General features: G+C 39.6%; 7 protein-coding genes across 16 annotated transcripts in view; 4 read left to right on the forward strand and 3 right to left on the reverse strand.

Moving 5' to 3' along the window:
- sema7a (semaphorin 7A) overlaps positions 1-966 on the reverse strand; it is a 13,747-nt gene extending 12,781 nt beyond the window's left edge. For all 3 annotated transcript variants that reach the window (XM_035535004.1, XM_027003309.2, XM_035535000.1), the window contains exons 1-2: positions 879-966; positions 603-721 (exon numbers count right to left, since the gene is read on the reverse strand). The gene's annotated coding sequence lies outside the window, so the exon portion shown is untranslated. The remainder of the gene's footprint in view (positions 1-602; positions 722-878) is intronic.
- Positions 1-3,417, forward strand: part of neil1 (nei-like DNA glycosylase 1) — a 3,996-nt gene extending 579 nt beyond the window's left edge. Inside the window, exons 1-10 of one of the 6 annotated variants that reach the window (XM_027003310.2) lie at positions 1-238; positions 528-974; positions 1,108-1,227; positions 1,678-1,774; positions 1,858-1,939; positions 2,326-2,447; positions 2,534-2,561; positions 2,654-2,721; positions 2,807-2,999; positions 3,078-3,410. The exon at positions 1-238 is cut by the window's left edge and continues 176 nt beyond it. In XM_027003310.2, the coding sequence (XP_026859111.2) occupies positions 532-974; positions 1,108-1,227; positions 1,678-1,774; positions 1,858-1,939; positions 2,326-2,447; positions 2,534-2,561; positions 2,654-2,721; positions 2,807-2,999; positions 3,078-3,139 (1,215 nt within the window). In that variant the 5' untranslated portion in view covers positions 1-238; positions 528-531 and the 3' untranslated portion in view covers positions 3,140-3,410. Of the gene's footprint in view, positions 975-1,107; positions 1,228-1,677; positions 1,775-1,857; positions 1,940-2,325; positions 2,448-2,533; positions 2,562-2,653; positions 2,722-2,806; positions 3,000-3,077 lie in introns of all 6 variants that reach the window. The other 5 variants (XM_027003312.2, XM_027003315.2, XM_027003313.2 and 2 more) reach the window with 5 other exon arrangements.
- Positions 3,418-3,483: 66 nt separating this feature from the next.
- On the reverse strand, positions 3,484-10,446 carry man2c1 (mannosidase, alpha, class 2C, member 1). 3 transcript variants are annotated; one of them, XM_027003305.2, is made up of 26 exons: positions 9,912-10,444; positions 9,490-9,615; positions 9,286-9,409; positions 9,124-9,194; positions 8,515-8,692; positions 8,217-8,406; positions 8,020-8,126; positions 7,810-7,920; positions 7,538-7,630; positions 7,215-7,331; positions 7,034-7,129; positions 6,804-6,949; positions 6,588-6,711; positions 6,376-6,497; positions 6,206-6,291; positions 5,784-5,945; positions 5,553-5,635; positions 5,380-5,474; positions 5,184-5,288; positions 4,923-5,079; positions 4,671-4,814; positions 4,418-4,527; positions 4,251-4,330; positions 4,026-4,168; positions 3,837-3,940; positions 3,484-3,758 (listed from the first exon to the last, which is right to left on the reverse strand). In XM_027003305.2, exons 1-26 carry the CDS (start codon positions 10,010-10,012, stop codon positions 3,644-3,646), a joined length of 3,090 nt encoding a protein of 1,029 aa, XP_026859106.2. In that variant the 5' UTR covers positions 10,013-10,444; the 3' UTR covers positions 3,484-3,643. The 3 variants fall into 3 exon arrangements, with proteins under 3 accessions (XP_026859106.2, XP_035390876.1, XP_026859107.2); XM_035534983.1 differs by having other exon boundaries at positions 3,666-3,758; positions 3,837-3,936; positions 9,912-10,445; XM_027003306.2 differs by lacking the exons at positions 3,484-3,758; positions 3,837-3,940; positions 4,026-4,168; positions 4,251-4,330 and having other exon boundaries at positions 4,451-4,530; positions 9,912-10,446.
- A 6,672-nt stretch (positions 10,447-17,118) lies between these two features.
- On the reverse strand, positions 17,119-28,849 carry ca12 (carbonic anhydrase XII). The gene is made up of 9 exons (XM_027003283.2): positions 28,655-28,849; positions 27,231-27,251; positions 24,313-24,492; positions 22,837-22,979; positions 20,185-20,280; positions 20,015-20,078; positions 19,709-19,866; positions 19,228-19,354; positions 17,119-18,546 (listed from the first exon to the last, which is right to left on the reverse strand). Exons 1-9 carry the CDS (start codon positions 28,704-28,706, stop codon positions 17,870-17,872), a joined length of 1,518 nt encoding a protein of 505 aa, XP_026859084.2. The 5' UTR covers positions 28,707-28,849; the 3' UTR covers positions 17,119-17,869.
- A 3,662-nt stretch (positions 28,850-32,511) lies between these two features.
- si:dkeyp-73b11.8 (BPTI/Kunitz domain-containing protein 5) lies at positions 32,512-34,789 on the forward strand. The gene is made up of 5 exons (XM_035523611.1): positions 32,512-32,755; positions 32,944-33,120; positions 33,208-33,255; positions 33,369-33,447; positions 34,699-34,789. Exons 1-5 carry the CDS (start codon positions 32,512-32,514, stop codon positions 34,787-34,789), a joined length of 639 nt encoding a protein of 212 aa, XP_035379504.1.
- Positions 34,555-42,173, forward strand: usp3 (ubiquitin specific peptidase 3). Its single transcript, XM_027003294.2, has 15 exons — positions 34,555-35,023; positions 35,529-35,589; positions 35,781-35,912; positions 36,079-36,162; positions 36,663-36,744; positions 36,980-37,062; positions 37,851-37,964; positions 38,577-38,690; positions 39,193-39,339; positions 40,016-40,122; positions 40,199-40,279; positions 40,391-40,509; positions 40,629-40,742; positions 40,818-40,885; positions 41,230-42,173. Exons 1-15 carry the CDS (start codon positions 34,933-34,935, stop codon positions 41,408-41,410), a joined length of 1,578 nt encoding a protein of 525 aa, XP_026859095.2. The 5' UTR covers positions 34,555-34,932; the 3' UTR covers positions 41,411-42,173.
- A 2,345-nt stretch (positions 42,174-44,518) lies between these two features.
- fbxl22 (F-box and leucine-rich repeat protein 22) lies at positions 44,519-49,499 on the forward strand. The gene is made up of 2 exons (XM_027003318.2): positions 44,519-45,011; positions 48,421-49,499. Exons 1-2 carry the CDS (start codon positions 44,677-44,679, stop codon positions 48,767-48,769), a joined length of 684 nt encoding a protein of 227 aa, XP_026859119.2. The 5' UTR covers positions 44,519-44,676; the 3' UTR covers positions 48,770-49,499.
- The last annotated feature ends 8,313 nt before the right edge of the window (positions 49,500-57,812 follow it).

The raw sequence follows: 57,812 nt of genomic DNA on the forward strand, positions 1-57,812 counted from the left end.
AAATAAATTAACAACTTTAATATATTTCACTACTTCAGCAACACCTAATGATTTAAGTAGCTAATTTGACCGTAAGTCTACGCCCGATCGGCAAAAATATAAAAATAAATACATTTCCCGTCGGCCCCCAGTTTCCGGCTACATGTCAGATTACCTTCCTGGCCATTCTCAAGGATTATACTATCTAAGGTGGACAAATAGGAAAACCAACTACCTACCTAGCATCTTGCAGGAAAGGGTACGTTTGGTTGTGCAATAGCACCACATACAGTGTTTACATCGCAATTCTAGAGTACATTACAATGTTAACTTCGGTATTTGTTAGTCTGCGAGCTACTGTTAATTTGACAGTTTGTATCAGCATAGCCCTTTGTTAAAAAAGCAATTTAGCAACCACGGTCACGATAATAAAACTGTTGAGCTGTTTATCATGTTTGAGTACCCGCAGCAATATGTCAGTGGGACTCACTGGGTAGGTTATGGGCTCGACCTGTATCGAGCTCTTACTCTAGTTTTACTTTCCACAGCACGATGCCAGAGGGTCCAGAGCTTCACTTGGCCAGCCTATTTGTGAACAGAGTGTGTGCAGATGTAGTTTTTACCGGAGCTGTGGAGAAATCTGAGATTAGCAAAGGGCCCGTGGTGCCTTTTGCCAGCGATGCCTACTGCATCAGTGCGGTATCCAGAGGAAAGGAAGTCAAACTCACGCTCACATCCGTCACTAAAAGCAAAGCAAAAGCAGATAAATGCCAGCTGTCGATGGATGTGGTCTTTCGTTTTGGAATGTCAGGATTTTTCCGGTTTACTACAGTGGAAGAGCTGCCAAAGCATGCACATTTGCGCTTCTACACCAATGAGGACCCACAAAGAGCACTGACCTTCGTAGACGCTCGCAGATTTGGCAGCTGGCAACCCAGTGGGTCCTGGCAGCGAGACAGAGGACCATGCGTCATGTCTCAGTATGAGAGCTTCAGGTGTGGTCTAAAATAGTTAACGTCACAAAATCAGGTGTCATCGTACTGGCTTTGAAACAGATATGTAAAAAAAAAATACTGTACTAAATGTAATTTGACGCTAATTGCATATTCTGCATGTTTTATCTTTCAGGGAGAATGTTTTGTCCCGTCTTGCAGACAAGGCATTTGATAGGCCCATCTGTGAAGCTCTGTTAAATCAGAAGTACTTCAACGGGATTGGGAACTACTTGCGAGCAGAAATTCTGCACAGGTCATTTGAGTTTGTAACTCAGTATCATTCAGCGTTCAATAAAACACCTGCACACCGTCTGCAAGTAATATATAGTAGCTCTTACTATAGAATGCAATGTAGCCATTGTATGGCTGGGATCTGTGTGTGCTCGGGCTGTCCTTTTTCCCAAACTTACATCTTGAAAGGGGGGGTGTCAGCATTGTGAACTATTCTAATGTGAAGATGTTTGTTTGAAATATACTACTACCAAATCAAATTATTTAAGTTAAGAATGTTTGTTTGTTTTGGGTTTGAAATAATTTATTGGCATTCCCTGTGTAGCATATCATATTTTATTTAATGAAGAGTTACATTGACTGGTGAGAGCAACGTTGTCCCCCAACAAGGCTAAAATTAAATCTGTGCCACTGTCTTGAACACATGCAAAATAACAAAGATGTCTTATTTGGCCCTTTGTTTCCAATTCAGATTAAGTATTCCTCCTTTTATGAAGGCAAGGACTGTGCTAGAGGAACTTGAGTTGAAAGATGAAGATAAGACAATGATTACAGAGGAAAACACAGAGGTACAAATCTGTTGTGATGGAGGCTTTGATCATGCCTTGTATAACAGCCATTGTATAACTTTTTTTTTTTTTCTAATATTCAGAATTCTGAGGGTGGAACAAGGAAGTCAAAGTCAGACCTCCTCTCACTCTGTCACACAGTGCCTCTGGAGGTGGTCAGCCTTGGTAAAATATGCACTATGTGGGACACTTTTTACACAATGTGAACCATTGTTTAGCAAGAGAATGCCAACTCTAGTACAACTGTTTTAGATCAGCTGTATTTAAGATCAGTTTTTGAAACGAGGATAAGATGGACTCCATGAAGTTCAGAGTCATGCCTAGTCCAAGTGTTAAACCAAAGCCAAATTTCATAAGAATGGCCAATGACACAGGTTGTACATTGAGAATTAGTGGGAGAAAGTGGCCAGTGGTGTCTTCTTAATATACCAACAGGATATTAATATTTGTGTTTGTTGTCTGTGTAAGTGCAAAAGGCTTGATTACATGTAAACCAGAAAAGGTATATTTGTGCATTACCTTTATGTTTCTCATGTTTAATAATCTTTTAGGTGGAAAGGGTTATGACCCAGAGAAGAGAGATTACACAGAATTTGAAGCCTGGCTGCAGTGTTATTATGTGGATGGGATGAATTCAGTAAGGGACCACAATGGAAGAACTATTTGGTTTAAGGTTAGGAACTTGACCTTTAACCTGCAAAAAGGCTCAACACCTACAAGATGGTAGTTACATCATATTTTTTTCCATGTTACTTTCAGGGTGATCCTGGGCCAATGGTCCCTAAAGGTAATTTATTATACATCACTTCTTATTGATAATCTAATGGAAGCGGTTTACTGTAATGAAACATCAGTTACTGATGACTGTTCACAATTCAGGTTTCAAATCCCCCAAGACAAAGAGAAAAATACAGAAGGATGAATATGACTATAAATGTTCAAAGAAGGTGAGATTAAACCGCCTAATAAAGTAACCTGGATTTGGTGTATCTTACATTACCTACACTGTATAATCTAATAATGTCTTTTCAGGGTGCAAAAATGAAACAAACTGAAAGAATTTTAAAAAAAGAAACACTGGAAAAGGAGCCAAGGGCTGAAAAAGAAAAGGGCTATGCAGCTATGCAGCACAGCACACAGAAGCAGAATACTAACAAGACTGGGTTCGAGTCGAAAATAGCCCATAAGATAAAGCATGCAGAAAGAGCAGCTCAACGGAGAGGTGGTGAGCATTTATTTCAGGTGTTTACAGTTTGCTCACAGTAAGGCAAAAAAATGTTTAACTGAAATGAGTTCCCCTCAGGGCTGCAGAAGAGCAGAACTAAAATCACAAGAGTAGCGTGTGGACTGGAAGGCAAGCATTAAAGCCAAAGGCATCACCAAACCTCAAAAGAAGACCAACACTGCAACCTAGGATCATTTCTTACCATCAGTGACCATGACCATATCAAGATATTTGCAAGCATTTATATGTATGTAAATATTACATTTGCAGAGCCTAAGCAAAGGTGTTGCTGTGCAGGATGAGAAATCTTTCCATAAGGCTGATAAACTACCGGAGATGTATTTAAAACTTTCTATATTTTATGAAAGGAGGAAAAATAAAAGTTTGGTTTATAAAGCCTTTCTCCTGTTTTATGGTATGAGCCACATTCCACACTTGTTGAATTTGATACAGTAATCTTGCCAGACAATCTTTCTGTTGATGCAACTTTAATTTTCTCAATTTACAGAAATTACCAAAAAAAAATTACATTATAAAATAAACTTTTAAATGGCATTAAAAATGTTAATATCAAGGTTGATAATAAAAGGCTAATTATAACAATTTAAGAATACAACCACCCAGCATCTGCCATTTGATTTGGCTTAAAATATCCGTAAAAGGAGTGAGATGATTTGAAAGGGTCTAAAAGTGAGGGAGACCTTCGAATCGTTGACTTCAGCAGGACGACTGTAATTGGGCTGCTCCAATAGGTCACAACTGTAGTCAGTAAAGGAAAACTCTTAAAACTTTAGTCATACTAGATTATTTGTTTTACCTGCACAAGACAAAACTTACTGCCAAGCCTCTTTCACTGGAAAGGGAGTGGACAGCACTGCAAGGACGCTGCTTCCATGTGACTCAAATAGACGAACGACAAGGGAATTGTTTTTTCCTTCTGCCTATGTAAGAGAGAGGTGCGGATTCAATTCTGACAATAGACAGCAAACTATTTCCAGGGTTTGTTCCCGTTTCCAGGGTGGGTACCTGTTTTATGGTCTCCAGAATGACTGCTGCTGAGCTCACAGTGAACATGCTCCAAGGACGAATGTTGTTCATGTCAGGAATTAGGCGCAGTGGGAAGTTGAGGTTGTATGCATGCTGGATGACTGAGGCTTCCTGGAATGAGCCTGTTGCCCGCCATTTATGGCTTTGGTTAGATCATGTTTTGTCTTTTTTATTTATAGTGACTGAAAAATTGTATGAACCCACCTGCATGTGGCATCACTGCATATGTGAATTCATGATGTCCCATATCTGCATTGGCATCAGGTGCTTTTGGCGCTCGTAGTCTGAAGAAAGGAAAGTTGTTCAAACAGGTTTGACGTGCACTCTATAGGTTTATCATCTTATGGTGGTGACTGTGTGATCAAACTTACAAGGACAAGGTCATGATATTCTGATGAACAGAGTAGCCATATTTGCAGTCATTGAGAAGAGCCACACCAAAGCCATGTTCTGAGACATCAGCCCATTTATGGCCCCACACCTACTGGTTCCAACAGAAATAATCTGAATGGAATCCACTACTAACTTTGGAAAGATTATCTGCTTGCATAATTATTGGTCATTACCAAATCATATTATACCTTAGTTTTAAAATGGATTTTATTACATTCAAATTATCAGCACCTCAAAGCGCACCCAGTCCCAAGATGTGTTTCTGTGTGTCGGTCTCTGCAGGTGACCAAACTGGATCTCATAGGTGGCATTGGAACTGCGCACTTGTACTGGAAACTCCACCTTCAGAAACTTATGAGCCTCTGCCCAGTCCACCTAAAAAACAAATCTCTCCTTAAAGCATTGGTCTCAGGGAGTCAGGCTTTGAGCTCAGTATCTACGCTTTAAGAGTCCTACATTACTTTGGGGTTATGTTCTCCTTACTTGTGTACTGAACTTGATGTAGGGGCAGTTGGCATCCAGTATGACCTCTTGTGTGATGCTGCTCTTTGCACTGATGCGCAAGGAGAAGGTGACACTGCCCCGCAGCCCTCCAGAGCTCAACACTTGAACAGGCTTTATCACATCCACTACTGGCTTCCTGATAACAGAATAAGACCAATACATGAGTGGATAGGGTGCGCAAAAATAAATGGACAGGAAAATGCGGTACTAGTAAGAGCTGACATTATGTATTTGACTTACCTGGTCTGAAGATGGTAGTCCATCACATCCCATGCATCCCAGTATAAGGGAACATCATCAAACAACACAAACTGGTTTCCAAAACAACCATCAGAAATGGCCTCCCTATAACCAAAACACATTAAAACAAAAGTGTTGCAAAATAACTTTTCTGCACTCTGTCTCATCACAAAGATTCCAATTTGTAGGACCTTACCTGTTTGTCTGCACTAGAAGCAGGGACACCAAGTGCCCCATTCTGTCCAAGACAGCTTGTAAAAGGCCATTCTCCATTCGCACAGTACCATCAGCCTGTAAATAAGAGCCATGCCTCAAAGCACTGATGTGTGCAGTCTGCTATGATGAAAAATGTATTCCACAATACAATACCTGCACTGTTACAGTCACTTTAGATACAGATCCAGCCAAATCTGTGAGCGAAGCTACACCCACACAGGGGACTTTGACCAAGGCTGTTGATAGCAGTTGTGAGAGAATTATTATGCAGCCTGGCTCAACAACAATAATTCTTTGTCAGTAACTGTAGGTGGATAGGCATTTTGGACCTAGCAAGGTTTCTGCCATATAAAGAATGATGCCCTTTGTCTAAGTTTGGAGTACCTAGCCTTGACTGAGCTCCCTCTTCTGACAATGCTATGACTTCAGTGCGGTCCCAGGATAGTGTGTTAAGAACTGCAGTGCCGGAGCCAACTTCCATCCAAGGAGTTGATCTCAGTGCATGACATGCAGAAAGCAGTAATCTGGAGCCAGTCTTCTGAATCTCTACAGACAAATACAGTGAAAAAGCACTTTCAGCAAAAATACATTTATGAATAGTTCATTAAACAACAGTTTCATCAAAATGATTAGCCATGCTATAATGCCATTATATATTGCCTATACAAACCTAAAGGTGTTTTTACAGGTATTTGTGATTAATCAAGAGATTTTGTAACAGTACACTTCAGTACTGAAGGTACTAATGCAGATGTTTGGTGTATTAAAAGTACTTAAGTGTACTTCATCAAGTGACAGGCTGTTACCCTTATAATATTCTAATGCATCTTCCACCACCATCTCAATGCAACTGCCAGGAATTACATCATGGAACTGGTTGAGCAGGAGAAGCCTTCAAGTATAGGAAATGACAATAAGTGTCATGGGCATACATAGGGCAGCCCAGATCACCATAACAGACCGGTCAAGGTCTTACCTCCATAATTCCTGCAGCTGTTTTGTTGGGTAGGAAAAGCCAACATTTTGGCTCAGGGCCAAACAGCTGCCCACTTCGACGTCATGGAGCAGGGCCTCACAACGACGATTCCCAAGCTTTATCTGGGACATTACCCGTATTGTTTGGCCACTTTAAATCACACAGGATGAGAGCGCACTACAAAATTATAAATATTCTGTCAGGGTGCACACCTTTGCTTGTGTAGTGTAAGTGCCATTGTGCAGCTCAAGGAAAAGTTCACCAGACCAAGTACACAGGAGTCCAGACTCAGCCTGGAGTTCAGAGAACAGCCGATCCGGGGTGGACATATTTACCCTAAGAAACCAAATATGTCCATGTTCAACTTTTCAGAGTAAAAATCAAATTACTGGCAAAACAGCCTGTGTAGATATGAAACAGGAAATGACCTTGGCAGACCATCTGAATCCTGCACACGCTGCAGGCGGTCCAGCATGAGCTGGGTGGGACCACCACCTCCATCCCCAAACCCAAACAGCACGGCACTGTGATTTGCACGTCCCTTGTCCTTGTTGTGCTTTACAGTTTTAATTAGCTGAAAAATGGAGTAAAAGAAATTACTCGCTGGCCACTAGGGGGAGACATTAATGCAAGTTTAATCAGAAATAGAATCACTCACGTCCTCAATTTTCCCTTTCATCTCATACGAATTTCCAGGTGGGAAGTGAGTCAGCACCTGGGAGCCATCGATACCCTCCCAAAAGAAAGTATTGTGCTAACAGATGGAGATATTTATTATTATTTTCACAATGACAAAAGGTGAAGTAGTTTCAAAATGAGAGACTGATGAGGCTTCTTACTGGAAATGTGTTGACAAGATTCCAGCTTAATTTTTGAGTGAGAAAGCGATCAATTCCAGCACCCTGCATTATCTGAGGAAGCTGCGCTGAATAGCCAAAGGTGTCTGGTAACCAGAACTGTGGTGGAAGAGAAACACAAACAGAAAAATATGGCTCACTCAAGGAGCTCTACCTCAGTGTCAGTGGAGAAAATGGGGTTTAATCAATTATTCAGCTCTACAAATAAGATATGAATCAAAGAAGTGATTGCTGTGATTTGTTCTTGCATCATTAGAACACTCATTTTAGAGTTTATTGTCTCTTGATTTCTAAACTTACAATACCTCTTTGCAGTACTGTCCAAACTCTGCCTTGAAGAAGTTCTGTCCCTCTAGAAACTGCCTAACCATAGACTCTCCAGAAGGTAAATTGCCATCCTGATTTTAAAAAGACACTGCATTATTTTGTACATTAAGCACATTTGCAAGATCAGTATTTATTACAGTAAGGCTTTATAAGGCTAAGCATGTGTAGACAGACAGACAGACAGTACCCAAAGCTTTTATTGACACACCACTAAAGGAATAAGGGATGTAGAATAAAGAGACGTTATTACCATCTCCACCCAAGTGCCTCCAACTGGAATGAACTGCCCTTTCTGCACAAAGTATTGGATCCGAGAAAACAGCCCTGGATACCAGTTCTTTACCCACTGAAACTGTTGTGCCTATACAAGATACATATACATGTATACATCTACATCTTATGTATCAATTCATTTAACTTAGGATAGATAAAAAGTAAAAATGAGGGAACATTTATTTACCTGAGAACAGGTAAAAATGAACTCAGGGTTCTTCTCCATCAAGCGTACTACTGTGACCCAGCTGCGTGCACACTTCCTGATAGTCTCTTCATATGGCCATAACCAGGCTGTGAGAGCCCAAAGTGTGAATTAGAACCCAAACTTTGCCTACTCTTAATTAATTACCAAATTAAAAATGTGCATTAGTACAGTAAAACCTGAGTCAATGTGACAGTGGCCCATGGCATGCACAATGTGCTGGCTTTGCCCATTCCTCTGGCTAAAGAACTTCTGGGCTAAGCTCCGGGCAGAAGAGAAAGAATCGGGATCGGTTGGGTCACACAAATTCACCATCTCATTGGCTGTAAACAAAGCCTGATATCCACGCTGGTCTTCCTCACCCAACATCTGAGATAAATGAAGAAATGAAAGAAGAATACAAGCTAAATCATTATTGAATTCAAATTCCAATATCCATCAGTCATTAATTCCATTCAAAAATGTTACATGTCTTACCTTCACAATGTCCACTAGCATCTCAAAGTCAGTTAGAAGCTCCTGCACATCACGATTAAAAACAACAAGCTCGGCCTTCTGAAGAGTATACTTCCTGTTTGGGTCAGGGGCAGCTATAAAGGAACCCTGACCAGCTCCAAACAATCCATTACACGCCAATTCCACATACAGAGTGATGCTGTAACACATTAATGGATTTGAGAAGAGACCATGAAAAACCAGACTAGTGGTGGGGAGAGCAACAAAACATGATCTATACTGGATGTTTACTGCAAGGTCAAATTGTTATTCCACACAAGTTCACCACAAACCACACACAAGTGAGAAAACACTTCATATCACTGCTATCCATACTGCAAATGGGTTACTCTGGCAACATGTTCCTTAGGATGACACACATCAGTAGGATGAGCGTGAGAGCGTAAATAGGAGAGCAAGTGAGCCAGGTGCAGACTGGCAGCTAGCAATTATTAAAATATGAGACTAATTGTAGAACTGATAGTGTTAAATACTCATCTTTTTAATGTTTCTTTATCTCTGCAGCATACAACTCTTATCCCAGAAATTACTCAGTAAAGAGGCAAAAACAATGATAGCATTCCAACTAACCTGTGAGGTTCATTCTGTTTTAAACACTCTGACAGAATGTAACTGGTCTTTTCACCTTCTTTTGTTAAACCCTGTAAAAAATTAATTAGTTAGTGTGCATGTGTTTATACCAGTCCAATGTCTCTGGTGGTTTGCTTGCAATTTTATTCTACAGACTCTTACCTGGACAGGTTGCTCATCCCGCCACAACATTCCCTCCCCATCGCTCTCCCATCTCAGATGAACCTCCTTCCCTCTCCAAGCCTCTGGAATCTTCAGGACAACTTTGAACCAGCATGTCCACCACCTGACAAAATGCTTAGTATAAATTACAAAGATTTTCTAATTTAAATCCCATACAGAAACTGAAGATCTGTGGAAACGTACGTGGATCCGAATGCGTCACCAACTTTGCACGGCTGAAAGTTTTGCTGGACAGCCTCGGAGTATGAGATACGCTTTGCAGTCTGAGATACTGAGAGAGACGTGAGCTGATGAGTATCGCCATAAAGCCTGAAATGAACGAACCCAAACTGAAATTACTGCTGTTATGTCATTAAAAAAAGAGCAACTGGCAGAAGGGCGAAGTCCCTCACAAAAACCTCTTCGGAACAGTACTGCAATTAAATAAAAAACAATAATGTAGTAATAGTAGTAGTAGCAGTACATATAGAGGTGTGAACCATTGCATTTCTAAAACGAGTGTCTTTACAATTTTGGATTTTCAGTCGTTTCTTGTCGTCAAGCAAAATACACGTACAGATAGACATAGGTAGTCAACCAAAAAGAGAAGAAACTAGATCAAATACCTTCCTCTGAGATTGCAGTCGGTGAAATATGTGTCAGAGATAAACTTTTCTGAACGTTCCAAAAGAGTCCTCCTGTTCTTCAGCACCGGTGGATGATACATGATTTAAAATAAAAAACTCATTAACATGAATTACCAGTCGCTTTGTTGCACTTATGCCCGGAAGTGAAACGCATGCTCGAACTAGTGAGAACATAGAGGTCAGCTCTAGATGTCGCTCTTGCACATGATTTTCTAGGTGAAGTGGATGTTGCATGTAAGTACTCTTGAATTCTTAGGTTCAGACAGTTAGCAACATATATTATGGCTCTTTACTAGTACCAAGAATTAGAAAATCTACTATAGAGTAACCTTCCTGTAAATGTTCGAGGTTCAGACACAGTCTCAATATTTAAGGCTAGGATGAAAACCTGTGCAGTCAGGCATTTTATTAAGTACTTCTCATCTTTGGTAAAGGTGTAGGTCAGGGGGTCCATGGGCATTGAAAGTAATGGTAAACTGGGATGTTATGATGTTGTCAGTTCACCTCTCATTTGTCACTCAAGTTTGTTGACTGAGAGCGGCGGAGTGCTGACGTTCCAGGGTGCCCTCATGCCTGTGGTTCCTTCTGGCTCTTTCCTTTTAGCTGTGCTGCCATAGCTAGATCTGCCAGAGTCCATCGTTGCACATTATAGTTCCCTAATTTACACACCCTCATAACCGGACATGCCTAATAATCTAGTCTCTCTTTCTGCTGAGGTGCACCTACAACTGATGTCATGATGTTACTGAGCCTCAACCTGTCTCAGCTGCCATGGCTACTCCCACCACCCCCTGATGTTCCCTCTTGTAGCCCACCACACCTCCACCCAAGCCAACTACTTCACCGTTGCCCTTGATGGACGTTCTCTTGTTGGATGGGTCTCGGACACGTGCACACCATCGAGACAAGGCTGGGACCTCTAGAAAGTTGGAATAGACATTAATTGCTTATTTTTTCTTTCTTTTTTTTTCTTCTTAAAATTGTTAATATTGTGGTGACGGTTGTCAGCCAGAGGAAGGTTCCTCTGATCTTCATTCCTCTGACCTCATGCCTCTGATCTTTCCACTCCTTTCTGAAAGGAAAGTACATTATATCAAACCTTGTGAGCACCTTTAGGTTATCAGACTGCTTCCAGCATTTCACTTGACGGCTGCACAACACACTCAACATGCCAGTTGAAAGAACAATAGTTCTGAGCGCTTCATTAGGCTACCCCTATGTTCAGAGGATCAAAATAACATGAACATACGAAGTGAGTGATGTACCGTTATGATGCTTATGCAGATGTCTGACAGCATTACGTGATGTCTTGCTATGAACTATGTTTACAAAGTTTCTGTGACATTGTTTTCCTTAATTTGTAGCTGTCGCCTTCTCTGGAACAAGAATGGCTCTGCATATGATGACTTTTCCCTCTGGATAACGGCTCAGCTCTGCAGTGTTAGGGTCAGATTATCACCAACACTTCTTTTCTCAGTCTTCCTCCTCAAATAGTTTGAGATGGCATGGTGAAACCATGGTTGTTGGTGGTGGAAATTAAAACAATTGATCGGTGTACTCTGTGTTCTGTTATTATATAGTTGTTGTAACTATGGCTATAACTGGGTGCTAGTCAGTTGTAATCCTGGTGCCATCCTTGAATACATTTTAAGCCGTTTTGTATTTAAAAAGTCATTAAGGAAGGAAACGTGCAATGTGCCAGTTTTTCATTCTGTCAGTGTGCTTTTAACAGTTGTATGCCAGAAAACATTAATGTTAAAAACAATTTAATCATTATACACCTAAATTAATAAGGTCTAGAACATAATTTTAAAAAGACCATGCTAATGTACACAAAGTACACATATGCCACTACTTCCTCAGTAACTACTTCTAACAGTAATTTTATGCATGTGCATGTTTCAAGATCTTGAACTGAAAGACAAAAATGTAGAGAATGTGTGAGGGATTTTCAGAAGGGGTTATGATGTATAGTATTTAACAGCAAACCATGAGATCACATGCCTCTGCCAGTGGTTTATGGGGGCATATAATATACAGATGTTGTAAAATACTCCCAACCTGTGTGAGAAAATACACCATTCAAATCAATGATGATTCAGTGAAGTTCTTAGAATTTCAATATTATAATGCTTTATACTACCTACATAATAATCTAGAAACTGAATTCACACTTCCAACAGTATAATTTTCACTATGACCTATTCTCTGGGAAGTCAGGCTAGCTTTAGGTTAATGTCCTCACTGAGTTAACTTCAGAGAAGACAGGGAGAGCATGAGAATTTGTCTCATGATTGGCTCGGGACAGCAAGGTGAAAGGTCAGCCCACATACAGGGCAAGAAACAATGAGCCATTTCTGTACCACGTTCATTGGGAATGAACTGTGTTCCATTTGCATGAGGAATAATGCCCTTTCATTATTCTAATCACACAATAGTAAATACAGGGTGGAACCATTATAACTACCCGTCTCGTGCCACCCCGGATCAACAGTGAGCTATAATGTGCTCTCTGCTTGGATAGTGGTTGTGCTTTTCCCCCATGTCTGGCTGCAGGGAAAGACAGAGATGCCACAACCTGTGTGAACCACAGATGGAGGGCATCCTAACTTGAACCCTGTCCTGCTGGTCTTGTCCTACGCAGTCTTGTTGGCACTCTGTGCAAGGAGCTTAGTCTTCAGTGTGCAATGGCTAGATATAGGAAATTCTGCCAGTGACATCTGTTGCTCTCCCAAACATAAGAAAAAATGCAGCCATATCCTATCATCTCCTCTGTCAGAGTCTGGATTTACAGTTCTAGCAGCATCAGTCCAAAAAAAAATAAAAAATAAAAAATAAATCAAAGAGGGGAGTCCATAATGGCATGCGGCTAGAGGGAGACTGACTGGGCAAAATGTGAGCACTGCATGTACACGGTTCTTTATCACCTAAATGTGCATGCATGCAACCAGCCAGCTCCAAAACCATAAGTTCAGAAATACAAAATTTATGTTGTCCTTCTCAGTGATTCAGCTCAGTGGGTACTTTCAAACGCAAAATTATGAACATGCTTCATTGCACAGGACTTCAGATGTGGAGAAGTAAAGAGTGCATTATACTTTTGAGATCATTTCTTCTCTCTCTGCTGGCGTGTGGGCTTTCATCCTTTTTTGCTCAGCCTGTGATCTAAGGACACAATATAGCACTATATTATACACTTACTTGTAAATTCTGGAGAGGTTGTCGGTGCTGTGAACTTCACTTATGAAGACTGTGTATTACAATTTTTATTGTGGTAGACAAAAATATATTTAGATTTTCTTAGCAAAAATAAATACTATATGTCAAAATGTCACAGCTTTGTTGGACTCATTAACCTATAACAATTAGGCCACAGTGTGCCATAGCTGACATTGCTGACACAGCTATCAGAGGTTAGTGCGGTAGAAATGTATATTATAAGATAGACAGATATTTAGTCACAATGATGTTGACCACTGTCTGTCAGTTCCTGTAGTCTGCCACTCTTCAAAGCAAGCCATATCAAAGCTACAATGACAGAGAGGTTCTAGATGGATGGCCCTGTCTAATAAGACATGCATACTGTCACACAATGACTGGCCTGACTCCTGAAATAGCCTGGTAAATAACACATGTTTATAGTCATTAATTATATATTAATTAACATGTCTTTTTCAAGAATTGTGCTGACATCAGCTTTACATAATAAAGCTTGAGTCACTAATATTTTTTTCATCCAGCTAAACAGCTGCAGATGTGTAATGTCTGGTGTTAGTGTAGAGAAACATGGATTGGGGACATAATAACAGTTGTTGGTGTGTCTTATCTATCTTACTAGTTCAAAACAAGGACAAGTGTATATTAGAGATTTGAATTTAGAATGTTTAAAACAGCTACTATATAATCAAATTAGGTGACAAAATGAAAGACTTAAAATCTTTTGTGACCTACCTTTTCTTCAAAACACACCAGCTGAGTGCAGTGATCAGAAAGAGCCCCATCCCAGAGGCCACCACTACAGATGTCAGTATACCTGTAAGAAAAGGACTGTGATTGACTTTTTCTTTTGTTATATGGGTGTGAGAGACATATTACATGAATATGAGAGTGTGCTTGTAAAATATATGAATTCAGTTACAGGTGATTGGATCTCTGATAATTCAAGACACATTATGTTATTCAGAACAGCACACTGACCACAGCATGCCATTTGTCACAAAGTTGAATGAAAGAATTATAAATATTTTGTCAGAAGTATTTTGTGAGGTCCTAGATAATAATCTAAACCTAATTTGTATGCTATTAATAGACTAATGTGACCTTACATCCTACATTTTTGACAAAATAAAATTTTAGAACCTGGGCATAGAGCAAGTCTCCTGACATGTGAACATAAATGTCAAACGAGTGGATTTATTTGGTCACAAAGCAAAAACAAAACCACATCAACTACAAAGCAGGATGGTGCAAGCATTATTTTTTGGACTACTTCAGAGTCACTTGGACTACTGGGCAGGCTGTTGACTGTTAGTCCAATGTCTATTGCACAGAGCATCAGAGAATGCCTGAGTGGAAACAAAGATCTATATGTGTCAATGCTGACAAGGAAGAAAAAAGTAGAGACATCACCACGGTTAGTCTGACCGATACATGAGTCCCATCTGCCATGGATGCATCATCCGACCCACCAGCTGGCAGCCAATGGGAACAAACTATGAGTTAGAGATTCCAGGTGAGCATCGGCAGTATACTTTAGTAAAAGAAATTGTAGTGGAATACAAAAGGATTTCATTAGAATTTTGCTTGCACAACTGATGAAGGACCTCTGTCCAAAATGTTCTGGTTCTTTGGTAACTTTGTGTACTACATGTTTGTATATATAAAACGTAAGGCCTAAAAGGCCATGAATTTGCTTTTTTTTTTTGCTCTATTGTACTGTGATAAATTTATTTTAGTTTACTGAAATCTCAAACTATGTATTTTATTGTACAAGACGTCTTTCGTGAAAACTGAATCATTTTACTGAGGGACTGAGAAAACAAAACATTTTCTTGAGATAATGACATGATTAATTTGATATAATTATGATAAACATGAACATTGGTTTGGTTTTCACTGTTTCATTAGTTAGTTCTTTTATTAGTTCCTGTTTCTTGCTAGCCGTTATTACCTTGTGTATATACACCCCATGTTTTCTGTCCTATTTTGCTGGTCATTGTTAGCCGAGCCTCCACTGAAACTGCTTGTCATACTTGTTTGTGCATACCCCTGCTCATGCAAGTCTTGTTATTCAGTGTAGCCTGCTTCCCTTTTTTGTTTCAGTGTATTTTTATTTCTTGTGTTTGCAGTGTATCCCAGAACTCTTCATGCTGGCTCTTTGTCCCAGCAACATGATTATGACCCGGATTTTGGATCTGCCCTTAATAAATCTCGCACTTCTCAACGAATGTGTTTGCCTCATAATCGCTCCATGTTACAATATGAATAAAGTGTCCTAAGAAATTACTGTAAAGTGCAATTTGACACTTTTTACGTAATGCATTCTGCTACTTTTAAGCCACACCACCACAGTTGCTATTTACAAATAGTATTAGCAACTTTGTTGTTCCTGTAATGTACTCTGTAACAATCTGAAGCAAATCAATTTTTACAAGCTGCTGTTTGTTGTCTGAACTGTTTTTAGTATTTTCCCAGTATTGATTAGGAAATGACTGTTATTTTAACTTTTGTATTTTTTCAACTTACTATATAGGTGTTTATTTTGTGTAATGAGATGCTCTATTGGAATAAATAAAACATACTAGGCTTATTGAGGAAATATTTCAAAAAGGTTTTATTTACTTTACAGTATCTTCTTAGGACAGGAAAACATGTTAAATATTTGAATCTATTGTATATTAGATAAGGTGGAACAGTGCCAGAAATACAAATGCCAAAATCCCCAAAATGCTACTCCATTAATTAGGCCTATTCCTCATTAGCACTGCAGTTATGGAGAGATTTTTCAACTTTATTCATTTTCTAGTTTATCACATATGATATGAAATTAATTATGTTGTTACCTTGAGAAAATAAGCTTTCATCTCAATATCTCAAATTATTCCTTTATCATACAAAAACAGTTTGTTCAGGTGTTTATAATATAGTGGTTACTTTACTAGTAATCAGAAGGTTGCCAGTTCAAAACCTACCACTGCCACATTACCACTGTTGGGCACTTGAGCAAGACCCTCAATTGCTCAAGCTGTATTCATTCAGTCATAATTGTAAATTGCTTTGGATGAAAGCGTCAGCTAAATGCCATAAATGGTAAAACAGGTTTTTTGTTTTTTGTCGGAGATGCAAATCAATGCCCTTTTATGGGTTCCCTGCTGCTGTTCTTCATAAACTCCCACAGTGAAAGAATCACCAAGAATGACTATGGAATGGAGCAACCATCAGCCACCTCCTGTACATGGATGACATCGAGCTGTATGCCAGAAGTGAATGAGACGTCGACTCACTAAGTCATCTCACCAGGCAATACAGCAACGACTATGGAATGTCATTCAAACTGGATAAGTGTGGTTGGATGGTTACAAAGAGGGGGACAGTAGTTAGAACTACCAGATAACAAAACAGATGTTACAAAATTAGACCAATGCTGTGGTTCGGTGGTTTAGTGGGTAAAGTTTGATTATGTACATAGGTACAAGGTCTAAAGCAGCAAATGTATCAACATGTTTTATGTTAAATTTGATGTCATCAGCAGTTGCACCATGGTCAGTCAAAGAGGAAGCTTGCTGCCACAGTTCAGTGGCCACACTCGTTCTAACTTATATGAGTAATGGACATGCATGCATGGACACAGTGTAGGACTAGGACTTGCATATCCTTGTGAGTGATGGCTAGTCAGGTCAGAAGATTGGAACACGAACACACACACACACACACACACACACACACGAACACACTATAACATACCCCAGCTTGTCCAGCTAAAGTCACCTTGGGGTGGGGGGGAGAAAAAAGGAGTTAAAGCATTTTAGGCAAGAAAGTGTCTATACTCTGAGGAACCGACGTTTGCGGGGATTTCACAACAAAGATCAAAAGATCAAGGAACAATGATACAGTACTGATGTTGCAGTGTAGCTTCCTGTTTGGGTGGAGGAAAACGCAAAAGGCAAGTAACTTGCAGTGTGTAAACTAACAATAACTCAGTGGGTTTATTACATTCACAAAAGACACTCACTTATTAGCAGTGAGATTACTGACAAAGCATTCAGAATAAACCATGTGTTCCAAAAGCAACACTACTGGAATTTATGCACTTTATGTAATGCTTTTATTCTACAGTCCAAGAGACTTTATATATATTTAAAAAACAAAACAAAAAACAAACAAACACACCACACACACACACCATGTCAATCCATAAATACTCTTTAGAGCTTTCCCTTTGGTCAAAACTCACATCCAAAAGCAACCACACACACAATGTTAAAATGCTTAAAACACATTCCCCCCCCCCCCCCCCCATCTTTAATGGTCCTTTTCCATATTCCATGAAATTGATTTACTTTGTAATGTATGTGACCCAGACTGAAACCTTTTCTAATAAACTGAAACAACTGGCTTTGGCATTTTGGTAAGACTTAGACTTTTCTAAAACTAAATTGGACTTTTCTAAAATAATTTTTTAATAAGAATAAGGTAGAAGAGAATAAATAATAATAAAAGAACAAATCTCCAACTGCTGAAAAATGAAATTAAATCAAAACATGCTTTTTAAGCCCATGAACAATTGCATGACAAAAGAACCACAATTATTTCTACATAGATTAAGATAAGAACTTGTAATGCTTAATATAGCTGAATTGAACATTCTGGGCCTGCACAATAGTTGGATAACTACTGTAATGCGGTGTGCAAGCTGTGTTTATGGCTTCAGTGGGGTTCTAATCCTCCAACTCTGTGGGCTGCTCTCTGAGGTTTGCTGGAGCCATGCTGTGGGCATTTTTAGGGATGGTCACTGGGGCCTGCCCTGTTAGCTTGGTCAGTGCAGAGCCATGGTACTCAGCCATGGGCTTCTGCTTTTGCCTCAGGGTGGCTATGGTAAGGGCTTGTTCCAGTTCAGTTGACTCATCTGTGAGTCGTGTACGGAGAAGGCATCTGATGGTCTGCAGGTCCAAGTCAGATTTGCAGTTTAAGTAGCTCTGCAGATTTAGCTGAGGAAAGACTGCTTTTCGCAAAGCTTTGACCACCTGAATATCTGTATGATGTCTACTCAGCTGAAGTGTTACATTTTTTTCTAGGTATATATAAGACAGCGAATCCTCATTTATACCATGCTTTCCCCAAAAGGGGCTTATGTGTGTGTTCTTCCAGACTAGAGTTTTTCCAGGTGTTCCTGACACCTGGTTGTTCTGCTTTTTCTCAGTGACTTGACTCCAGTGTGGGTGCCTGTGATTGTTCTTCCACTTTTTAGCTGCCCATCGCTTTTGTGCAAGCTGTGGCAAAAGATGGTTGACTCCTTCATCCATCACGTCTGCAACGTCTCCCATCAGCAGCTGCTGGATGATCAGCCTCCTTTGCATGGGAGATGCCACTAAAAGACTACCATGCTGTCCCCCGACTGCCAGACACAGGACGGAAAGACGTTCCGTTAAATTACAGAAAGTGAAGGCTTTGAGTGCTATAATTCAGGGTGAGCAGGAAGCAGCAGCTGTAAAGAAGTCAGCCATTGACAGCCAATCTGTTATTCTTTTGTAATACTCATGTATTTAAACTTCAGGGGGGAAAAGTGCCTTACAGACAGAACCATAGGCATTAGGCGTAAGAAAGGCATGTTTTCAGATTAGGGCGCCATTTGCAGGAAAAGAAGTTGTAGAGATGAAGCAGCCCTGCAGTGATTATATTGCTGATGTTGCTTTCTGCAGTACTACAAATACACGGCCTTTGGAATGAGGTGCTACGGAGGGCACTCCGTAAAGCTGCAGTTTACAAGACAGGAAAAAAGCATCTGCTTTGAAGCCCAAACAATTTGGTTGGAAATGCAATTGACGAGACAATTGCTTGAAATAGTTTGTTGTCAAAGGTTACAAGAAAGAGGGTGGCTGGTTGGATACACATCACAAATCAGTAACTATAAGAAAAAAACCTTTGCACAAGCAAACGTAATTTCTGCAGTCTATTTCCCAGCAGAACCCATTGATGCATCCCTATATCTCCCCAAACATTTAGTCTCACATGCATTCAGCAGGTGGATTTTACCACTAGCATCCCCAGCAGAGTGTGCAAACCATACAGTACTCACCCTCCTGGAAGGACACCAGAACCACTCTATTGTCTGTTAGCTGGGGTTTACGATAGTTCCCAAGCAGAGGTACTGGGTCAAACTCCTGAGCCTGAGAGGAGAACAGTCCAGTGGCTAAAGCCTTGTACTGTAAACACAGAACAAAAGTAAATAAATAAAATGTCCATGCATTCATAGCCTCCAGTTTGTTTACTTGCAAATATCTTAAAGCACTGCATATTTTTGTAAAAACCTAAACGTCTCTTTCTATTTAAAGCAGCTATCAGAATGACTGCAACTGGTAGGCTAGCTTTGGGTGCAGCTAAAACAATTGCCTTCAGGAAACACTTGCTAGCTTCATAACAGCACCTGTTTTTACTGTACTTCTTGCTAAAGAACCCCTGTATTAAAGCAGCCTTAGGTAGTTAGACCATCTGCAGCTGTATCAGGTTAAAAAAAAATTTTTTAAGTGCTTATAGACTAGATAAATATCACAGGATACCTGTTTGAGAGAGATGGTGACAGGCATACTGAACACCGTCCACAGCACACTGGGGTAGCAGGGTGGGGTAGTAAGAGAGCCATCATAACGATAATACCGGTCCAGTTGAGCAGGCAGCAAATCCTGGATGTTAAAGGCTGGAACCTGCACCTTCTGGTCTAGTACATTGTAGTATGAACAAGTGTCACTACAGTGGAGGATTACTGTGCATTTCAGCATGAAGCCAACTGTTGCATAATGCAGTAAATACTTAATGACATTGGAAAATGGAATTTTGTGGTTCACTGAAAACAAGAAAGAACTCACCTCTATATCTAATGCCTTTAACAAATTTGAGGAATCGGTCAAAAGCAGGATTAAATTCTCCAACCTGATTTAAAAAATAAAAATAAGAACTTTTTTACAACTATTAACACTTAACTGAAAGAATTTTTATAACTGGTAATGCTGCATCTAAACATTAATCATCATCTCACCTCAATGAAAACACCCAGCACAGCAAGACCATCAGACTTGTCTGCTGCTATGGAGATGTTGGGATACTTGCCAGAATTGAAATGCACCACATGCATCTAAACCAACCATGGAGAAAGAGGTTAAAGTGGAAAAAAAAGCAACTTGACATTTTCCTGACATTTCTCATTTAGGCCAATACAATGTGTTACTGTAAAGCTGCTTTATGTCCACAGCCGTTATTAAAAAGCAGCATATATTTGCCTTTGCCTGTTACACAATGGTACTTTGCTAGATTTTCCCATTTGTAGTTTATAACCATTAGTATTCTAATGTGTGATGTGAAAGAGAAAACGTGCCAGTACTGCCAAATGGACGAAAGATAAATGACATACATTAATTCACACACACACACACACACACACACACACACACACACACACACACACCATTGCCTTGTCGAGTCCATTGAACTGAAACATTATTCAGTAAAAATTTAAAAAGTGTTTTGTTTTTTTGTTTTTTTAAAGGAGGGAGAATTTTGACTCCAGAACACTTACCCCCACCCCCCATTAACCGTCGGGGTAACTAAAATACAAACAAACAAATAAATAGCAGGAGAAAAACTACAAAACACACTAATTTAACATTACCATTCAGGGCTTCCATAGAAAATATATTCTTCTAAGGGGTATGTGCTGCATCAGAGAAGATTTCCTTTGACGCAAACACTGGGAAAGGTATAGATGAGATGCAAGCACTGATACAACGGAGGCAATTCCACTACTCAAGCTCAATTTACCATGAGTCTCCCATCTCCAAGTGGAATGTCTTCAAGAATTTCTGTGTAAGGCTTTGGGGGTCAGACAGCCATGGAGGAAAAAACAAAAAGGGGAGAAAAAGCCTCTGTTCTCAAAATGGCAGGAGAGAGGGGCATGCTAAACCACAGGAAGCCCCACTTCATGCTATATCCTCATCAGCATACACCCCCTTATTCCATAGGTGATTATGGAATACATGATAAATATTAGTGATGTTTTACACTTATTCCCCTTAAAGACTTTGCTAAAAAAAGATTTAAATGTCAGTGCCTGGATGAACCCTCGTGGACAGCCTGTAAGGCATGCTCATAAAATATGTGCAAATGCATGATCTGTAGCTGTATAATGCCAGTGCCTGGTTTCAATGTTGAACAAGTGATTTGTTTTGAACACACTGACTAGTCACAAAGTGACTACGGTGTTAATGTCTACTGGGTCATAATGTTTCAGTTTGAATGTATATATAGCCCAAAGACATTTTCTGAAAGAAGCATGTCTCTAATTATATTACTTTATAATGATACAGTACATCAAGTTGTATAATTTATTGGTCTCCGAGACACCAACATGCAAGCGTCCATTTCCACTACCCTAAAATCCAAATGCCCTTGAACCTAAAATCAAATTCAGTCTGTTTGTGAAATACAAAAATGAGCTGTGATTAAAATGCAAGCTACAAAACCAGACACCAAATAAGGAGTTGATTGTAAAAGCACCATAAGTTCTTTCTACCTCAACATAAAGGCCGTATTCTTTGAAAACCAGGGCAACCAAATTCATTTGAAGCTCTGCTGCTTTATCTGCCTTATTCAAATGGTATGCTGTGTGAACCATATGAATGCTGCATTTTGGTGTTTCAAAATCATGAGCTTAACTCAAAGCAACTGAGGCAACTAATCCTAACCTTGCAATAAAGGTATATTGTGAATAATCACCTGAATCTTTTTATAGTCTGAGCGATATGTGTGTGTGTGTGTGTGTGTGTGTGTGTGTGTGTGTGTGTGTGTGTGTGTGTGTATGTGTGTGTGTGTGTATGTATGTGTGTGTGTGTGTATGTGTGTGTGTGTGTATGTATGTGTGAGTGTGTGTATGTATGTTTGAGTGTGTGTGTGTGTATGTGTGAGTGTGTGTGAGTATGTATGTGTGTATGTGTGTATGTGTGAGTGTGTGTGAGTATGTATGTGTGTGTTTGTGTGTGTGTATGTATGTATGTGTGAGTATGTATGTATGTGTGTGTATATGTGTTGTGATGGAAAATATTATTTGATCATGTATTATCATGTGATTCATATGTAATGATTCATATATAATCATGTTAATCCTTTTATTATATAATCCTGCATGAATAGATTAGTCTGCACACTCTGTCTCTGTATATTGTGTGAACAAAATAACTGCTGAATCAGCTGCTTCGTGATCTTGCATGTGTCATGCGACTAATGCTGATAAAGAGGAACTAGCAAACTGTGTCCGTCCTGGTGGAACAGAGCATCCCGGTATGTGCAAGAGTGTTTATCGCGATAAGGAGCAGGAAATGGGTAAACAGGATGACAGAACATCCCTTCCGGGATGTGAAGTTCAGATATAAGGAGCAGAGTCAGTCTACCCCTTTAGAGCTTTTGCTTCAGAGCATTAGTTCTCACACAGCTGTGTTGTGTATGTTCTATTTTCTTTATTAAATTACTCTTTTAATCACGTCCGACTTGCTGTTTATTCAAATTTCCACCACAGTGTGTATGTGTGTGCATGCGTGTATGCATGCGTGTATGCATGCGTGTGTGTATGTATATGTGTGAGTGTGTGTGTGCGTGTATGTGTGAGTGAGTGTGTGTGTATGCCTGAATGTTGTCTCACCTCAGCAGCAAACTGCCTGCCATTGACAGTGTGTTCAGATCCAGCCAGTATGTCTGGGGAGCCCCAGTGCAAGTGAAGCTGAGCTGCTGTGTAGAGGTGACGCAGGCTGGAGAGATGCATGTGTGATGGCAGAGACAGCTGCACTGTGGGTGAAAAACCACACAACACCTCAGTCACAAATTAAAACTGTATGCATTGATCTTCACACCTGAAGAAAACACAAGTTCAGCTGTTCAGACTGATTTCTGGGTATTAGAAACTATTTCAATGAACTTATTTTAAGAATTTGGTGATTATTAATAAACATTTTCCAAGGGTTGGGATGAAACATGTATTTAATAGTACCAGCTGAGGTGCAATGAACAATCATAAATGAATGTGAAGAGATTCATCCTAGAGCACTAGAAACACTCAGATTAGAATAGACCACCTCAAAACAGTCAACTATAGTCATTGCTACTGCTGTATCTTGTCTGTCCACTTAAGGGCTCAGAGCATCTCTGGCTCTTAATACATGGCCAGTCACTAAAACCTGAGGGCTGCCTCAGGGCAGCATCAGTAACACAGCTGTCAGTAACACACTGTAATACAGTGAGGAACCCAGTGATGCACAGGAAGCTTCATCAGCATTCCTGCACCATAGTGTCAGCGGCTGTGGCTCAGCCAGCCTAGCATAGCAGCACACACACACACTGCTGCCTGACCTGGCTGCCCATAGCAACACACGCACGCCTGACCTGGGTGAGGCTCAACATGGGCAAGGCCCACATGTCTGCCAGCCTGTGTGGCCTGTTTATATGCGCAACTCTGCCTCTAGAGAGAGTCTCTGCTGAAATGGAAGACTCAAAAGTAAAAACAATTCACAAAGCAACTGCTCATAAAATGTATGATTGAGAAAGAAAATGTTATACTCTGGTTTCTGTAGTATTACTTTTCTCCAGGGTAATCATCATGGTTAATATTTTGCTTGAATTATGACTGAAAATGCAATCAAAGACTGAGACATGGTAAGAGCTTTGTTGTTTAAAACATTGTCATGACTCACGTCGCAGGTAAAGACCACTCCATACTTTACTCTCCCAAAATATGAGCTGGTTGTTGCTTTTACGTACACGGACAGTTATCATAATAAGAGGGTGAATACAGAAAATTGCTGTGGCTGAAATACAAAAAGGATCCTCCTGTCATTTACTTCTTGTTGAGCTAGAAATTAGGCTTGAGAAGAAAGATCATTTTAGGCATTGTGGTTGCTGCACATATCCCCATTAGTTTAACAACAGTTAATCCTGCAGTTTCGCTGTGTGCAAAGTGTAAATAAGAAGTGCATTTAATATGAAAATGGAAAAGTTGGAAAGTTTATGAAGAGATGCATGCATGGCATGGTAAATTATACCAGTGCTTATTTCAAACCAGAAGGTGAAATGTAATGAACTATCAGTATTCAAATGAATATTTTTAAAAAGGGTTTCCCCATACCTGAGTGTCCATTGTTGCTGAGAGTGAGTTGCTCATTGCTAGACAAGTTGTAGTTATAGACCTGGATGGGGAGCAGGTCTGGGTCATATCGCAGCAGCTCTGGCTGGAAGTCAATGGGAGACTGAAATGCCCCTCCGCAGTATGGGTAGTGCTTCGACCAGTGGGCCTCGCCATCAGGCCCTAAAACCAGAGTGCAGTACACAGAATTGGGTTCATAAATTATCATAAGGCATTATGCATGTCTACATGAAATTTTAGACTAATTAATTTGGTCAAAAACTGTTTCCGAAAAAATGTTGCCCTTTTGAAAGCTTTACTAGTAACAGTTTTTACAGAGAACATTAACTTACAGTAACATTAACTCTACAGAATAACAATGCCAGTCTCCAAGTATGCATGCATTTTATGAGTACATCTTACAAGTCTGTAAGACTTCAGCCAGGCAGTCTGCATCTGCAATAAACTTGTGCACACATGCAATATTCACAGAGCAACCCTGTAACCTGCAAAGTCTATGTTTCCAGAGGCTCCAGGCATAGACTGTCCTTTAAATAAAGATCTGTGAGCTGGACCCCTTGTCAAAATTTATCCTGTCATCATTATGTGCAAAATTGACCACAAAATGAAAACTCAGTATGAATTCTGAAACAGTCGATGTGAGTAAACAGTAAAACAATAGACATACTACAAAATCATGCAGTGCTCTGTGACATGATCCAGTGAGTGGCTTGAAGATTTTACCATCCCCCCAAAAAAGGAACAAAAAAGTTGCTATGTAATATAAGAGAAACAATTTTGTGTGTCCAAGAAGTAATGACAACCTTTCATGGGTACATGCAGTTGCCTCACAGAGGAAAATCATATACATCTGCAGTATCTCTGTGTTCTGAAATGTTATGCTCAATCATTCAGCACAAGAGAACCTTTGCCAAGTGCTGCTCTGTGCTCACATCTCTTTCTACATGACTCCTTTCTTCTCGAGTGATTGTTTTGTGGGCATTCCCCATAAGTGTTATACAGCAACTACAGCACTGGAAAGTCATAGTTTGGCAGATGTATTCACAAATTCTTTTTAGGCAAACAGATTATCCAGGTTGTTTTTAAATTTTCAACATCAATTATTAAATTAATCAAAAAAGGTAAACATTTACCCACTAGACAAGTAATTTAATAATTCAAAGTTTGCTAGTCAAGTCCTTGGGGTCCCCAGGCTGGTCCACATATTTACCCTGTGCCAGGTTACTTTTTCCAGGCCATCCAGAGCTCAGCAGCCCTTAATTAGCTGTATTGTGTATGAAGTGCTGGAACAGAATAAATGCCAGGATTGCCTGAAGGTACAGAGAACTGCACCCAAAAACCTCCATTCTATCAAACAAAAGCACTTAACATAAATAGATAAGGAATAATCATGATGCATGATAAAAGGCCATCAGGCTAAAAGGTGAAGAAAGGAAAACTCACTATAAAAAGCAACACATTTTCTTTTATCCATAATTATTCACTGTCCATTTAATTTGCCATTTTAAATTGGGCCGAGTTTGATTACTGTAACCACATTCATTGCATATGGCCAATACCTTAGTGATTTCAAGCTGCTCATTCTGAAGAGCACCATATAGACATGGTAGCAAGAACTCCAAGATGACTTAAAAGTATAGCATGACAAACTAGAAGGTCAGACACTTACAATGTATAGCATAAAAAACCCAGAAAATCCTAAAGCCTCAGTTAACATGAACATCCAACAGTTAGTTCAGATATGTAAAGCCACAAGCAACCCATTTTTTTGTCTGCTTGGTTATCTGAGAATTTGCTGGGGCAAGGTTATTCATTCCTACAACAGAGAATGACTGAATGTAGAGAATGCCAGAGGGCTCTCATGAATGGAGGTCAGAGAGGACCACTCAGCCCATCTGAGTTTGGTTAAGAGTCCAGGGGACCAATCTCTGCTGATGGATCATCCCAACACCTTAGTGGCATTGTGTGTTAAACAGTCATTCATACCTGTACACTATTCACAATCATGTTTCAAGAATGGCAGAACGTTGGAGTGCCTTTTGCCCACATTTATAGGTTTGTTTAGTTTATTGATCAGATTGGCACTGATATAGGAGAATATTTCTTGCATTTTTAAGGGATAAAAACACTCCACCTAGCAACTTAAACCCACAATAAAAATCAGATCAGCTGAACCCAAGGGGTTCAACTTGAGGATGGAAATTATAAATCTGCACAATAACCACATTTCATAAAATCGCAAATATAAAAGAGTAATAAAAAGATTTCATAATCTCTCATTGTTATCTTGCAAGTCTAAAGAATCGTCTAAATGAGAACCAAGACCCAAGTAGTGACGGGAATAATGCATTTAAAAAATAAATGAAATGATAGCAGCTTTTATCACAGTTCATATTGGTTCTTGGAGTGTTAATTAAAACTGTCTGACCTCAAACAATGCAAACTATAGTAACCACTAAAAAAAGCATCATGTAAATCACTCAATGGTGATGAACAGACTGTAACAAGCTCTGTAGGATGAGGATTGTGAGAAAGTCAAGTCATTCTGTAGAGCTCCTCTCCACTCAGAGCTACTTGTTCTTTCAGGTCTGCCAAAACTACTGCTGCAAGATAGTATGCATGTCAAAGGGCAAAAGGAATCTAGCAGATGCTTTCTTACCCTTTTACCATAATATCTGTCTCCTTCCTATACTACTTATCAAATCACTTTATCAAAGAGAAAGACAACTATATTTGTTCTGCATAGAGTAAAACACAATGCTGTCATCTCTTATTACTGTGCCCAGGTACAGAAAATATTTTTTACTAATGTTCCTCTAGCATATACTAAATTAAGAATGGTTTTATGCACTCAAAAATATTACATGGAAAAGTTCCACCTTTGATATTCATTTACTTACCATTGTATGTCCATTTTCCACCTGTAACAGAAAGAGAAACATTCAATAAAACATTGTGAATCTAAGAACTTTAGCAAAGTTTCTTAAATGGGGGTTTGCAGTGTATGGCTCATCATTCTTTAGAGGTCTCTCACTAAAGTGGTGACACACAGAGTCCTAAATCAGTGAAGATAATGCATTCCAGAGGCACCCCATCTCAATGGCTCCTGCCAGCTCCTCACTGCCCAGAACTTTCCGTCAGTCCCACTCTGAAGCCTAGTGTCTGGGCCCCAGTCTTCTCCACAAAAAGATCACTGGGTATTGGTAGAGAATGTTAAAACCCTAGCATTGAGATGCAGTTCACACTAAGGCTGATCACTGGGTATCAGTGGAGAATTATAAAATCCTAGCATTGAGACGCAGTTCACACTAAGGCTGTTCTCTGCTGATAGACCTAAACAGGCTATAAAGAATAGTAGAACAATAAATAGAATCCTTAGAAATCCTTCTGATAAACCTGTGGAAATGTCTGGCACACACATGATTTATCTTTTCATAGACAACAGTGACCAGCATTCATGAAGTGATAGAAGTTATTTTAAAAAGTGCAGTGCTGAACAATTTTGCTAATTGCAAAGGAAACAATTATATTTCCAATCTGAGCTCCATGATGCAGAGTTTCCAAAACAAGAAGTAATAAAAAAAAAAACTTAAAAAAAACAAACAAACCAAAAAAACAGCAATTTAACCCACAAACTTTTCCCCTTCCCAAAACATTCATTCTCTCTGTGTCCTGAGCGTTGACTGCAGCTGAAACAGCTGCTCTCATCTGACTTCTCAAGGAATGATATTAGGCTCAGAAACGCTAGCACCTATGCAGGGCAAATGGGTTGCATGTGGCTTTCACTACTTTTAACTGGGGGCTACCAATTCAAGCAATAAAATAACCCAAATACCCCCAAAACAGTAGCGTCTAATGCTGACTTTAGCACTATTAAATTTTAAATAGACCACACTCTCAGGTACTGTTTAAATACAATCAAATTTAAAACCTTTCTACCTTGGGCAATTTAAATTGCAGCCTACAGTCTTCTCATCCAGAAACTTTAATATTGATGCGCTGTCTCACATCCACATCTCTATGGTTACTAACTCTGCACTAACTCCGTGAACATTAGATCTTTATAAGACTGACCAACGCTAAATATCTTAAATCTAAACCTCTCACAGACAGACAATCTCAATACAGAGAAGTTAGAGTCAAACAAATTTGTATAACTAGCCATTGCTAGTCTGCAAGTAAAAAATAGTAGCTTTTGTAAACTATTTAAAATAGTGTAGCATAAGTCTAAACAATAAATTATTTAAACTACTCGTTAATAAACGATCAAGAGCGAGCAGAAAAGAAAAACTTAATACGTTTGGGTTTAGATAAAGATGCTTACCACTGGATGACAGCGGAAAAACTATTAGGATTATTAACTGAGTAAATATCATCGTAAAAAAGATCTTTTTGTATCCTCCGTAAGATACTACAGAAGAGAAATTATAACAACGTATTGAGATGCGGCGTTTATATATACGACAAGTTCAGCTTCTCAGGCCATGACGTCACAGCGATTACAGCGACTCCTCAAAGTCTTATTTACTTGATTTGACTTTGGAGCGTATAACCTCATGCAAAGCTAGTTAAGTGTAAATATACACAAAAGGTTGAGGCAATGTAAAACAAACTGTTATATCTAAACGTTTAACTTTTAGTCTTACCTCCAACTGAGAATTCGATAGTCCAGTATAGACGCCAGGCAAAATTTAAGATTAATATTAGTGCGGCTGAAATTTGAGGCACTGCTTCTGAAGTTTAAAATGCAGCCAACTGGCAGAGAAGCGATGAGTTAGTTAGCCTATACGAGTTTGCGCACAGGCTCCGATTACGAGACGATTGTGCTGGTTTAAAAAAATCGTAACAGTAAAGAACAGGAAGTGAACATTTATTAGCTCGTGTTAATTTTGACTTTAAATAATCATTTAATTAAAAAAAACAAACAAATAAATTTTTTTTTTTTAAACTTTTAAAATCTTTTTAAGCGCAGGTGGGCTGGCGATGACCACTGCAGTGATCTGTTGTGGAAGGGCCATGATAAAGTTAGCTTGATAAAGATAAAGTTATCTTAATATTTACGAGGAACCTTTCAATGGCTCTTCCTCCGTGACATGAATCTGTCTGAATGGTTATTGTATCTGCCATAAAAATCATGCTGCTAACGAAGTAGGATTCTCACTATGATGACTTAAAGGGCCCATATAGCATATATTTATAGTGCTTGAAAAGCACTATATTGTTATTCCTCATACTTGTTGTTTTTATTATTGTTGTTATTATTATTATTATTATTATTATTATTATTATTATTATTATTATTATTATTATTATTATCCAGTTTTCTGCAATTAATACAGCCTGAATCGCATAACATACAGACTACATTCAAACTCCATTTCGAAGGTCTGGGCAGGTCTCAGAGAAGCCTTCACGCAGACTGCAGTCAATAGTTTACAGTCTCACAGACACAGCAGAGAAGCGTGGTCCTCGCTTCTCTTACCCTGCTCACTCTTCTGCCATATACACACACGTGAGCACACGCACACTTCGGACTCCATAGCAACCACCTAGTAAGACCATAGCAACCAACTAGTATACCATAGCAACCAGTTAGCAACCACCTAGTAACAGCATAGCAACCATACTTTCATCTCTTTTCATTCACTATGTATTTCCTTCAGGAAATGAAAATCTAGTTTTCTTTTATCATTTTCTGACATTTACTTCCAATGTTTGTGCAGCTTTATGTTCCAAAAACAGTCATAATTCATTTTTACTCGACCATTTTCCCACCTCTTTATCCTTTAAACACCCTGTTTCTGTGCTTTTAACAAAGATATAAGATAAATGAGCCATGTTCTAATTGGCTATCCTATTTTGCCACATTCAAGCACTCAGAGTTGAAACTATACACTGTATCTATGAGTGAAACACGTCTGAGAACTGCAATGTAAGTGGGATGGGCTAAACTGCTGAAGGTTGAATGGGTGAAGATAAATGAGTCTGTTCTTCTGACCACAGAGAAACAGTGATTTCAAAACAGGCATTTTTGCAGTTTTTATGGACTGTATGGACTGGGAGGGTGAACTAAAGTATTAAGACATAGGAGGCTGTGCATTACAGCAATTTTATCATGTGTAAGGGCATTTTAAAACACCTTCACCCTTGGTGTCTGTCCAATAGTGATGTTTGCAGAAGGAATTACCAATTTTAAAACATATTACCTTCTTTTCTTTATTTAGAATTGTTGTGTAAACGCAATAGAATGCTCAAGGTTGTGTGTTATTGCTAATAAGCAATAGCTTTGATGATCCACTGCAGATAAATCACACATTCCCTCTCATGTTCTCTCATGTTGTAATTTTACAATGGCTTCCATCCCAGCTCAGCCAATCAGATTTTTGGACCATAACTATTCATTTTATAGGCTGTGTTTTGAAACTTTAACAATATTTACATACATCTTCAAAATTCATTATTTCAAAGAAGTGAAGGAAATTTCATTTTCCATGATAGGGGCCCTTTAATTAATAATGCCTTGTTTCATTAATTAGCCCATGTTTCATAGGCTATTTGCCTGTGTTTATAGATTTGGGTTTGTCCTCTGATACTATTAGGCATGCCCATGAAGACTTTCTGGTAGAAACGTTACATTAAATCCCTTTTGGGAGCACTAAGCATGTGTGTTGGAATCTTGTTTTCATTTATCTAATAATATTTATACCCTGCTCCCTGCAGTTTGTTTTAAATATGTACATACCCAAAAGAATTTTACTCCATGCTACCGTAAACCATGTCACCATTCAAGATAACAAATGTAGGATTCAGGAGTGGTTGAACTATTAACAAAGTAGTATTATGTATTACGTGATAAAATATGTTACAAAAATGAACATTCAGACATTCAAAAAAATACTCAATAATATCCAATCTGATCTCACTGGGTTATAGGCTAATCCAATAGCAGAGGATGTGTTACAACTAAATTGATCTTTCTTCCCCTTCAAGTTTCTTCTGCTTACTTATCATAAGAAAGTACAAAGGTCATAACGTCCTTCCCTTTTTCACTGTAATTTATGAACCCTCATTCACTTCTGCTAGATCATCACAGAACACTCCACCATGAGGCATCTAAGTGTAATTTTGATCCTTTTTGCTATATCTTACTGTATCAAGGGCCAGACTACTACACCACGTAAGTATACTGATACTTTTCTCAAATGTATATTTCCCTTATTCGCAGTACAATATTTGGTTCCAAATATGTTAATCAAAATATTTTGCCATATTTTACCCTGTGTTACATGCATACTTATAATTAGACTGTCAAAACTATTTTCCAGTAAGATGTTTTCGATTCAGTCCTTTAGTGAGAGACAATTCAAGATGTAACTATAGGTGATTAGAAATTACATTTATTTCATTTGCTGTTGGATATTAAAATGTAACATTTTTAAATATCAGAATCATTATGTTTTATTGAGTTTGGCTTTGGCAAAATATGAATTCAGTTGGACAATGACCCTAGATTTATTGGACCAGTTAGTTCCATTTTGCTCCCTGTGTGTGAGTAAAAAATAGCCCATGGCTTTGAAGGCCTTTTACTAAACAAATAAACAAAATATTGGGATATTGGGATATATTCCCAACTATAATCAGTAGTCTTTTCAAAGCAAGAAGCTATTTACATTGTCTAAATAGGACTATAAACCACATTTACGCACCAAAACAGTTAGGATAATCCACTAAACCACTGGTATTAATTTCCTTATATTTACTCTTTGCTGCAATTATATTTCTTTGGAATAATTCATCTTCATGTAGGGAAGTCATATTTAGGTCATATGTATGGACAAATATTTGACTGAATGTGTGTCAAATGTGGAACCTTTTTGTGAGGTGAAGAGCTAGATCACAAACTTCATATATAGTAACCAAGGTTTAGTTTCATGTATCTTATTGACTTTACAACCATCATAAAAACTAGGTGTGGGCAATCATCAAACTAGTTAACCATTACTCTTTCAAGGCAGTAAATTTTCCCATTTGCCTATTTTCCTTACTTCTGTTAGAGGAAAAAGAAAGATAATACAATTTGACAGGTTTTCCAGGCTATTCGCTCTGGGTTTTTTGGTTTGTTTGTTTTTTACTGATATTTATTGTAGGTTGTTTACCAATAAATATTTTGTGACACGTAACATGGTTTTATTTCTTTATGAAAATATTATACAATATCTCTCTCAAAATCTAGCATTCTGTGACCTGCCAAAAGACGAGGGAACAGGATCAAATGTTGTAGTCTACTTGTACTACAACAAGACTGCAGACAAGTGCTACCCATTCCGATACCAGGGGCAGGGAGGAAACAAAAATCGCTTCATTGCTGAGATTTACTGTATGAGAAACTGCTCAGCCAGAGCTGAGTCTGTCTATCCAACAAATAGTGAGTTTCCTTTAGCTTTAACATAACACATGTCTAGTGTAAATGTTAATTTTAATCGCTTTCTTGTTATGCTATCATAAAGTGACATTTTAGGGTCTTGACAAATGTGAAATCTGCCACCTACTGGTGAAATAAATTATAGACACAGTATTTATAAAATAAGTTACATTTTACACATCTTTTTCCAGAAACCAAAGCATGCCACTTACCCAAGGCTGCAGGGGACTGCTACGGCAATTATCTGCGGTATTACTATGATTCTGGACATGGAAAGTGTAAAATATTCTCTTGGACTGGTTGTGTGGGCAATGGAAACCGATTCTTGGATCCTCAACGTTGCAATACTACATGTTTTGGACTAAAAGGTAAATATAAAATATGTTAATTACATGTTTTATGTGTCTAAGAACACAAAAGGCAGTGCCTAAATTTGGGGTGTCTGTTGTGAACAGATAAACAGATGGAGAAGGAGGAGGATGTGGAATCAGACACATCAGTTGGTAGGCTTTTTAATTAATTCATGAATTTATTCATCCATCTATTTATTTATTTATTAAGCTTATTTGAAATATTGCTTTTACAGTGTTTATTATTTTAATGTTGTTTTCCACAGGTGTCATTTTGGGAGTTAGTTTGGGCATTATTGGAGGCATCATTCTCACCATTGTGCTTGTTCTGATGTTAAAAAACAAGTTAGTGTCTTTTTGTGTATATTTGTGTATTTTACCATCTGAATGTTCTTCTGAACATATTTTTTACAATTCCATTCTCACTGAAAAATTTGTAATCTTTTCTTAACAGGCCTGGTTCTAAAAAAAGCAAAGCAAAGGCAAAAGAAGATAAAAAGTCTTCTGGACTAGACATGCCACTCCAGAAAGAAAAGACTGAAATGGCATGAGTACACAATGCAGTTTGAATGCCAAAAGTTAGCATCAATACTTGATCTTCCTACCATATCTCTGACACAACATAAAAGCCTATCAGCATCTTAGGTCATCACTACAGAACATTAATGAAAAGTATTTGCATTGTAAAGTTGCCTTTAAGATATGCATATTTTCAACCATAACAATGCAAGCTGATGAACTAAGAGAGTAAGGTTATTAATGTCATTGTCATTTATATTCATGGTATATTATTTTTTGAGGTCATATTATTCAGATCGGGTACCAAAAGTACACTGGAAAAATATAAAAGAATCTGTTTGATTGATAATTATGTAATTAATTTTATTTTGTAGAGTGTCATCATCTTTCCAACAATCCTATATTTTTTGTAAAATAAAACATGCAATTTAAATTTTCATCTACAACATAAGTTTTGCTTTTTGTAGAATGGTGACACATTATGGAATGTACAATATACTGGAATATACAAAAAAACAAAACAAAACAAATAAAGATACATTTTTAAAAAAAGATAAAGACACAACTTGCAATAGTCTAATTAAAAATTAAATGCATGAACCTATTAAATAATTAATACATAAACGAAATGCTTTTCAACAATGAAAAAGTTCAAAATTCAGATGGGCACAACAGTGTAGAGTAGCCTAAGCAATTTTTCTAGGCTACTGCCTAGAAAATTGTGAACCTCGCACAGCTGCAATTTAACAATGTTTAAATGTGTGTAAGGTGTTCATAGATTTCTGTAGAGTATTTTTAGGTGTCTTGGGTGTTTGTAGAGTATTTCTAAGTTTCTTAGGTGTTTGTAGAGTATTTTTAGGTCTCTTGGCCTTCCTCTAGTTCCGCCAACCACGTTGGGCTTCTGACGTCATTTGTTAGCGCTCCGTCTTCCTCGTGACCACTTCCTAGTCTAACTGCACGCCGCTTTCTATGGATCAAGATTGACGGTGTCGGTGACAAAGAGTAGCATCCGACGATCTGGGCAAGCAAACCGCGGCTTCTTTTTGTAAAATGTACCTCGCGTTCGCATTTTTGTAGCCACTTTGCGTCGGAGATGGCGGATGCAGCCGAAGTCAAGATCTTCTTGCCAGCTAACACGTTGGCTGGCTGGCCTAGTGCTCTCGGTTAACTAGCCGCCTATACAAACCAGTTCGCCGTTATTTCGTCTGCTGTTTTTACAGACTTTATCTGAATTTCGTGGGGGTGGCGTTAGCTTTAGCTGCTTATCTCGAAGTTAGTCTAGGTTAAATCAGTTATCTAGCGACGTTGGCCATGGAGTGCCCTCATCTGGGCTCCAGCGTGTGCGCCTCGCTGGATCCTGCCCGCTTCCCTCACGGTTCGCCCTCTTCATGGTGCTGTAGCGGTGAGTTGCCATGGACTAGACATTTAAAGCCATGGTAAAGTTATTAAAAGACGGCAGTTAACATCACTACCTAGAAGATGAGTGGTTACTGCTAGGTAGAATAACCTAATTACCCAAAGTAGCTAACTATCCTGCTACACAGCTTCAGACAGCCTTCGTGTACCGATTCGTTTTGTTCTTGTTGAGGTTAGCTCGATTATGTATTGATGAGGTAGCTTGGTTAGTTTGTTGAAAGGACGGGAATATGTTGTCTTCATTATTGCTATGCAGTCTCGTCTGCTTTCCTATGGACGGCGCTGTGGCACCGTTATTTTCCCGGGGGGCAAATTTTTAGTTTTGAAAAAGTTTGTTTATATATATATATATATATATATATATATATATATATATATATATATATATAGATATAGATATAGAGAGAAATGGAAGAAACCTCAAAAAACGCTTGACCTAGGTTTCCTAGGATATTAGGATCTGAAAGCGTATTTCTTTTCTGATTATCTAGTTTGCCGGTCAAACAAAAGTCCTTGGGTTTGCCTTACATGCTTGAATGTGCATTGTGGAAGGTAAGTGTTTGCTTACACTCACACACTGATAGCATATCAACTTTTTTAGTCTCAAATGTAATTTATTTACTGTTCAAATACAATTGCAAAGTTAATATTTTATCACGTGATGTGACATAGCTATTTAAATTTGTTCTGTTTTCTCAGAGGATCAGTGGCACAGGTTAAAAAAAATAATTATCTTTTGTAAGGTATGTCAATGGCCATGCAAAGAAGCACTTTGAGGAGATTAAGAGTGCAGCAAGTGGTCAGAGCAAACCAGAGAAGGAGAAGTTACAGCAGCACTCTGTGTGTATGGACTGCAGCAGCTATAGCACATTCTGGTCTGTCTCACCTGAAGTCCAGGTTTTTAACTTAACACTTTTAAAAACATATTTGCCACTAAAACTTTCTTAGTGTCAGATATGTTTATAAGTTTCTTATAAACTTGTCTTTACCCAAGAATTCTTGCATTCTTGTAATGAACTTTATTGTTTTAATACCGTTCAGTTATCGATGTGATGACTTTGTGGTGAATGACACCAAAATGGGCCTGGTCCAGAGAGTGAGAGAGCATCTTCAGAGTTTAGAGAAGTGAGTACTGTCTGCGCTCATTGAAGAGAGAATGCACTAGCAACCTGATGGTTACTTGACAGTGCTCGGGAGAAGTTTTAAAGTATCTAATGGTGAAAGTTTAATGTGCATATATCACTGTCCATACTCTTTGTGGTTTATTGACCATGTGCAAATACTTGTTTACTAGAACTTCACCAAATATTGTTCAGTTGTCTTGGTTGTCTATGTGGGATAGTATACCCATGATTTTTCTAGTTTTTTGAAGTTACCTTTCAATTCCAATTGCAGGTCATTTCTTTGCTTATTTGCCGTTGGTGGTAAAGATTACTCACATAATGATAAGCAGGTCCTAACCCTGACTACTGGTCCAATGGCCAGAGTTTACTTCCTGACTGTGTATTTTTCATACATATATTCTGTATATTGATTGAAACCTTTTGAGCCTTATGTGAAACGTTGTTAAACTCTCGTTAATGTGACCTATGCTCAACAGGTGACAAATGAATTCTCTGTTTCAGCTCTATGATAAATGCTGACAGACCACGAAAAAGAAAGCTTTCAGGTGATTGCTCTCCTGACAGCAGGGTGCCAGAAGGCTTTGTAAGTGTGCACTCCAAGAATCTCTGAACTAGTCTTTTGTCTTGCTCTACAAAAACTAAATGTTGCGTTGACTTTATTGGATTGTGGGTGTGACATAGTAAGTATTTGAATGATGTCTGTGGCAAATGGCTTTAGTGCATATTCAGAAAGTGATTTGGAGAAATTATACAACTTCTTTCTTCAGCCTTGTGTATAATTTTGGTTCTAAGACATTTTTATGCCTACCTGCTCTTAGGATGTCTCTCCTGCTCTGTGCGCCACTGGCCTGCGCAACCTTGGCAACACATGTTTCATGAATGCCATCCTCCAGTCACTGAGGTAAGGGCTGCTTGTGGGTCTGGCTCTGGGCACAATGGCATATGTGGGGAGGCAGGGTGTATGTGGCGTGGCTTGCTGGGTCTGGAATGCACCCCAATCTCTTCTGAAGCAACTGAACCATTCGCGGGGCATCTGGCCAGTCAGCTGACAGTAATGGATGCTGGATGTCGGCCAGAAGCACTGGGCTGACTGCCTGCTGACTACAGCCAGGCTCAGAGTAGCTGACCTGCCTGTTAAATACCACAGTGGTATAAGCCAGAACTCATGTCAGTGATTTCAATCTTTAGAAGTGGTTCACATCAGATGGTCAAAAACCTCTATTTCACGAAACATATTTGACTTAATTTTGCGCATGGTTACTATGGTGAGTGGTGAATCTATATGTATACGTTAATCATTCTGTGTAAATAAATGATTACACCGTTTTGTACGAATAGTATTATAGTAAAAACTATTTTAGTTTAGTGTCCTTTATCATCTGTACACATAATACAGCTAGTAGTGCTTTGACATGTGGCTGTGAAGGGGCACTAACCTTTCACTATACACACCTATTTGCTCCTTCTCTGTGTTCCTAGTCCATTGTGGGGACATTGCCACATCTTTAACCGATCATAGCATCTCCTGGCCTCTCTAATCTTCTGTCTAAAACAAATATATATGTCTATAAATATAAGTACATCTACCAATCAAAGTTTGGACTATTCCTTTACTAACATGTTTATCTTCCTCAGTTGTGTGAAAGTTGAATTTTATTCTTTCTTTTTTTTTTTCCCTTTCCTCCACAGCAACATTCCACAGTTTAGTTGCTATTTTAAAGACATGCCAGCCATGGCACTACGGAGCGGGAAAACTGCAGGAAGAAGAATGTACCATACAAGAAGCCAGGGGGACAGCAGTGTGTAAGGTCGTCTCCAATGGATGGGGGAGTAGGGCAGGGTTTGCATCATACTCGCGAATCAGTTTTAAAGCATTCTTTGGAAACTAGTGTCTTAAATGAAATGGTGTTTTGAGAGGCCATTTTATGACCTTTTTGTAGTGATTAACCTTGATTGCAGGTTTCAAGGTAGTATTGCATGATGAAATAAATCTTTCTTGATCAGTATAATTTCAGGAGCAGTTCTGCTTATCAGCCTAGTCTGCTCACTGTTTGGTTGCAAGCTATTAAAATGAGTCACCAGTCAAGTGGTGATTGCAATCAGGCCCTTGAGCATGCCTTTAGCCTAGAACAGGCTGAACAGTTTCTGTGCTGCAGTGGGACTATCGGCACCGGGGCATCTTCTCTTCTCAGAGTGCAGCAATGATGTGAAATCACAATAATATGAAGCAATATCCTGTGCCTCACTGTGTTTGCTTTTTGATGAGCTATAACCAAGAAGCGAGCTGTTCTTTCAAATTGCTATTTGAGTAAAGTAAATGCTATAATTTATCTCCCTTAAAAACCTGGCTGAGAGTGTGACCGTATTGATGTGTATCCATCCTGAGCTGACGTATATTTTCCTGTGTGTTGTCAGGTCTCTAGTTGAGGAGCTCAGGAAGACGTTGTGTTCTCTCTGGCAGGGCAGTCAGACTGCCTTCAGCCCAGATGCCCTCTTCTATGTCATCTGGAAAATAATGCCAAGTTTCAGGTAATGTGACTTGTGTACAAGAAAGTCGCATGCACTATTTTAGGCTCCATTGTCTGCCTTTGTGACTCTGGGAGTTACGCTATAGTGCAATAGAATTTCTCGTGTTTTGTTAAGGCTTCAACTCTTCAGTAGTTCTGCCCTCAGAGCTGAGAAACACAGCATTTATTTTCACTTTCTTCTGGTTATCAGAGATATTCAGTTACATGAGAGGTGGTCAAGACAGATTAACTGGGACGTGTGTGTGTGTGTGTGTGTGTGTGTAGCCAAATTGTAGTTTTCTGTCTGTCTTGGGCTCTTTGGGAAACTATATTATACACACAGACTGACTTGGATTGTGATGGGCTCATTTTTGTTCAGTCAATGAGTGTTGAATTTCTTTTCCAAACATTAATCTACATGTAAATTGTTTGTTCATTCGTCTAAATTGTAGTGAGTTTCCTGAATGAGTTACAGGTAAATGCGTCTTGTTAACCCTGCAGTGGTGTGCTGCGTGCTTCCGCAGGGGCTACCAGCAGCAGGATGCGCATGAGTTCCTGCGATACCTGCTGGATCACCTGCACAGAGAGCTGCAGGGCAGCAGGAATGGAGTGCCTGGTCCCAGCCTGCCTCCAGACACCACAATCCTTACCTCAGATGGCAAATGCTGCATGTAAGACCTGAGCACACAGCAGCCGTGACACCACGGGGCTCTGTGGGGTTTTTTATTTTATCTTGGTGCACTTCTATCTTTGCTCTTATGGCACACCACTATCAGCCACTCGATGAATTTGTACAGAATGTGACGGATAATGAGCGATTGCATATGGTCCCAGAATATCAGTACTATACAGTTCTGTAATGAAGCATGCCCAGATGGGCTAGTGGAGAACCACAGATTAAAGTCCTGCTCTGCAGGGCTCTCCTTGTAGTTCAGGATATTAGTTCCTGCTTAATAACTGTAGTGCTCACTTTGTGCTGCACAGGAGACAGCCATTGGATTGCACTCAGGCGCCTGTAGCAGCCATCCGGTTTTGATTACATTTCCAGTCCTGTGTTAGACATGCTGAGCGCACGAATCCCACTGCTCTGGGATGCAGCCTAAGTGTATTTGCCGGGCGTAGTGAAACAGGAGTGCAGTGTTCTGCCATGCTCACTTGGTTGTGTTTAGCAGTATGGTTGAATAATCCTGTAATGGAAGACAGGCCATGGGAGATGTCTTACAGAATGCAGACTCGAGGAGGAACATTTCAGAGGACACACCGAATGCAATGAAAAGTGTATAATGTGCAAGTAGGGCATATGTGGCGTTCCATCTGATATTCTCTGATCCTTTTTGTGCATTTCAGTAACGGGATCGTCACAGTTGTCACGTCTGTATTTGGTGGAGTGCTGCAGAATGAAGTCAACTGCTTGATATGTGGAACCGAGTCAAAGAAGTTTGACCCTTTCTTAGGTGAATCTTTTCCTCCAAGATATCCCATCTGTATGAGTTTAGAGCAGTCTGGGTGAGTAAAGTGTCTTTCCTCCAGACCTTTCTCTGGACATTCCCAGTTGGTTCCGTGTGAAGCGTGCAAAGGACCAAGAGCCAGGCCCAGCCTGCACCTTGCATGGTAAGCAGCTGGATGTTTTGGGTAACATGCAATGGTGATCTGTAAAGAAACTAAAGTGTGCGTGTGTACGTGCGTGTGTGTGCATGTACTGGGTTTTGGATTTTTCTCCAGATTGCCTTTCTAGTTTTACTGACCTTGAAGAGCTTGATGAAACAGAGCTTTACATGTGCCATAAATGTAAAAAAAGACAGAAGTCCACCAAGAAATTCTGGATCCAGAAACTGCCTAAAGTAAGGGGCCATATTGGTGTTTAAGAACTGGATTTAAAAAAAACACAAGTTTTTAAGGTTTTGATTCCAAACATACTTCCTCATTATGGCTTATGCTGTTACTCATCGCCCCATCGCAGGTCCTGTGTTTACACCTGAAGAGGTTCCACTGGACAGCTTTTCTGAGGAATAAGGTTGATACCTATGTAGAGTTCCCACTGCATGGCCTGGACATGAGGTGCTATTTACTGGAGGTGAGACTTGTGTTCTGCCTTCAACTTGTATTACTTGTGCTTTTGTTATTATTTCAAACTGTGTTGTGTTTTTAGCCTGAAAGCATCCTTCCTGAGAGTTGCCTGTATGACCTTGCTGCTGTAGTGGTGCATCATGGATCTGGGTAAGTAAAAGTCTCCTGTGCTGTCTTAGTTTTAAAAGTGCTATTAGTTCTGTGTGCTGCTTAATTGTATATGTGTAGTGTAACGGGACCTTTTGTTGTTAATGTAGCTTAAAATTGAAGTGCATGATTTTCCACTTTATTTTTGACAACTTCACCAGTAGATGGGGCTGTTGCAACATGAAGCTTTACTGCCTTCTGTCAGTTTAATTTATTTTATTTTTTTACTATTTTCTTTGTTTTTCTTCTTGCATTTCTCTTTTTTGCTTTTGAAAAGAGGAATGGTAAAGGCTACAATGGTAAAGGTACAGTTATACTAAGAATTAACCTTGTTTTTCCCCTCACAGTGTGGGGTCCGGCCATTATACAGCATATGGGCTTCACGAGGGCCAGTGGTATCACTTCAATGACAGCACTGTGACTCTGGTCAGTGACGAGACAGTGTCCAAAGCCAAGGCCTACGTTCTGTTCTACACAGAGCAGACAGTGCAGGAGAGCACCGACTCAGAGCTTGGGTCTCGGCTTTAAACAGCCTTATTGTTCAAGGAAGCACTCAGAATGATGGTCTCCCTCATACAGTCCCACTCTGATTATTCTCCTATAACAACAACAGAAAAAACCTCAATTAAACCTAATTGCTGCTTTTGTTGTTTTTTTTTTTTTTTTAAAGGAAGCATTTCTGTTGGTTGGTTTTTGATGCTTTTGTTTGTCCAAAGGTAATTGTCCTTTTGAGAGAGAATGATGCTTTGTTTATGCTGAAGCTATGTAAAGTAAAATGGCTGAGCAGTGGAAGAGGCTGTGAATGATAATGTCCCGTTGTCTTATTAATTGTTCTTTTCTTCTAATGATAATGCCAGTCATGTCTTTGGCAGACATTGCTCACTTCTTCCCCAGATCAGGTCAGTTATGGTCCATTTAAAGGATTTTATGTAAATTAACTAAATGTTTCAACCTCAAATATTTTCTTACTGCTATTTGTTATATATAGAATTATTTCTAAAGTGAAACTTGATAAGGGTCAAAATTACAATAAAAGGTTTTTGTTTTTAATCACAAGTGGTTTACTCCAACAAACATCACATAAATGTGAAAAGGACTTTTGAAGTGAGGTTCCTCTAGGCCATGAAACAGCGATTGTGTAAGCTTGGATGTGTGATCATTCAGACCGTTTATGGTAGTAAGCATAATCCATAATTTAAAACCTGATGCTACCATGTCATGTGCGCACTCAATTTCTTGCTGTCTTTTACAGATGCAATAAAGATGTCAGCTTGGCAAATAACTTCTAAAAGGATTTTATCTCTGTTATAGAGGTCATGATTGAACTTTTCCAACTTGTTTTTTCCAACTTTCATCCATATGAAAAGCAACAAGTATCAATTGTGTTCTTTGCACTACAGAATGATCTAAGTACACTGAAAGGAATTTTGTAAACATTCCTCAGAATCGGATTTATTGGCCACGTATACTGACACAATGAATTTGGTTCAATTTGACTGCTAACTCAAGCAATACAGGTAATATACATACACTCCATAATATACAGATCGTGTACAGGACAACAAAATACAATATACACAGTGCCAGTATGTAGTGGTGCTAATCTTCTGGTGACTGTATGGGATTGAAGTGATGGTGCATTAAACTGTCAGTATGCCAGAGTGCCAGGTGTGGTAATACTACATCAGTAGTGGCTACATATGGGAGCAAGCTCACAATATAATACAATGCGTTATTGTAGCTGTGAAGCAGCATGCTATGTCTATCTGGGAAAACAAGAAACTATGGCATATGGAATCAGTCAGCTATTTGTGAGGATAATTGCATGAGGGAATTACTGGATAAGATTTATGTTATTTTACAATATCCGGTAGTTTTTGCTATACCACAAAATGCCTACATGCTATGTGCACCTGGATTAGCAAGCCCTGTCAATGATGCCTATACAAGAGATTCTCAATCTGGTTCTAGGAGACCTCTGGCCAGTCCACTTATTCAGTCTGTTCAAGCTTCTTACACACATGAGCCTGGTGATCCACAGATCTGCAGCTATGCTTACTGTGTAATCATATGAAGAGCTGAAACAACAAAAACATGGACCAAGTACTGGACTGAGAACCAGCAGTCTTGGCAGTCACATGTATGTATTTTTATGGGTGATCTTTCTGTGACAATTGAATATTTAAAGGGGGTATACTGGCCACTTTGGTGTTATGTTCCAGTGTACAAATGTAGGTGAGGCTTCGGCATGCTATATTCTCTACAATTGATCCACGTCAGAGTAACCATCTCAGTTTTGTTAGTGTAAAATGTTAAAGACCAGCTTTGAGAAGGTCGAGCACTCAGAGCCACAGTCGTAGGGCATGCTCAAATGCGTCTCTAAGCTTTGTGTTTACTGCCCCTTCATATTTGTTACTTTTATATATATATATATATTTTAAAAAAGTCACTTGCCTGCCCCCACATGCACACATGCAGAGTCAGCGTAGCAGAACAAATGTTGGGGCAGCTCACGCGCCACGTGCCGACAAAGGCAGTGTTCCTGACATACTAGGAATAGGACCTCCTGTGTTATGAAAAGGAACAGCTGCTCAGTTAGGCTTATGTGCTCGCACTCTCTCTCTCTATCTCTGTCAAGTTTCTACACACAAAGTCAGATGTTTGTCCAAGGCTGCAACACGATCCTCATCAGTTACACGACTTGAGCCAATGCCACCTCAAGCCTTCTCTCTCTCCCTCTCTCCTGCCTCCCCCTTCCCCTTCCCCAGCCGCTGCCGATACGCTCACGTTGCCGTGACTTTAGGGAGGGCTGCCACTTCATTTATTGCCGTTACACGTCATGACTCTGTGACAGTGAGTCACAGGGTGCAGACTGTAATCTCAGCTCTCCAGGGCAATGCTTTGTCATGGCCCAAGCGGTATGCACCAGTGCACCTAACCCTATCAGATGAGCCTGAGAAGTCAGACAGCCATAGTTCATTTATTTTTTGAGTGAAATCTCCTCTCCAGTTGCTCATCTGAAGTGCTGTTTTCCCACCCCTGCGTACTTGGCTTACAAATGTACTTTCTGCTCTGTGGTCAAGAAATAATTGCAAAATCAATTCACCATGGTCTTTCAGTCCAGGTCGGCCCACATTATCACGCACACTCAGATCAGTGTTTGGTTTCTCCGTATTGCTCAGCCTGTTCATTTGCAAGCCACTTCTTACTTCCCACCAGTCATGAAGATGACTGCATAGATCACTTTGTAGCCACATGAGAAAGTTTTGATTGGGGTGGAACTTCAGCCTCATAAAACAACTTGCTGTCTTGCTTCTCCCCTCCTCCTGAATGCACGAGTGTGAAAGCCCTACCTCGATAAAAGCCTTCACTGTGAGTGATAAACACCAGCTGCTGCCGTCCAAACATCTGTCCTGTCCAGGCACGAGAGACAGATGGAGCAGCACTGTGTGTTTGTATGTGTGTGTGTGTGTGTGTGTGTGTATCTGTGTCTGTGTGTATCTGTTTATCTGTGTGTGTGTGTGAGTGCTCATGCTTCACACATTTCCATTTTTGACTGTGCCTGCTGTTGTCCTCTCAAAATAACTCCCATTCTTTACGACCTTATATGTTCAAGGCTACTGTGCATAAGGAAGAGCCTGAGAAGGAGTCATGTATCCAGGCCACACAGATCAGACTGCAGCCCCACTACTGCCCTTGTTCTGGGTGTGCGTCAACAGGCCAGCTTTCAGCCTGGGCCAGAGAGGCCTCTGCACTATTTTCTTTTACTTTTCTCCCTCTGTATTCACTTTGGCATGCAGCTCACCGATCTTAACCAAGAGTGCTTAGTGCATCTTTTCTCTTTCCTGGATAAGGACACTCGGTGGAATCTGTCTCTGACCTGCATGCGCCTCCGCGAAGCGTTCCTGGACCCTCAGCTGTGGTCACTCCTCCATTTTTGTTCCCCTTGTGAGCTGAGGAGAAATAACTTCATTCTGAGCCCATCTCTGAGGTACTTGAACATATGCTGGCATTCCAGCAGGGTCAAAGTGTGCAACATAGAATACTGGATGAAGACAACATTCCAGAGGGACCTTTGCAGCAAGCACGAGAGCCTGGTTAGCCATTTTCTGGAGCGTGTATGCAACATGTGAGTGCTTTTATTGTCTAAACTCTTTCCCTTTTATTCCCATGTCACACCACGCTGCAGATGTGAGAAGGTAAATATAGCAGTAGAAATAAAAGGAGTGGATTTTTTGCACGTATTAATAATTTGAAATAGTCTTTTTCATAGTTTTTTAATACATTATTAAATACTTTTTAAAATATTCAGTAATTGCCATGCATTAGAATACTTATAAATCAAATACTTTAAAATGTGCTCATGTGTCCTTTTGTTTGTTTATTAACTGCATTTGGAAAGGGAATACATTAGCAGGTAAATGTCACAGTTTGCCTGTGGATTAATTTAATACACCCAGACCCTCTGACTCAGGCACGTCACTCAAAGAAACTGTCACTCAAAACCACAGGGTGTAAACTCACCCTTCTAGAAGGGAAAAAAAAAAGCTATATATCATAGTGTATCAGGAATACAACATATTTAATTTTAATATTTAATAATTATACTTTTTAAAAATCAGTATGATGACAAACAGAAAAATTTGCTTGCGAGTATAGACCAACATATTCTGAAAATGAATTCAACAGTCAGTATTCCCCTAAGGAGAGAATGTCTGAACGTGAACTGCCTATCTTTTGGCATTCCTAAAGCCTGCTCTATATCAAGAGGAAACTAAAAATCACTTAAACATGGCAACTTGTCTGAGCTAACTATATACTTCCACCTAAAACAGTCCCTGCTTAATGTCAAAATCTACGTAGGAACCTGTCAATTTCTAGAGGGTGTCATCAATATAGAAAAGAGTCTGAGAATCTCTTCCATTTCTCTAGCTTGTTTGTCTTGGTGCCTTCTCAACCACTCCTACCACAAAGTCTGAGAAGCAGCATGCAGTATACAGCAGATGAGCAGTGCACAGCGTGTGGGAGATGAATTGCCCTCTTGAGCTTTAACTGCTCTTGAGGTACAGTGCCAGAGGTTTCTCCAACAGCCTGTAATGACTGCTTGCTGTTGTGAAATGCACTGCAGCTCAGCCCCATTGTGTTGTGCCATAAGGTGGCTTCTGAGGCACTGTGATCTCTGCCCAGAGGCACCGGAGGCTGGGCAGGCTTGTTAAACCTCCTACAGTGTGCTTGTCACTCAAAGAAATCATAGGAGGGCATAAGTGGGATAAGGACACTTTTCACTGTCTGGCCAAAGAAATTAGTTTAGTCCCCACCTTGAGGTCTGGTCCCTCCCCTGTCTGCCTCCATGCAATGATTTACATCTGCAGGTGGAGCCTACAATCAGCTCTTTGTTGAGGGTGAAATTCTTGTTTCCATCTTTCTCTCTGCCTCTCTGCCTCTTTTGCTTCCATACTACACAAACACACAGACCAGTACATATTTCACCATTCAAAAGAAAACCTATGAAATGCTGAGTGCATTGAGGTGAGAGTTGTAGATGGAATTTTTAAGTTCCAGTTTTCTTTCTCATAACAGTGTCTAGCTTCATTTAATTTCTGCTGACTGTTATTTAATGTCACTGCATAAGTCATGAATAGCTCCAAGGTAACATTACCACAGTCCTGCAACTCGATTGAAACTAATAGATTATGCAAGAAAAAATAGCTTAGGCCTTTTATCTTTAATGTAGTCTATTATGTTTTTGAAAACTGATTTTTTGTTTTGCATTTATTAGTCGAAAGTATACTTTTTGATGTTATGTGGCTCTGTAAATCTACACAAAGTCCCTATGCTTCTGACACAGAGGAAATTCTTAATTACACGATTCTTATTTTCATGTACAGTATTTGGCAGACACTTATGCAAAATGATTTACAGAAGTGCTTTGCTATCTATTTGAAAATCTTATATTTATGTAAGTACCAATAGACTAGAGTATATGGATACCATCAGGCTAAAGCCCTGTACCAATGCACAAAGACAGGACATATTATGTCATATTAAAGACAGGATGAATATTATGTAATGGTGTAATAAAAAGCCTAACTGCCCGAGACCACAGTCATCTGTTGCATGTGGCTGCACTGTGGTGCTCTTGGCTTAAACTGGGTTGGCTGGGAGCTGTGCAGCTTGTATGCTCCTCTGTGTATTTCACTGTGGGATGTTATATCACTGTGGTACAGCACTACCTTAAAACGCCATGACTGATAGAGAACTGTGTATGGGATATCCATTAGATGACATTATCTCTGCCCATATACTGTAATATGTAGCTGTAGCAGGACTGAAGATATTTGGAGTAACACAAAAGACAGCATGTGTGTGTCTGTCTGTAGAGAAAAAGAGAACATATGAGACAGAAGGAGTGACAGACGTGTGAAACTGTCAGACAGTCAGGTTGCTTCATTTCAATAAAATCCATGTACTTACAAAAAACAAACAAACAAACAAATCAAAACTCCCCCATATCTGCACAAAAGGAAGGAGGTGCCATGAAAAAGGAGGATATGGTTATATAATGGGGGAGCGAAGAGTCATGTATATCTCTGCCTTGCCTCTCAGGCCACTGGAATGCGCTGGCCTCACATGTGGTTAAATGGTAAGATTACATAAGCCTTTATGTAATCCACATCAGTAAATGTGAATGACAACCTAAAGCGGCAGCCATCAGATCTCTCTCTCTCTCTCTCTCTCTCTCTCTCTCTCTCTCTGTGTGTGTGTGTGTGTGTGTGTGAGAGACTATGTCTTCTGCATGCTAGTCCTATGTAAGTTCACAGGCAGGCTGCAACAAATCCATTGAATCTATAAATAACTGACAGCAGAATCTTTTGTGACCAGGTCTAATGTGTAGTATGTAAAATAGTGCATTTTTTTTTAAAAAAAGGGTTACTTTATAAACACAAAACCAATGCCAAGGGTAATAGTAGTTTTGTGACAGTGACAATTGATATACCAAACCACAGCAGAATCTTTGCTGTGTTTAATCTATAAATTCCCTGTGAATCAGACATATCTGTGGTTAGTTCAGGTTACTGTCTGAGATGTCGCTGTTGTCAGGGGAATTGGATTCCTATGTCACTGTGAGTGTTGTTTACCATGCCACTGACGCAGGCTTGCCTTAGATCATTCCTGTCTGCGGGCTTCTCACTTGGTGAATTAAGAGCTTTCATCATGCAACTAGTACATCTATTTTCAAAAGCAAAACACATGTTCTCACAGTAAAAGCTATGTGGAGCGTGCAGCTGTGCTTTTGCTTTAAATGAAAAATGAATAAAAGAAAACAACTTAATCTTTTCAACCAGGCATCACATACAAAGAAGCTAAATGCTGACAATTATTCTGTCTACTGTATTTATCCGTCCAGTTTTTAGCAGTGCAACTGCTCTGTAGGTTTTATGTCTTTAAATATGTTTTATGATTGAAAGATGTCACACCCCTATATGTTCCCCATTCCTCTCTTCACTTTGAATCTCACATGACTGCCCTCTTTTAAGATGTCCAAACCTGCTGTCCCTGACCCTGTCCGGCTGCGGACACGTCACGGACCGTGACATCATAAGTGTGCTCCGGCACTGCACATGGCTGCAGGGGCTATTCCTGGAGAACTGCTGCCAGGTGACGGATGCTGTCCTGCATGCCACGCTGGCCCATGGCAGTGCCCTGCAGGAGCTGAGGGTGGACTTCTGCAGGAACATCACCCAAGCAGGACTGCAGGCCATCAGGGAGAGGAGGCCCGGGCTGAGGCTGAGCGCTGAGCGCAGTGCAGGAATGATTCCGGACAGCCAGCCTGAACGGAGGCTGCATAGCAGAAGGGCTTTGCAAAAGGTCCTCATATTTTCCTGAGGGGTGTGGCATCTGGGTTCATTCACAGAAGGCAAGATGGAGAACATTTTAATCAGCTCTGCTGTGGTGCTGTCAGCTGATATTACTTTTAACTTTAAGAAAAACATTTTCAAAAGAATTTCAATTTCAGGAAGATTGCAAGTGTTTTTTTTCTGTTTTTTAATTTTTAATTTAAAAAAATATATTTGTTATTTTATTATGTTGATGTCACTGTATCTTTAAAGATAAGGTAAAAAAAAGTTTCTATCTTACATTTTGTTTTAAATATGTCAAGGACTATTAAAGTTTTTTCTACCAGGCATTTTTAATGAGTCTTTCAGAGATGTGTTTCTGGTGTTTCGGTAACTTTTCCATGCATACAGTCCAGAGCTTTTTTTCTGCGAAAGAAAAAGACGTTATCTTACACTGTAAAACTCCACAGTGATCCTGCTCATGGTTTAAATATATACCATTTATAAAATTGCGTAGCGTATGATGATTCCAAAAGCAAAAGGAACATTTCCAGTGTTGAGGTGGCTACAAATGAGATGAAAGGTTCACTCGAATAATTTTATATTTGTTATTGTTTCTCGGACTTCTTGTTTTTTTACTTTGCCATATAGAACATGAATCAATATTTTCCTCACCCACTTCACAGAAATGTAATTTACAAGAATTTTAAGCTATTGGGTTTTTTAATTAATGATTAGTATGTGGTTAATAAAGGTGTTTAATAAAATAAATATGTGAATGACAGAATTTTAATAAAGATAAAGATATATGTTTCAGTTACATAATCTCAGATTTTTATTAATAGCCAGTTTATATACTGGACGGCGTCCCAGTTACGCTGCTCTGTTCGACCAAACAGAGCCCTCTGATTGCTTTAAGAATCTTGTTGGCCGTTTTGTTTTTGCCGCTCATACCCACGTCGATTTTGAACACAAAGACTGATACTGCTCATATCACAACGTACAATAGTTGTTCTGTCTTCAGACTCACGCTAAGCAATAGTGTCCGCATGGACGGGGTTCTTTCCGGACGCGGTGGTAGTCTCTCAGAGCTGATTAAAGATTTTTTAATATTTTGAATTGGGTGGGACAGTATGTGCTGTACTTGACCTATGGTTTAGCTACGTTACAACCTCCGGAAAAGGCTGCGGAGGCCGGGAAAGAGTAATGAGGTGCTGCAGTAGTCCTTAAAAATACTATACTATCTTTGCCACAATATGTAGTGATCTTAATTATGTTTGTGACCCGGGCAATTCGCTAGTAGACAATGTTCAAATACCTTTTGATCATTTGTATTTACGAATCTCTCGTTGCCCATGCTAAAATCCGAAATTCAAAGAATAACTTATAATTCTGAGTAACTGCAGCTGATGGGACAGTTTAACATTCGAATAGTAATTTAAGACGCAGTCTGTGGATAGCCTGGAGTAGTCACCCTGAGTCTTGTAAAAGGTCCCGTGTACTGTGTTTACAAACATATTAGCTGTAGTGTGGCAGCATGATTAGTCTTCCATAATCTTTGAGATTTCCTCGTAAATGAAAAATATGTCAATTCAAATGGAGTTAAAAACTATTTTCTAGCCCATCGTTGCTAATTGAACAAAACAAAGCGATATAATTTTCGACCTCTGCACATATACGTGGAGCTCAATGTTAATGGGAGTTTTAAGGCAGGTATAGGCGGGCCTTATAGTCGGAGACGAACTACCCGATCCTTCCCCACTGTACCGCCCTCGAAATCATATAATCCAATTTTTACGATGAGATTATGAAGCTTGGTGCAAAGATAAAGATGCGGGCGGAGGACGACTATGAAACTACGACGCACCAATCATAGATCATCATTAGGAAGGATACCCCAGTAATACTCCAGGTTGTTGAGCAACAATCGAACCCTGACTTCGTTATGTAAGAATGTTTAATGAGTGCTTTGAGTAAATTATTGTAACACTCATACTGTTTTTCTCCAGTCATATCTTAGCTCTTTTAAGCTTTTACAGGCCTTTTTCATTTACTCTGGGATCCAAAGAGCAAATGTAGCCGTGAAACATGAAACAGAGCATAATATGATTTGATTGCCTAAAATGTCAGTAAGATATTTCTTTTGAAGTGCTTGCCAATCCACTCCCAGGAGTTATGTAATCAAGATGAAATCTCGTAGATTTTTAGACAGCTACATAGGAGCAATTGTTTGGCATCGCAATATGGGGACTCATTAGATACTGCAGAGTGACAAAAAGCAGATGGTTGTATGAACTACATTAACTGTGCTTATTACTATATATATATATTTGGCAGCACCCATGTTTCCCATTCTTCCCATTCGAGCCCAAAGTAACAGAGGCAGGGGCTATCAGGATAGTCCATGACCTTCGGGCAGGACACAAAGGCGGGACACAAACTGGAGTGGTCTGATCACACAAGGGAAGAATTATTGTTGTTATTGTTTTTTCTATTTTCTTTTCTTAAATTACAGATAATTAGAATTCTTTTGTAGATACAGTCTCGGGGGAATTTAAAGCACATGCATAAGCAATGACCCACTATTTAAAAAACAAAAACAACCACTAGGAGGATTATATTATCTAAATACATTAACAGCTGGGGTACATTCTAATTGTTGGCATGATCCATAAGGCATCTACTCAAGAAGTTCTTTATTTTAATAATTATTGAAGAATTAAAGAAGTCTCTTCTTTGAAAGAAAAAGATGTTGTATACATCTACTTTATCTCTAAATTACTTTATATCTGTGACTAAACAAATAGACAGTTTATTAAATTATGCAAGTTTTCCAAGTGCTTAGAGATCAACATTTGAATTTTTAAAGTCAGCCCCGAAACAAATTGCATTTCACTGCATTACAGTAAAGTGCAGACATTTTTCCAGTTGTCAGGTGTAATCACTTAAGAGGGTCTACAAAGTCCAGGTGGGCTGGACCTTCTATTTTTCTATAAGTCTCGAGTGAAACAGCCTATAGCTCCAGCCACAGAAAATGACTATTAGCATGTACCAACATGTGAGCATATGGGCTTGGTGTCATGTAATTTGTCCTTCCCCTACAGCTTTGTATCAGCAGAGCATGCACCAGAGAGAGTGGCTGCCTGAAGTTCCAAAACTGATATGTGAATGTGAAAGCTTGGGTGAGTCCTCGTCCCCTGCACATTTTTATCCTGTGATTTAAATTTGCTTGTCGGCAAAGCATAGAACCTGAAATGTATACGTGAGCAAACCAATGCATACTCTTTTGAAGACACTTTTATTTATCACTGGACCAAAAGACCCACTCTGAACATGTTGTCAGTAAGAGATGATTAGATCACAACTGTTTCAAACCGTTTCATATGCATTATAGGGATACAAAATGGTACAACCATAAAACAATATACAAAATGTAGAAATCTGATCAAGTGAATTTTACAAAGTTGCCTGTCTCTCTCTGTCCTGCATTTCTGGGTAAAGGACTGCAAAGGCAGCTGACGTCATGAGCTCTTCTTTTCTTTTTCTGGTGGAAGTCATGTTGCAGTGAGCCTTACAGCCTGAATGGAAAAGGAGGGAGGTGATTTATGTTATCCAGGAATCGATGTTTCTCCTTTACAGACATCGTCATTCCTATCACATCTCCCGTGCACTAAACCTTCTACATATTTCATAATGGCTTTACAGGTCTGTCTCAATTCATAAATTTTTGCTCTTACACACAGATGCTCGTTCTTCCTTGCATATGAGCGTGCTGGTCTGCTGTTATGAATTCATTTACAGTAACTGCGGGCGTGGATGTTTGTGTGTATGTGTTTTTGTTGTTTGTCTTAGCTTTTCTCAGAGAAACCTCACAGGACAGGTGACGAGCTATGTTTGCAAGCTGTGTTCCTGTCAGCCGGGTGAGGCTGTAATAGTCGGAGAGTGTGCCTCTAGAGCTACGTGAAGAGACAAGCAATAACTGAGACACCTTCATTCTACCTGCTTAGACAGTGGCAACAGTGACTCTTATAATATTGGCGTAATTCCAGTTTAACTTTAATGCCTTTTGCATTAGTTAAATGCTATTATTTACTGTAGAGGATATGAGGAGTAGATGAACATGCTTTTTTTGAAGTGAAATAGCATTTTAGATTATTTAAGAATGATGCCCCGAGGCTTCGATGATTCTTATTTCTGCTCGGGCTGCAGGCAGTGCTGCATTGCCAGCTGTCCTTCATCCATTGTTTCCTGTTCAACTTTCTTTTCCATTTAGGTGGATGTGAAAGCATAATAAATCAAACGGCACATCTGTCTCATATAAGATGAATTCTGCATAAACTGTGTGCAGACTTTAGAAGGCCAATACAAACATAATCAGAGTTCTACCAACACAACCCCCTTGTCTGGAGAAAGCACTAAAGATTTGTGTCTGTCATTATAACCAGAGTAATGCATAAGTATTATGATACTGCCCAAGTGATTATTTAATGTCATCAGTAACTTAGTGGCAACATACCTTAAGCACTATTCCAGTAAATGCGGCACTGTGTGTTTAAAACTTAAAGGACACCGGTGGGGGATCAATAGTTATATCTGCAATACAAACTTAATATGTAACATTTGGAAGTAAAGCAATCAATCTTATTAAGTACACAGCTGCTTAAAGCTGAGGCAATACGTTGTTCTGACAGCACCAAGAACAACAGTGTGAAAAGATTTGAGGGGTTTAATAAAAGTGATTCAGAGCATTAAAAATAATTGTCACATTCCAATCCAAGCACATTTGAAGCATTTGAGCTATGACAAATGCTCCTATGCCAATCATTTGCTTTTTATCAAAGCCATTTGCCTATGGCTGCAACTTCCCATGTGTCTTTATAGTCCACATTTTCCTTTTGGCTTTTCTTTGCATAAAATGGCCCTTCAAGCCTGCAGGTCAAGTCCTTTCAATGATCATTTTCAAGGACTTATTTATAACATCTGTGTCTTCATTTGAAAAGCAGGTTGTGATAAAGCCAACCTCTAGACAATAGGGATTATGAGCAGACTAATTAGCTTTAATCGGTTGTTATGCTGTATGAAAAACAACAAAGCAAAAAGAAAATTCCTTACTGATTTAATCCCCTCGTCTGGGGGCATACAGAGGTGGCTAAATAGAGATGATTTAGAGTAATTTCAGCATGCGTAAAGGAGAGAATTACTTAACATGAAGTTTTTAATTAAGCAAATCATACTCATGCTGTGGTGCTGGCTTGCTCTACATGTAAATCTAACCTTGTGATACTCTCACCCATGTGATGCTTTCTGTGTTGTCATATAGAAAACTTGAAGATCATTTCCCTGTAATCTGTTATTACTGGTATTACATACAAAGGACAGAATTGAAGGAAATATATGAACCTGAGAAAAATGATTTGATATAATTACAAAATAATTGCACCAAGATGTTATTGATTTAAAACCTTAGGAGAAACGGAGCCACTATATCACTAATTAGTTCACAGGAGAACTAGAAATTAGCAGCACTGATCCCTAATCAGTAAATGCAGAATGAGGAGTTCCTGATTTTTCATGTGCACAACTAAGATCAAAGCTATTAGTGCAGGTCTGTAAAAAGCAATAACACAGCGCTTTGAATTCTTAGTACAAATAGACGAGAATCCTTGAGATTGCAAAGGCTAGGACCATTTGTGGCCCTTGTAAGAGTTTGTGCATGAGGGCAGGAGGGAGAGAGCTTGTGAAACTGCCTTTGTTTTAGTGTTTGATAGGCAGAGTCTGGCTCCCAGAAAGAGCTTCACTCTCTGTGGCAGATCAGATGATAGCGAGAGGAAGCACGATGTAACGAAGAGCGCAGCAGGATTGAAGAGAGGGCTGACACAAGGGAGAGGGTCAAAACATCCCAAGTCTGAAACATAAAACATTGTAGCTGTTTGTGGCCCATATAGGACATATTCCAACAATAAAGAACCATACAATGCATGTCCTTATCCTTCCTGTATTGAGGATGGAGAGTGTAGACGATTGCAGAATCTGGGTCAGAGCTGTTGGGGGCCATTGGAGGGTATCACACATTCAGAATCAGTTACAGAGTCAAGGTGCACATGCTAGCTGATACTGTAATTTTAGACAACCATAGTAATGCCAGCTCTTCTCTTAGAGCAGGGTGAAAACAAGGCCGGACAGCAGACACAGAGGCTGCAGTGTCATCTTATACCACTCCTCATAGCATTTATTTGCTTACTTGAATGCATTGGTTTTTTAGACATCTTTCATAAACCTATGTAATAGTCTGGTGACAAGTGTGTGTGTGTGTGTGGGCGTGTGTGTATGTGTGTGTTTATGTATGTATGTGTATGTGCGTATGCGCGTGTGTGCCCGTGTGTGTGTGTGTGTGAGTTTGTGATGGAGACACAAACCATCAAGGTCTTGATTTGCACCAGACTGTTATTTGCTACCTTCTCACACTATTTTTTCAGCGGTGTTGCGTTTTTGATCTACATCATACACCTGCCCAGGTGAGATCCTCTAACAACAGGATCATTTGATATTCTCTAGCAACAGTCTTGGAATTACTGTTTCAACTACCACTTCATTTTCCAACAAACTATGAATACAATATGCATACCTGTTCCTTTTAGAACTGAAGATAAACAGATTCTCAGATCAGTAAGAGAGTGAAGGTTTACAAATATATTACATATGGATCAAGTCAAGCTCGCTCTCAAAGTATCATTAGAGTAAGACCCCAGAGCCCTTATCCCCTTAATGAAACACTGGCTTGAATTTGCTGGTGTTTATTTTTTAATCCTTTCATGGTAACCTGAGAGTGATCTTATCTCTTCTGCTGAAGCATATAGCCCTTATGAGAGACAGAGGCTAACTAGGTACCCTCACACAAGCAAAGCCTCTTCAGTGATGGGCTTACATGTTCACGTGGTGGGCTTCAGGGTGAATGTGGAGTGAGTGTGTGTGTGTGTGTGTGTGTGTGTGTGTGTGTGTGTGTGTGTGTGTGTGTGTGTGTGTGTGTGTGTGTGTGTATGTGAACGTAAGGCTTTTTCAAGGACAGACTAGCTGAGTCTAGGCAGAGAGACCAGTCTACCAGAACATGACCTGCCTGCCAAACAGACAAAGCAAGAAGAGCAATAGTCTTCCTTCACATTTATCTGTAGCATGTACATTTGCATAATTACACTCAAACACATCCATAATATTGCTTGTCAATAATATTAACCATTTAACAAATGTATGGTATACACAGAACTGGCATGATGATCAGCTGGTGAAATGTTCCAAATGAACCCATCAGCCTTGAAGCTTAGCATTTATTGCCCACTGCAGTAGCTGCTATCCTCTTCCAGTCTATATGGATTTTTTTTTTTTCCGCTAGGGCCTTCTGTGGATCTGGCTGGGTGACATAAGCTGAGTGCCATTAACCTTGCATGTTGATTTGAAAATAGGTTTTGCTGTTTCTCATTTCAGTTGAAATTTAGATGGAAGTGAGCTGATCCTGGATCAGAATGAAAACATGATGGTGTCTCTGAGGCCTTGGGTATGGATAACCTAATCCCAATGCTGCCTGCTTCCTGCAGAAGGGGAAGCTGAAGGATCCTTTCATCCCTTCATTAGTGTTACCTAGATTTCTGCTTTCAGTGACTTTTCATATTTCCCTGGTTGACACTAAACTTGTACTTGATAGATGGGGGGATATTTGGCTCCCAAGGAAAAATAGAGGTTTGGTAGTTCTGTACCACATTCAGTGTGTCCTACCATAACAGACATAACATTATGAATAAGAACAGAATGAATAAGAATAATGAATAAAAAAAGAAAAACATATACCTGAAATCAGCCTTTTGATGTGTTTATGCATGTGTGTCTTCCATTGGCTCTGTTTCGTATGGTGATCTAATAATTCCATATTTAATTTCCCAGTGGTTCACTGCTAACTTCTTTTGGCCCTGGGCACAGGCAAAATGAGAGGCAAGTGTGTGCAAAAGTGGAGCTGTAGCTCCCCTGTGGACTGGGGGACTGGTCTATTTGTGGCTCTGCCTCATTCTCCCCCCCCTCCCCCGTCTGTCTGTCTGTCTCTCCGTCTGTCACAGTATCGATCACAGCCTGTTCTGAGGCCCGGCCCCAAAACTGAAGGAAACAAAGGGCTAACTGGAGCACAAAGAGGTGGAGGAAAGAATGAAAAGTGAGATAATGTAGGAAGGCACCTTTATGCTCCAGCTTTGGACAATGACACAATCAAGTGTTAATGAGACTTTCTGAAAAGAAAGGAAAAGAGGGGATGGATTTCCAATTTCTAGCAGCTGATGTTGTTTTCATTGAGGTGTTCTTCCTGTATGATTTTTCTCAGGGCCTGTCAGCTAAGCAGACAGTTCAGTCAGATTTGTGGTGTTGCTGATGGATTTTTCTCTAGGTTGGAAGTGTAGAGGAAGGGGGGGGTGGTTAGAGTGTGGACTCTGTGAAAGCTCCTCACCTTTCTCTGTGTCAGATGACTGGGTCTGATGAGGTGTCTGAAGCAGGATGGGAGGAAGATGGAGCAGATGCCATGTTAAAACCGGTGTGGGTGGACAAGTGGAAGGTGCAACACTTGCCAACTCGAGCATGTGGGGGACCCCATGTAAGGAGAGGCTTTAATCATTAGGGCCATTCGACACTAGCTTCCTAAGTCTAGTCGACAGAGAATGAGAGAGCGAGGGGTGGGGGGGGGGGGGAGAGAGAGAGAGAGAGAGAGAGAGAGAGAGAGAGAGAGGGGCACATGTCAAGTTACCACACACTCTCCCTGTACTTGCTAAAGAATATTCATGAAGCCGCATTTCAACATTACACTCTTCACTTATCCCTGCTCTCTAATTCTATTTTCAAGGTCAGTAGTTATTTCTTGTGCAGAGAAAGAAATAGAGCTATATTTGAATTCGCAGACCTGATTGGACAATTGCAATTCAGCATTCAGCATTGGTCCTTTCATGTACACGTAAACATTTTGTGTTTATGATGATTTTCAGTAACGCCATTAAATGAGTTTGGGTTTACTTGAGTTCTAAATGCATTTATCCATATATCATATTTATTAGAAAAACTTTTTT

Source organism: Electrophorus electricus, chromosome 2, assembly GCF_013358815.1.
Source record: "Electrophorus electricus isolate fEleEle1 chromosome 2, fEleEle1.pri, whole genome shotgun sequence".
Classification (NCBI taxonomy): Eukaryota; Metazoa; Chordata; class Actinopteri; order Gymnotiformes; family Gymnotidae; genus Electrophorus; species Electrophorus electricus.

Bases quoted from the DNA above. Each gene is read 5' to 3' on its own strand.
- man2c1 (XM_027003305.2), bottom strand. From the start codon at position 10,012: ATGTATCATCCACCGGTGCTGAAGAACAGGAGGACTCTTTTGGAACGT. The intron at 8,693-9,123 runs GTTAGTTGGAAT...AATGTGTTACAG, and splicing joins AAACAGAATGAACCTCACAG to CATCACTCTGTATGTGGAAT. The intron at 6,712-6,803 runs GTCATTTCCTGT...TTGGTTTCTTAG, and splicing joins GATTCAGATGGTCTGCCAAG to GGTAAATATGTCCACCCCGG.
- usp3 (XM_027003294.2), top strand. From the start codon at position 34,933: ATGGAGTGCCCTCATCTGGGCTCCAGCGTGTGCGCCTCGCTGGATCCT. The intron at 37,063-37,850 runs GTAAGGGCTGCT...TTTCCTCCACAG, and splicing joins GCCATCCTCCAGTCACTGAG to CAACATTCCACAGTTTAGTT. The intron at 37,965-38,576 runs GTAAGGTCGTCT...GTGTGTTGTCAG, and splicing joins AGCCAGGGGGACAGCAGTGT to GTCTCTAGTTGAGGAGCTCA.
- fbxl22 (XM_027003318.2), top strand. From the start codon at position 44,677: ATGCAGCTCACCGATCTTAACCAAGAGTGCTTAGTGCATCTTTTCTCT. The intron at 45,012-48,420 runs GTGAGTGCTTTT...CCCTCTTTTAAG, and splicing joins CTGGAGCGTGTATGCAACAT to ATGTCCAAACCTGCTGTCCC.
- si:dkeyp-73b11.8 (XM_035523611.1), top strand. From the start codon at position 32,512: ATGGTTTTATTTCTTTATGAAAATATTATACAATATCTCTCTCAAAAT. The intron at 32,756-32,943 runs GTGAGTTTCCTT...ATCTTTTTCCAG, and splicing joins GTCTGTCTATCCAACAAATA to AAACCAAAGCATGCCACTTA. The intron at 33,121-33,207 runs GTAAATATAAAA...TGTTGTGAACAG, and splicing joins TACATGTTTTGGACTAAAAG to ATAAACAGATGGAGAAGGAG.
- ca12 (XM_027003283.2), bottom strand. From the start codon at position 28,706: ATGATATTTACTCAGTTAATAATCCTAATAGTTTTTCCGCTGTCATCC. The intron at 24,493-27,230 runs GTAAGTAAATGA...CTCTGGTTTTAG, and splicing joins TGGAAAATGGACATACAATG to GGCCTGATGGCGAGGCCCAC. The intron at 18,547-19,227 runs GTGAGTACTGTA...TGTGTCTGGCAG, and splicing joins TCTGGTGTCCTTCCAGGAGG to TCGGGGGACAGCATGGTAGT.